This window comes from Brassica napus, chromosome C1 (genome assembly GCF_020379485.1).
Source record: "Brassica napus cultivar Da-Ae chromosome C1, Da-Ae, whole genome shotgun sequence".
Lineage (NCBI taxonomy): Eukaryota > Viridiplantae > Streptophyta > Magnoliopsida > Brassicales > Brassicaceae > Brassica > Brassica napus.
The window spans coordinates 38039709-38110237 of NC_063444.1; the positions used below are offsets into that span (position 1 = coordinate 38039709).

General features: G+C 34.5%; 6 protein-coding genes, 3 long non-coding RNA genes and 1 pseudogene across 16 annotated transcripts; 8 read left to right on the forward strand and 2 right to left on the reverse strand.

Moving 5' to 3' along the window:
- Positions 1 to 7296: 7296 nt before the first annotated feature.
- LOC111201964 (cysteine-rich and transmembrane domain-containing protein PCC1) lies at positions 7297 to 9785 on the forward strand. 2 transcript variants are annotated; one of them, XM_022694313.2, is made up of 3 exons: positions 7297 to 7548; positions 7680 to 7821; positions 8050 to 9785. In XM_022694313.2, exons 1-3 carry the CDS (start codon positions 7518 to 7520, stop codon positions 8093 to 8095), a joined length of 219 nt encoding a protein of 72 aa, XP_022550034.2. In that variant the 5' UTR covers positions 7297 to 7517; the 3' UTR covers positions 8096 to 9785. The 2 variants fall into 2 exon arrangements, with proteins under 2 accessions (XP_022550034.2, XP_022550035.2); XM_022694314.2 differs by having other exon boundaries at positions 7377 to 7548; positions 7689 to 7821.
- LOC111202359 (60S ribosomal protein L27-3) lies at positions 9195 to 9785 on the forward strand. The gene has a single exon (XM_022695121.2). The coding sequence runs from the start codon at positions 9268 to 9270 to the stop codon at positions 9673 to 9675; it is 408 nt and encodes a 135-aa protein (XP_022550842.1). The 5' UTR covers positions 9195 to 9267; the 3' UTR covers positions 9676 to 9785.
- Positions 9786 to 11716: 1931 nt separating this feature from the next.
- LOC111202360 (gamma-aminobutyrate transaminase POP2, mitochondrial) lies at positions 11717 to 15712 on the reverse strand. Its single transcript, XM_022695122.2, has 19 exons — positions 15458 to 15712; positions 14878 to 14960; positions 14703 to 14787; positions 14529 to 14601; positions 14333 to 14430; positions 14089 to 14181; positions 13920 to 13993; positions 13788 to 13826; positions 13615 to 13703; positions 13462 to 13538; positions 13304 to 13378; positions 13154 to 13201; positions 12967 to 13050; positions 12792 to 12879; positions 12626 to 12704; positions 12392 to 12485; positions 12222 to 12300; positions 12022 to 12137; positions 11717 to 11919 (listed from the first exon to the last, which is right to left on the reverse strand). Exons 1-19 carry the CDS (start codon positions 15500 to 15502, stop codon positions 11842 to 11844), a joined length of 1497 nt encoding a protein of 498 aa, XP_022550843.2. The 5' UTR covers positions 15503 to 15712; the 3' UTR covers positions 11717 to 11841.
- A 464-nt stretch (positions 15713 to 16176) lies between these two features.
- LOC111202361 (protein IQ-DOMAIN 5) lies at positions 16177 to 20153 on the forward strand. Of its 4 annotated transcripts, none has more exons than XM_048744416.1 (8): positions 16177 to 16304; positions 17397 to 17482; positions 17764 to 17878; positions 18005 to 18211; positions 18290 to 18514; positions 18582 to 18695; positions 19049 to 19526; positions 19606 to 20153. In XM_048744416.1, the coding sequence occupies exons 3-8, from the start codon at positions 17804 to 17806 to the stop codon at positions 19734 to 19736; spliced, it is 1230 nt and encodes a 409-aa protein (XP_048600373.1). In that variant the 5' UTR covers positions 16177 to 16304; positions 17397 to 17482; positions 17764 to 17803; the 3' UTR covers positions 19737 to 20153. The 4 variants fall into 4 exon arrangements, with proteins under 4 accessions (XP_048600373.1, XP_048600371.1, XP_022550844.2 ...); XM_048744414.1 differs by having other exon boundaries at positions 16180 to 16304; positions 17999 to 18211; XM_022695123.2 differs by lacking the exon at positions 16177 to 16304 and having other exon boundaries at positions 17330 to 17482.
- LOC106345493 (probable protein S-acyltransferase 20) lies at positions 20073 to 23034 on the reverse strand. Its single transcript, XM_013784695.3, has 9 exons — positions 22838 to 23034; positions 22631 to 22744; positions 22210 to 22563; positions 22000 to 22068; positions 21842 to 21913; positions 21633 to 21761; positions 21474 to 21554; positions 21163 to 21363; positions 20073 to 21068 (listed from the first exon to the last, which is right to left on the reverse strand). Exons 1-9 carry the CDS (start codon positions 22880 to 22882, stop codon positions 20199 to 20201), a joined length of 1935 nt encoding a protein of 644 aa, XP_013640149.3. The 5' UTR covers positions 22883 to 23034; the 3' UTR covers positions 20073 to 20198.
- Positions 23035 to 24075: 1041 nt separating this feature from the next.
- On the forward strand, positions 24076 to 28608 carry LOC106376054. 2 transcript variants are annotated; one of them, XR_007317963.1, is made up of 8 exons: positions 24076 to 24797; positions 24878 to 25312; positions 25459 to 25572; positions 25629 to 27266; positions 27367 to 27453; positions 27802 to 28114; positions 28202 to 28272; positions 28368 to 28608. It is a non-coding gene; the product is annotated as an uncharacterized LOC106376054 (long non-coding RNA). The 2 variants fall into 2 exon arrangements; XR_007317962.1 differs by having other exon boundaries at positions 24080 to 24797; positions 25459 to 27266.
- Positions 28609 to 28801: 193 nt separating this feature from the next.
- Positions 28802 to 30453, forward strand: LOC125580212. Its single transcript, XR_007317964.1, has 6 exons — positions 28802 to 29129; positions 29217 to 29334; positions 29404 to 29529; positions 29628 to 29742; positions 29823 to 29991; positions 30067 to 30453. It is a non-coding gene; the product is annotated as an uncharacterized LOC125580212 (long non-coding RNA).
- A 2796-nt stretch (positions 30454 to 33249) lies between these two features.
- Positions 33250 to 33361, forward strand: LOC125581214 (annotated as a pseudogene).
- Positions 33362 to 37561: 4200 nt separating this feature from the next.
- Positions 37562 to 39353, forward strand: LOC125580213. The gene is made up of 4 exons (XR_007317965.1): positions 37562 to 37915; positions 38043 to 38104; positions 38315 to 38412; positions 38521 to 39353. It is a non-coding gene; the product is annotated as an uncharacterized LOC125580213 (long non-coding RNA).
- Positions 39354 to 47639: 8286 nt separating this feature from the next.
- LOC106396279 (protein FAR-RED ELONGATED HYPOCOTYL 3) lies at positions 47640 to 51501 on the forward strand. 3 transcript variants are annotated; one of them, XM_048744419.1, is made up of 8 exons: positions 47640 to 47957; positions 48140 to 50257; positions 50340 to 50402; positions 50489 to 50557; positions 50638 to 50709; positions 50821 to 50889; positions 50979 to 51023; positions 51126 to 51501. In XM_048744419.1, the coding sequence occupies exons 2-8, from the start codon at positions 48149 to 48151 to the stop codon at positions 51180 to 51182; spliced, it is 2484 nt and encodes an 827-aa protein (XP_048600376.1). In that variant the 5' UTR covers positions 47640 to 47957; positions 48140 to 48148; the 3' UTR covers positions 51183 to 51501. The 3 variants fall into 3 exon arrangements, with proteins under 3 accessions (XP_048600376.1, XP_048600375.1, XP_048600377.1); XM_048744418.1 differs by having other exon boundaries at positions 47640 to 47922; XM_048744420.1 differs by having other exon boundaries at positions 47640 to 47922; positions 50827 to 50889.
- The last annotated feature ends 19028 nt before the right edge of the window (positions 51502 to 70529 follow it).

Here is a 70529-nt window from a genome sequence, read left to right on the forward strand (position 1 = left end):
TTGTTTGACTGGGTTGCATCAGAAGTTAAGTTTCTTGATGGTTATGTTTCAAATCTGTCAAGATGTGTTGAACGAGGTCAAAAGTTCTCCGGAATGAAGAGTCATGATTGTCATGTGTTTATGCAACGACTACTTCCATTTTCTTTTGCCGAGCTCCTTCCAGCAAATGTCCATGAAGCACTTGCAGGAGGCTTCCTCGTTCATTCCTCCCAAACTCCTCTCCTCTCCCTCTAAGGTACACTCTCTTTCCTCCATTTTTTTTTTAAGTTAGTTTAGATTATTAATTAGTTAGGTAATTAGTTTAGGTGATTAGTTAGATAATTAGTTTTGGTGATTAGTTAGATGACGGAATACTATAGTTTAGGTGATTAGTTAGGTAACGGAATAATTTTTTAATTATGTCGTCATAATTGATTAAATTTTTTTAAATTTTTTTTAGATGGCTCCTAGAAGGAAACTAGCAGCACCTACTTATGCCCAGTTGTTTGGCGATGGTTCTGGTACATCTTCTTCCGGTCCATCGTCTTCCGATGCAGTTCCAGATTCTCAGACTTCTCAGAGAGTTTTTTCGAGTCCTCCTCTTCCACCGCAGATGCCTCCACCTCTTCCTCCACCGCAGATGCCTCCACCTCAGCCTGTCCCAGAAGGTGCAGTTCATCCGGATTTGTGTGTGCCTTCATATGCTCCATTCGCGAGATATACGGTGGAAGATTTGCTTGCCCAGTCTGGACGGGAGAGTTTGGATGTTCTAGACCCCGATAGACCCCGAGGAACTTATTGGTAAATTATTAATTTTTATTACATTAAAATTTAATTAATTTTTATTTTCTAACGGTTAAATTGTTTTTTTCAGGTTTGGGGCTAACAACCGTGTTAGCCGGAGCGTTTCGGCGACGATTAAGGGTTACTACGACGGGGCATACCCGAACTGGAGCAAGACACCAAATCACGTTAAGATCACGTGGTTTAAATGTTTTCCGGTAAGATTTTTAAATTTAATTAAATTTTCACTTTTAAATATATATATATATATTTTAAATATTTATTATTAATTGTAATTTTTTCAAAATTTTTATGTTTCAGCAAAAGTGGCATTGGTCTTTGGGAATCACCGAGAGGGTGAAGGCGGAATTCGTTGCAAAGGCAAAGATACGCCTCTGCAACACAGTCTTTGATTGGAAGGACAAGTGGGAGATCTACGGGTATGAGGGAAAGCCCACTGAGCTCACGACGGATGTGTGGGATGGTCTCATCGCCTATTGGGAGCACCCCTCTTCGATAAAAAAGGCCAATTCGTGCTCGGCTTCTCGAAGGACGAAGGATAAAGATGGTCATTTGCCCATGCTTCACAGAACCGGACAAAAACCTCATGCAGGAGTCCGTCTAGAAGCTGTAAGTTTTGTTTTAAATATACATTTTAAAATATTCAATTAATATAATTTATAATATTTAATTTAATTTTTTTTTTGTAGTTCGAGAAGACGGAAGTCTTACCTTCTCTGTCTGACCTATTCAAGATGACTCACGCCACATCCGACGGAGTTTTTGTGGATCCTGCATCTGAGAAACTCTTCCAAACAGTGGCTCGTCGGATTGAAGAACGGGAGACGCAACTAACCCAGGAGTCTCCCGATGGATTACCAGTCACATTGTCCACCGAAGAGGTCGACAGAATCTTCGAAGAGGTACAACTTAAAATTTTTGTTTACATTATTTTAAATATTTTAACATAATTAACTATATTAATATATGTTTTGATTTTATAGGTGGCTCCTAAAAAGAAGGGACAGATAGTCGGTATAGGCTCTGTTAACGAAGTTGCAAAGGCAACTTCGTCATACACTTCGAGACGGGATGAAGAGACTGCTAAGATGAAGGCTCGAATGGATAGCCAGCAGGTTCGTTTAGACTCTCTTGAGGATTTGCTAGACGTGATGGCCGTGGGAAACCCGGTTATGCAAAGAATGTTGAGTGAGAGACGAGCCGCTCTTGGAATGCCACCACGAGATCCCCAAGAGTCCGATCCAACCCGTCAACAGCCGAGCAACCCCACCAACTACTTCGAGAATATGTAGTTTTTTTATTTTTCTGTTTGTATTATGAATTTAAATATTATTGTATGACTTTTTAAAATATGTTTTTCAATTTCATATTTCGTTTTAAAATTTAAATTATTTTAAATTCTGAATATTAAATATAAATTAAAATTTATTATATACTAATTAATAATAATATAATAAGAAACGATGTAAACTCCTCGTAAACATTACATGGAGTTTACATCGAATGTTTACGAGTGATTAACATCGAAATATTTACGAGGGTTTTACATCGAAATGTTTACGAGTGATTTACAACGAAAGTATTTACGTGTGCTTTACATCGAAATAATTACGTGGGCTTTACGACGAAAGCTTACGTGTCGTTTACGACGAATCCTTTCCCTGCACTTTACGAGGAATATATTTCGTCGTAAACGTAACGAGTCGTTTACGACGAAACCTCCGTTACGACGGACGTTTAACAACGAAACGTCTTTCGACGTTAATTCGTCGTAACACCCCGTTTACGACGAATTTACAACGAATACTGCCCTAGTAAAAAATATGTTTTCTTGTAGTGTTAGCGGAATATTTAAGAGCCGGTTTTTACATTTTTTAGTTAAAAGTTAAGAGACAGTTTCTTATATTTCGGTAAGAATCGTACTCTAAGAACCTCCCATCAATCATTTTCTTATGAACACACATGACACATCCCATTTGTCCAAGTTTTAGTGGACAAATAATAGGAAAAATAAATTCATTATAATTCTTAATTAAAAGTATTTTCTAATTCTTGTGAGTGACCCAGTGGATTAGATTGGCATATACGGAATCGCCCACCTCTGCTTCTGATTGATAATTATGTGCAAATAATACTTTAGTAAAAGGGTTAATTTGCTCAACAACCAAAATGTAAATAGAAATTAAGTATTTGACATTGATTTTGACATATTTAACAAACTAACATTTACACCATTTATGAGCTGGTTATACCCCTTTCATCAGCAGGTATCCAATTAGCAAAAGAGAAAAAATGATGACGTCTACAAACAAAGATATAGACAGAATTTAATGAGCTTATCCACGTACCGCATACATATTATAGGTGATGGAGCTGATGGTGCCAACTTAGATGATCACTGGAACGAATTTGGGATGTTTGAGAATCCATTGGTTGTATCTAAAACGAACCGAAAAGCACAAACGAACTGAAAAGTACAAACACATGACTTAAAAGTTCTTGAATGTGCTGTTTCATACTGCTGACATAGTATAGGACTACTTGATCCCAAAACTATTCCACTTGAAACCGGTGGCATAGAAATTAGCGATCATGAGTATACTATTTACTGCTAAATCTTTCTAGTGGAGCACATGATGAACGGAAGAACAACTTTTATCACCGAAATAGTATAGGTGATGGAGCTGATGATATCATATTATCGAAATGGTATAAGATTTTAACCCCACCCACAATCCCTCAATTTCAAACCTCACCTTCCAAATACTAAATCCTAAACTCTAATCACTAAACCCTAAACCCCAAATATAAATCCTAAACCCAAATATTAAAAATTTAAATAGTACATGTTGGTGAAATTATGAAGTGTCTATGCTTGCATGAAGAAGTTAATATTGACCCCAACTTCAACCCCCCCCCCCCCCCCACCTTCCAAATACTAAACTCTAAACTCTAAACTCTAATCACTAAATACTAAATCCAAATATAAACCCTAAACCCAAATCTTAAAATCTTAAAAATACATAATAATATGTAATAATAAATTATATTATGTAATATTAAACTATACAATATATATCATTCATTGTAGTATTCTATTTTAAATGTAAAATAATCATTATAAATAAAATAATAGAAATTTGTGTGAAGTTTACACTTGAATGGTGTGGTTAACTAAATGTTAAAATCGAGTTTGTAAATGTTTAGTTTCAATCAATATACATATATAAACCAATATTCATATCAATAATACAACAACAAAACATAATTCATGCTTATGTACTGTAGAATTGCATTTCTATTTTACGTTCGTCAAATAGAATTGAAAAAAAAAACAAATAGTGTATTACAACAGAGAAGAGGTGAGAAGACTATGAGTGGCGAGCTTGAGGAGGAAAAGACAGTGACGACACACCAAAAAATGTATGAGACCCAATGTCCAATACTTTCTCAAATTTATGTACTTTTTTTTGTATCCCTAAATCTTTCATTACAAATATGAGAATTGTTGAATTTGAAGAGCAAAACAAACTGTTCTATTTCATAGATAGTATATAAATATATGAATAAAGTAGATTATATCTTAAATAATACAATAACATATCCCTTCCCTCGCTCTTAACCTTTCTCTTTTTCTTCATCGTGGAAGACAACTATTTCACCACAGTTGAGACCAGTCACTTGTACGGCATACCGGATTGGCTTTTCCACGAATAGCCACCAAAGTTTTAAGTCGTTATCAGTTACCAACTTCCGGGAGAGGGTAATGAACAAACATTACAAAAAATGTATGGACCTCATCTGCAAAAGTTTTTCAAAGAGCATTATATAAGTATGACAACTGAATCCATTCTATGTGAGACAGTATAGTAACACAAGTTCTATGGGCAACCATACAAGTACTTAATGATATGTATGATTTATAAAACACGATAGAATAATGTAGAATGCATGTTGCCCTATTCTATGTGAATGATGTCCTTGAGATGAACTCATTGTTACATATTCAAAAATTAAAGGTTATTCCATGAACATGATAAGAGATTATTCTATATAAAATAACATAGAAACAATATACTATTCTATAGACATTTTAAATAACTATACTATGTACTAATTGAGTAACATGAGAAGCAAAACCTAACAAACAAGTAGATTTCACAGGGAAACACCATCAAAAAAGAAAAACAACTTTTGAGTCAATAGAAACTCATTGTAGGAGAAATGACTTGTTACTCACAGGTTATCCTCTCACTCGTGACATCGACCCTGTTAGTTGGTTTGTATACTCGGCTAATTTCAGAAGCCGAGAGCGGTAAGCGACGGCACGAGCATAATCGTTTGAACGAATGGTGGCTTTGTGAAGCAACGCCGTAAATAGAGACGGTGATACAAATATGGGAAGATGACTATTCACATTCTACAAAGTTATCAAGATAAAAGTAAATATGAAAGGGTCTGTGACTTTCAAAGTGCCACTAGTTACTTTTTTCTGTTATTATTATTAATTTATTTATTTTCCATTGCAGGTTTCACCGGTTATATGTAGAAATAATATAGCAATATTATGTATAAGAGACACATTGTATATGTGATATATGGCTTTTGGTTACACATTGAATTATGGTTTGTTTAAAGCCTATACAATGCAATTTCCCTCACTAAAAAGAGAATGTTGTTTTAAAATCAAGCCCTAACATAAATTAAATGAGGAAGCATTTTTATAAAAACAATAAAGCATGTGTCTTCAATAAATTTAGACACTATCCTCTTTTGTTTAATCATAAGTGTGATTTTAATTTTTTTCTAGTTCCACAAAAAATGTTATTATAGATTTCCAATACATATTTAAATTTTATTTAATTACAAAATGGTTTAATTTTATTTATCTAAAAGACACATAAGTTAAATAAATGTATTTATTACTAACACAAATATATTTTAATTAAATTTTTAATCAGTGTGAAAATAATTAATGAAACGAAGGGAGAAATTTACAAGAAGCAAGAAAGTCATCGATTAGTGTCTCAACTTTCAAATCCATCATAAATAAGATGATGCGTATGTTTGTCTGTTTTCTCTACAAATTTCTTATCAATACCATAAAATAAAATGTGAACTAAATTCAAGCACAGTTTGTCAGTTTTTAAAAGAACGCAAAGAAAATATGAAGCAGTGGTACTGTTACATGTAGATCAAGAATTACAGCACCAAAAATGTCAAGAAAAGCGCGAATCTTCAAGATAGTGCCCTAGTGGTTCAATAACCACATCTACACGTTCTCTTCAAAATGATATCACATCGTCTCCTTATTTTGAAATTGCGTCATTATCCTTTAAGCCGCCACCTTAGATTCTTAACTAATACGCACTTATTTAGAGGGCTTTCAAACAAATAAAAAATTTATGAAAAAGTTAAGTATACCTAACAGTGATATCTCAACCATCTCAATGAATGATAACCCATATATAATTTTCATATTTTTCTGTCGCGAAATCAAAATTGAGCTCTAGTACGTAGCATTAAAGATTATAATGTTTTAGTGAATATTCTTTCATTTTCAAAGACCTAATGCTCTAGTTAACGTATAACTTCAAATTTACAAGTGAAAACCGAATTTTTAATACTTTAGAAATTTCAAACAGTTTACGCGTAATTTTAAGGACCATAGCAAAATTTGGTAAATTAATGAGTTAGGTGTTTATCGTTCAAACACGGCGTCGTTAGTACATTTTTTGGTTGTTTCAGACATAAATGTCAATATATATTAAGAGAATTATTCACATTTTGATGAAAATATCAAATACAAGTATTAAAACACCATACGATTTCATAAATTTGTGTAAAGTAGTTTCGATGAAAGTATATATAGTTATGAAATAATAACCATGAATCAAATAATCATAAACGCAAACACAATAAATTTCATAACACGTTAGTTTTCAAACATAACATCGTGTCGACCATTGGATCATATAATACTAGAGTTTAACCCGCACAAAGCACATATATTTTTTAATTTTATATATAACTTACTTTTTGTATTTTCATTATCAAAACATTAACTTTGTATTTCATTTTAACACATTACACACATTTTTATTAAAAAAATTGATATCTTGTTAATGTATACGATAAGTAGATTACATACAGTCATGCACACTACTTTATTTTGCTAAACATTTTGATTTGTATATGAAAATTTAAATTTATTATTATTTAACACATTATATAATTATATAGGCACAACTTCAGAAAATATAGGATAATCAAATACATATAAAAACAATCAATTAATTGTTAACAATAAATTTTGTAGATGTTTATTTCTAATGAAATGTGAAATCCAAAATTTAAAATGACAAATTTTAAGTAGATAAAAATAGAACTCTAATTTAATAGACTAGATTCATTAATTAAGAACTATATTTAGATAAAAAATTCAAACTTGAAAAAACCTTCATAATATATAACTATTATTAACACTATAAGATTCTATAATACATAAATTGAATTCAACCACTCCAATAATGTTACCAAGTCCATACCTGCTTTTCTCGTCCGCGTCTTCATAACGTCTTTATATATACGATCACCAACCCTTGATAACTACTAGTATAAATGATTTAGTTTCTTATAAGACTTCATAATATTCGTCTACTTTAAATTAAGACCACAACACTCGATCTCCTCTTCATAATCTTCAGCTCCCGTCAGCTTATCATTAAGTTAGAATGATCCAAACCGATCACAACCAATCTTCTGGTAGTCCTCTTCTTCAGTCTCTTCTTCAGTCAATTTTTTAATTGAAGATCGATATCGATATCCGTATTAATTTCCAACAGGTAGTCCATAAACACTAATTAGTTATGTAACTTAATTACTATTCTTTTTAGCTGATGTAGTAGAAAAACCTCCACAGAGGCCGTACACAGGGCCCCCGCCGATAGGCTATCCAACAAGAGATGTGATGTTGGGTGATCCTCCTGCGGCCGCAGTGGAGACGAAGTCTAAGGGTGATGGGTTTTGGAAAGGATGGTATATACATATTCTTTCAATTTACTTTATATGATTAATACGTTGATCAATTTATTGCAAAATACTCAAAATTAAACCATGGACTGTTACGTACGTTGCTAAAAGAAATGTTGTGTGTTTTAGGTTTTCAGAAACTGTTGCTATTTTAAATAAACTCACGCATCTCTACATAAAAATTGTAAAGAGAAAACATGGACAACTAATCTAAGTGGTCTTGTCTTTTGGCAGTTGTGCTGCCATATGCTGCTGTTGTGTTCTGGACGCATGCTTCTGAGACTCCGGAGTTTACAATTTTTATGCAAATTATTGCTGTAATAAAAAGAAGCTTATATTTGATGATAGTTGTTTTACATAATTACTCTCTATATATGTGGAATATACTCTGTGGATGGTTGTCGTTGTTATGTTTCGGGTATATTAAGTGAACGTATTATACACTAAAGTGAATCTGGGTTGTCGAACTGCATCCATAAAACAAGTCAATTAGTACCAAATGGATGTGATAGGGTTCATCACGCGCAATTGTTAATGACCTAAACGAGAGGATTGGGTCTGGTTAACCCAAATTGAATAATTAGGTGAGAAAATGTTTTATTTTCTTTTTAAAATTTCTAACACTTATCTAATCACACACAACGACCTCATAGAAAAAACATGCACCAACACATGTCACGTTCAAGTGCAGACCACGGTTGTATATATATAGGGATGTATCAAAAGATATATAATTTTGTTACTGTTAAACAGTTACGGAGTTAATTCAACAAGACAAGTATAAGTAAAACTTAAAAATCACATGTTCAAACGAAATTAGTATACAAAAAAATTAAAATATTACATTAATAAAATGATATTTCTCGAAACTATCGAATTCATGCGGAGCCAGTGGTGGAGCTAGAAAATTCATCTGGGAAGGTCAATCTCTAAAAATTAACATATTTCACGGGGGCCATCTAGCTAAAATTATCAATAGTTACATAGCTTTTATAGAATTATACCAGTAAAACTTTTTGAACAGAAAATCCACCCGGATCCGTTGACCCATGTGCCAATACTGTGGCTCCGCCACTGTGTAGAGCTAGTTTTTGCAAATTCAGCAGTCTTGGAATCACTTGATCAACGGACAACTGGGGGACTTATTAGTTAAAAAAATGTTTGGAACAGAATTAATATCTTGATATCATACTCTGAAGTGAAGTTTGAACTTAGTTTTTGTTAACCAAAAAATAGTTCAAACCGTAATATTGTGTTAAGATTTTGACCTTAATATTGTAAACCCAAACTTCTTAATAGTGATTTCGTTAGGCCCAGCCCATGTTATATGGGCCGACTTAGATGCATTTCATGCCTTTAGGGTTTCCTCGTAGCACACAATATAAATACCAAAAACCTAATCCCTTCCGTCGTTTTCTCTCAGCAACTAATCGTTTCGCCGGAAGAGGAGCCATGGTTAAGTTTCTAAAGCAGAACAAAGCGGTGATCCTCCTTCAAGGCCGTTACGCCGGCAAGAAGGCGGTGATCATCCGATCCTTCGACGACGGAAACCGCGAGCGTCCCTACGGACACTGCCTCGTAGCCGGACTCAAGAAGTACCCGAGCAAGGTCATCCGCAAGGACTCGGCCAAGAAGACGGCGAAGAAGTCGAGGGTCAAGTGTTTCATCAAGGTGGTGAATTACCAGCATCTGATGCCTACTCGTTACACGCTTGACGTGGATCTGAAGGAAGTGGCCACTCTCGAAGCACTGTCTTCGAAGGATAAGAAGGTGGCGGCTCTTAAGGAGGCCAAGGCTAAGCTCGAGGAGAGGTTCAAGACTGGAAAGAACAGGTGGTTCTTCACCAAGCTCAGGTTCTGAGAACCTTTTATTCTCTTTTTTTTGTAATGGAATCTACAGTATGCTTTTGTAGTTTGTGGAACATGTTTTGGATGGTTTAAGACTTGATGGTTTGAAATTTTGTTCTGGAAGTTTTGTTCTTATGATCATTTCCTATATTGGTGCTTTAATTAATATATCTCCACTGGTTTAATAGTTTAGCTGAAAAACCCCAATTGATAAAATCTGGTTTTTAGTTTTAGAATGATGGATTGATTTGTTCTTGAAATGGGGTTTCTCTGGATTCGTTTTTCTTCAATTAGTATATGATTAAAACGTATAGGCTTTTGTTACAATAGATTTAGAATTGGTTTTGTTTATTATGACGTGTTTCTAATGTTTTTCCACTCTAGTTTCTGTCTTTGATTGTCTGAAAGCATGTTTAAAGTTGTTACTCTTGAGTTATTGATTTATCTTAGAGATAGAAGTTGATCAACAACATTACTATAAATTATTGTATTAGGTAAAAATGAACTTTTGGTTTTCCATTTCCTCAATGTCAATATAAAGATCAAATGAGTCATTAAGAAAGATTTTATGTCAACCACTTCCAAATGTCTCTTCCACTTATCATCTGAACGAACAGAACACAAGGACCAAGCTAAACAATTTCACAAAGCCAATTAATATTCAAATTAAACCTTGTGGAACCTGATCTTTCTCATTTTTCGGTAACCACTTGATTTTGGTATTTTCTGGCATTTGTAAACAACACTAGTGCGATTGATTTGAATGGAATTTTATCCTCGAGGCTTGGCAATAATCACTGGAGTCGAAAACTGGCAAGTGTATTTCTCAACAGCAGCAGTTTAAGGACACTCGATGTTGGTTACAGCCATTTATTAGACGGGAAACTTCTTAACTCAGTCACATTGCTCTTCTTTTGAGGTTGAAATTCTTGTAAAATCCACAAGTTGACCTATTAAAAAGACTGCTTTTCGATGGCGCGACTCTGTTTTCAATTATCTAGAATCTGAAAAAAACATGAAACTACTCTCTATAATCAGAAAGAGCTAATATTTATCTTGTGACAAACAACAATTCCATCTCCCTCTCTCTCATTTAGCTGAAATCGATGATATTCGATTACGAAATTGCTTGTCTATTGCCTTTTGTAGTCGAGCCCAAGCCCGAAGGGATACTCTGTTCGCCATGTTGCCTACCATTACGCACTCTCCACAAGTAATGGATAAGTTGTCTGAAAAACTGAGAGTGAGAAAAAGGGTGGTCTTGTTCCTAGAACTGTCCAGCATAAAATAAAACCCGGAATCATGTTCCATTCATTTGACTAGTGCACATCCATAAGCTTCAGTTTCAGTCACCACACTCAAAGAAAATATGATTTCTATTGGAGCACTGCAGAGAATGCATGAAGTGTTGGCTTGTGTGGTGTGTGGACCAGTTTCCCATCCACCCGTTGATAACTGAATACTTTGGAGTTGCATGCGAAAACCAAATACACCGAGTCCAGTCTAGACGTAGACCTTGCGATCGAATCTGTAGCCAAGTCTGTTTAGTATTAAACTCTCCCCATAAACATGCCTCTTGCACCTTTACTCTCTGTTGCAGTGTCATTAGCTCTTTTTCAATCATAATCAGCTGACCCTCCCCTCTGTGTCTTCTACAGCGTTATGAATAAAGTAGTAGAAATGGAACTTGGTCTTTCATGAAACAGTGTCCGTGGAGAAATCCCTGGATCAGTTGCTCTAGTGAAAGATCTTATGGTGCTAAATCTATCAAGATGGCAACATTCCTTCATCTTTGGCGGCGAATCTGATTCAGCTCAGAGTCGCTAGGCTTATCGCATAACACAGTTGTCAGGCCATATTCCTCCTGGTCTCGCCCACCTAACCAGTCTATTTTATCATAAGGCACTTCTCAGGTGTGTTTGTTGTATATATTCATCACAGAATTCACTAATTAAGACTTGCGTATTAAAAGATACTCTGCATTGTTTATGATTTTGTCATCACTAAACCCTTAACGCCATTTTGCATTCACGTGGTGAAAAGCTCGAGAAAAATGGAGTCAAAGTTGGATGCTTTATTATGAATATAACTGAACTGTGAATTGTGTAAAGCAAATGGCAAACAGTCCAAGGAGAGAGATGAGAGATTCTAAACAACTTTTTTTTGGTAACTTTGCTTCTCACTTCTTTTGCTGAGTCTTGAGTTCTTTTACCCTCTCTTCCGTAGCTTTCAATGCTTCCCCGTAGATAGTTATCAACTGCCAAAATAATAACAACACACCCAATGAGGGAGAAAAATAAAAAGAAGGGAACCGGTCACAAAATTTGTCAGACAAATAGCTCAAGAATCGTAAATTCACCTCATCGATCTCTTCAGGTGAGATGATGAGCGGTGGAGACATCATTATGCTATCACCTGCAACGCGGACTAACATCCCACGCTTCTGGCACTCGGCTCCAAAGTATGCGCCAACACCTGGTAACATCAGTTGAGAATGGTGTAAGAATCTTAGTAAGTTAAATGAGTTTAGGAGACTCTTTTTGTTTTTGTGTTTTTTACCCCATTCTGGTGGAAATAGTTCGTTTGGTGACTTGTTGTCTGTAAACTCAGTCCCGAGAATCAAACCCGTTCCTCTTATCTGAAAATTATCACAAAAATGCCCAACTGTTCAATCAAAATACTTGAAAAGAAAAGCTGGTGAGTAATCAATCAAGAGAAACTATACATACCTCTCCAATAATAGGACTAGTCTTGGCAAAAGCTTTAAGACCATCTTGAAACCTTGGGGCAACTCTGGCCACATGCTCTGGTGTGTTCCTCTCTCTGTAATATGAATATCAACGTCAGAAAATGCTGATAAATAAAAGAGAAAATTAATCACTATGAGACAGATTTTGAGCTTTTGGCAAATTACAGTTTTAAACTCAGCACACTTGAATGAACTAGCAAAGTGACAAACTTACTTGTATATCTTTAACGCTTCAATCGCTACAGCACATGAAACTGGATGACCAGAATAAGTAAATCCATGCGAGAAAGCACCTGAAATACCAAAAAAAAAAAAAAAAAGTGGTTTTTAAGATGAGAACATTGGAGTCTTACCAACGTTGAGCAAAACTAAAAACGTACCTAGCTTGTTGCTTTGAGAATAAATGACATCTGCTACTTCTTGACTCATAAGAATGGCTCCAATCGGCATATATGCTGAAGAAAGTGCCTGCATATGTATTTAAACATTTACCAATCGTCCGGGGAAATTTGCCAACAAGGATAAAAGGCTACTAATCGGTCTGCAAGATCTCACCTTAGCTAATGATACAAGATCTGGCTTGATGTTGTATTTGTCACAGCCAAACATTGTTCCAAGCCTTCCAAATGCACATATCACCTTAAAGGCCAAACAAAATTCAAATGGTTTAACGGTATCTTTTCTTCTTGATCGATTTTGGAGTGATAATAGTGAACATGGGTTCAATTAGATATGCACATACTTCATCAGCAATGAACAGGATATCATACTTCTTAACAACTGCTTGAATCTGCGATACAGAAAGAGACCAATGTACTTGGTACATTATTACCAAGAAATAGCATAATCATAGCTAAATGTACTTAGTACCAACAAAGTTTATGAAAATGACCTTCTCAAAGTAAGTAGCAGGTGGAGGTATCACACCACCAGCACCCATGACTGGTTCAGCGATAAAAGCACCAATCTAGTAAGAAGACATTTATGTTAGATTGAGATGCCAACATTATCTTCAATGCATAAGGATGGCAATTTCAGTTGAATGTTTACTGTTTCTGGTCCCTCTTTAATGATGAGATCCTCTAAATTCTTGGCTAATCTGGTTGAGAACTCCTCTTCCGTTTCACCTGGACAAACGATTCAAAGGTTAGAATCAAAGATTACTTTTAACTTGTAAAGCGGAAGTGAGAGTCACACTCATACCTGGAAGATGAAAACGCCAATAGTGAGGGCAATCTGTGTGGAGCACAAACGGTGCAGGTAAATCAAAGTTTTGGTGCAGTGCTGGAAGGCTGAAAACAATGGATTACATTTGTTAATAAGAAAAAAGAAAATCTTTGGCACTTCTTCTAAAGAGGTACTATGTTTTATCTTACCCGGACAGACTTGCTGATATTAGAGTGGAGCCATGGTACCTGAAGATCATAGCACCGCAGTTATAAGAACATTCAGATCTTATAAAACACAGTCAAGCACACAAATATGACAAGCAAATATCGTTTTCTTACGATTTCTTTCTGGCGATAAACTTTTTCTTTTCAGGCCTTCCAAGTGCGTTATTGTAGTACCATACCAGCTTGACCTGCATAAACATACATGAGATTTATGAGCAAAAATCTTAGAGGTCAACTTCTTAGGCAACAGGGGGATAAAGGTACGGTGTATAGTTATGGAAACCTGGGTATCATTGGCCTCTGATCCACTGTTTGTAAAAAAAGCTTTGGCCATTTTATTAGCCGTGAACATGTCTAGAAGATCCTTGGCAAGATCCTGTTTTCCAAGAAAAGATATCAACAGTGATCAAATTCTCCTATATATCTATCAAGTATGCTGCACTGAGTCTTAACAGCACACTGAAAGCAGCAGCAGACTGTAGAAAACACATAATAATAATGATAACAGAAGGAAAAGTGTTGAGTACCAGAGAAGGCTTAGTAGTACGGTTCCAAAAGGAGTGATAAAAGGGCAAGGTTTTCAACTGCTCCACGGCAGCAGAAACAAGGCGTGGCTCATTTCCTCCTATACAAGGATTTTGGATACCAGTCAAATTAAGCTTGGATCCATGCATGCATGTACAAAGAGAAAGTGATAGAAGGAATGTGAGGAATAATAAATACCTAAGGCAGTACACCATAGACCAGCGAGAGAATCAAGATACTTTTTGCCATGGTCATCATAAACATAACTTCCCTGTAAGAATAATGAAAGTTTTTAGAAAATTTTTAACACTCAACACTGATGAAAGTATTAATGGTGTATCCAAAAAGGAAAAAGAAAAGAAGAAGGATCACCTCTGATTTGGCAATGATCAAAGGATGTAAATCAGCACTCTGCCACCCAGCGGTAAAAGGTGCCAGCATGTCATGCCCTTTAGACCTGCTTAGAAAAATATAGCTCTTTTCCACTATTCATAACAAGCTCATTAAGGCTTTGGTAATTTACAGAAATCATGAGTGTAAAACTGACCCAACTATGGTTTGCTTCTGGGGTGAAGCCTCTGTAGTAAAGATCCTCGAACCAGAAGCAGCATACCTGCTCTGCAAAGTAACCTGCGCATACGAGAGAGAGAGGAGAGATATATCTTATCAGTAAGGACTAGTTTGAGCTATGAAAGATGATGATCAAAATCAACTTTTTGAGTTAGTCTATAAAAGTAAAATTCCTTCGAAATCACTATTTGGAATATTATTATATAAATAAATTAAAAAGGTTCCCTGATTACTGGAGAATCCCCCCCAAAAAAACAAAGAAAAAGAATACTCCTTTTTTTCATCAAGATCCATGTCAATGATGGGAATATCAATTTGGTTATTCCAAAAGAAAATAAATAAAATAGACAGTTCAACAATTCATCTGAATCCTAAACTACTAATAGCACTAACTGTGACGAGTGCTGCCGACCAGAGAACAAATGATTTCGGTTAAATTCGTGAAAAATATCTCTAGGTAAAAGAAAAACAATCGAAGATCATCTATCTAGAAATCCTAAGAGAAGATCATCGAACGGAGCGAGTGAAGAGAAAGTCGATGGTATCGAGGAGAGAACCTGAGAGGAACGAGCCATCCGTCGGAGGCTGTTGATCATTGTCATTTCTCCGTAAGACAGAAGCTCCAAGAAACAGAGAAGATGAACCTGTTGAATGAGAGTGAGCGTTTTTTTTTAGATTGGTTTTTGATTAACAGACGAGGAGCAACATCATCATCGTCTTATTATAACCTCTCTGAGAGTTCCATTTGATTTTGAACTATGACGTGTCATTGAGTCATTGTTATTATTTGGAAACATTATTTTAGTTTTTTTATTCAGACAAATATTTAATTTGGCAGCCATCATAAAACGCACCAACTAGGCCAACTGGTAGATAAAAGAAATATACACATTTCAAATTTGGTTGCATAAAGTTAGCACGAGAAAATTAATTATGATTGATTTATGTAAGATTTATTAGCATAATAACATATGGTGGTAATGGTGAGATAAAGAATTAAATTATTTTCAGTACTGATATAAACTGTAGTCATTGGTTACCTTCTTTAACATATCCACCCAAAAGATTACGGATTGAACCATAATTACTACTTTCATTATAAATCAGTCACATTCATATCATAGATGATAACAACACGTCACATCAGATAAACACTTTTGTCGTTCAATTATTATTATTGTTTATATAGTATAAATGCATGCATTAATGATTCAAAACTGAAATAAAATATCTTAAAAGTAAACTGCTTGCCGTTTTATAGCTCAATAAACGCTGACAAGTTCAGGTTACCACGGCGCAATGTAGCACCTGACGACGGCTTGCAATCATTCGTTCGTATCTGTGGAGAGGGGAGGGAAAACGATAAAAAAAAAAAAAATCAAATTTTAACAAGTCAAGTCCTATCCAACGTATTTCTCTATTTTTTCCTCTATAATAGAGGAACTCTATAATAGAGGTAAGTTTCTCTCCAATGTATTCTTCTATTTTTTCCTCTAAAAAGAAATATTCTTGAAAGATTCTTTTTTTATTTTACATTTTACACTTCTAACTTGTAAATGTTGAAAATTAACCCATTCATTATACTTTTTAAAATTTTTTCATAATATTGCAAAAATATTTAAATTAAACATTTTATTACAAAAATACATTAGACAAAAAAAAATAAAACAAAGTACCATTATCTAACAATCATTATTACTAAATTTTTCCCATAAATGATCAATTAATGCATTACGAAGTGAGAAATGAGCTTCTTTATCTTTGATTTTTCTGAATCGACTTAGAAACTCTTGGAATCGGTTATCTTCATTATCTGGTATTTGGACTTCCGGAGGTGGAGCTTCTCTTCCAATTCCAATCGGTGCATCGAGATCACGCTCATCCTCAATAATCATATTATGTAAAATTATACATGTAGTCATTATATCATGTAGTACTTTTTTTTTCCAAAAACGTACAGGTCCTTTCACAATCGCAAAACGTGATTGTAAAACTCCGAATGCACGTTCTACATCTTTTCTACATGCTTCTTGTTGTGCTGTAAAATATTTTTTCTTTGGACCTACTGGCTCATGAATAGTTTGCACTATGGTTGACCATTTCGGATATATACCATCGGCCAAATAATAACCCATATTAATATGTTGTATTGATTAATATTTAAATAAAAAGTCTTTGACTTTTAAATAAAATAATAAATTTTTATTTTATTTTAATTATAATTGACTTTTAAATAAATAATATTTTTTATTTTAATTATAACTATAGTTATAAAAGTTAATAATTAGTACGTAACCAAAAAGGTGTGATTTTATATGTAAGAATTGTATTTCTTCATACATAAGTATTTTAGTTACAATCATAAAATTTTAAAGGATTATTTTGTAAATAAAAAAGTTTAATAGAGGAATGCTATTTTTTAAAATAGCAATGGAAAGAAACAGGGGTGGGTTGGAGCTGGTTTTAGTCTATTATATCAGGGAAGGGTTGGAGATGCTCTTGATAATCCTTCACAAATTTAGAGTTAGAGAGATAGAAGATCAGTGACTGAAGAAAGATCACTCATTCACACACCGCCGCCGGTAAAGTTTCTAACTTTGCTTCTTCTTCTTCTTCATCTTCTCCTCTGGAGTTTCTAAAGTCTGCTCCTTTCTCAATTCTCCTCTTTTGATTACAAAGCTTGCTTATTTCTTGCTATAAATAGTTGATTAGTTGTTGATTTACTCATTTGGGATCCAACATTGTCCGAGCTTACTCAATTTAGTTTTTTTTATGTGTTGCTTTTACTTTTGCTTAATGATCAAACCCAGGAAGAAAGTTTGTTTCTTTTTGAGTAATTCTGTTGCTAAATGCAATCCTGCAGGTTGTTCTCATCTTGGTGATCATTGCAAGTTTTTGATACAATGGGTGCTTCAGGGAGATGGATCAAAGCATTGATTGGTTTCAATAAGTCAAGGTCTTCAAACATGGATGATCAGGTACGCTCTTTCATTACTAGAGAATCTCTTTATCTTAATTAATATGCATGCCAGTGTTGGTTTAAAGACTGTACATTTATTTTTGGTATTTGCATAAAATGTTTGTTCAATTGGTTAAAGGTGAAGGTTGCAAGCAAGAGCCGGTTTAGGAGAAAACATTCAGTTGATTTTGACGCTGAGAAGAAACTTCAAGATGGATTTCAAGATTCATATGCGCATAGTGTAATAGATACTTCAACTTCACTACAATCCTACTGTGGTGCACCTTATGAAGAGCAAAGTAAGGAACATTATGCTGCAACACGCATCCAAACAGCTTTTCGAGGCTTTCTGGTAATGTGTTTTCGCCTTTGTTTGTGTTGTCATTTGCTATTGTGACCGGACTGAGAAAAAGATGATACGTTCTCTCAGGCTAGAAGGGCTTTACGAGCGTTGAAGGGACTGGTTAGACTTCAAGCCCTTGTTAGAGGACACTCTGTGAGAAAACAAGCAGCTGTGACGCTTCGGTGCATGCAAGCGTTAGTAAGAGTCCAGGCTCGTGTACGGGCAAGACGTGTTCGCCTCGCCTTGGAGAGTGAAACGCGTCAGCAACTACAGCAACAGCTAGCAGATGAAGCCCGAGTTCGAGAAATAGAGGTGACATGTCACTCACTTGTCTCAGTTATTTATGATCTTCATACACTTATTTGTTATCATCTCTCAGGAAGGTTGGTGCGATGGCATTGGTTCTGTTGAACAGATCCAAGCAAAGCTGCTAAAGAGGCAGGAAGCTGCAGCTAAGCGTGAGAGGGCTATGGCATATGCTTTGACTCACCAGGTTACTCGCAACCTCTATGTTCTAGTTAATTTTGTACTAATTATATCATTCCTGAATAGTCTGTCTCATTTTTATAGGTTCTCATCATTAGTACTAATCTTGTACCAAACACTATGGTAGCAAAACTGAAGCTGTCTATTCTTGAATCTGTAGCCAAACTCTGTGATATAGTTTTTTCTTTCTTTATTTATTGTCTTAACCTCACCCCTGAAGCTGCTTGTTAATGGAACTTCTGCAAATCAAATGGTCGCTTTTCTTGCAGTGAAAGTTATCTATTTGCCTAACTACGGTGATGTTGTTTCTTTGTGGCTTTAAAAATATTTTTATTTTACATTTAAATTGCTCTCTTGTAGTGGCAAGCAGGGACTAGGCAGCAGTTATCTGCGCACAGTAGCTTTCAACCTGAGAAAAACAACTGGGGATGGAACTGGTTGGAAAGATGGATGGCTGTTCGTCCATGGGAGAACCGGTTTCTTGACAGTTACCTCTTGGAGGATGGGAAGTTAGGTGAAAAGAACATGGAGCAGGCTGAGATTGTGCATAAAACGCAGATGAAAAGTGCAAGCAAGATGCAAAACACTTCAAATCTTGTGTCCGGTGTTTCAAGTCAGAAGGCAACATGGCCACCATCTCTGTCTGATGGTGATTCGTCTTCTCCTGGAATATCTTCAAGCATGCCAGTGGTGTCCATGGCTATGTCAAAGAAAAACGATCTTGCTGTAGAAGTTAACTCAAGACCTGTAGCCGGTTCGAGATCGCACAGCAAACCGAAAGAAAGATCAAGAGAGGCAGATAGATCTTCAAGAGGACGGTTGTCTCTGCCAAACAGTGGTCAGATCTCTTTCTTTCCCCTTTTTATGATTTGAGTGAATAGCAATTTTAAGTCTAGATTGTGAATGTTCTTGAGCAGGAAAGTCCTTAGGATCTCAGTCAGCTAAAGCCAACCGAGCAGGAACACTCACGCCAACATCTCAAAAAGTTGCAGTTGAAGACAACTCTGCCCAAAACCAGAGAAGACGCAACTCTGAGCCAACAAAATAGAGGCTTGCATAGAGCCCTTGCTAGAGTCTCTGAGAATCGTCAGTCCAAACGCCTCTCCCATTGTCCCTGTACATACGGAGCTTCTGATAAAGAGAAACACAAAAACGTGGGGGAAGACATTGGTTTTCAGACTCTAGAGCTTCTTGGTTCACCGATCAAGAAGAGAACAACGTCTTCTGCCTTCATTGCTGTTACCTATCCTTTCCTTTGTCCATGATTCTCTGTGGATTCTTTTTTGGATCGGTGCTTATTTAAGTAGGGTGTTTGGGGTATATTTGTGAAACAGTTTTTGTCGGGAGAACGAACTCATGCTGCTCAGGCTCTTCCCAATGTGTCTATATAAATAGTACCGTGTTTTTAATTTTAAAAAGAAGTGTGATTATATTACATTATCATAATAATTTATTACTTATATCATGATCTCTTTGAAATGGCTAATTAAAGTGCAAGTGGAAAGATACGTCAAAGTGGAGGGGCAAACACTGGAAGCTGGTGTGAGGTTGAATCTCTTCTATATCTTGCATCTTGATGATGTGTTGATGCCAATCTCTCTTGTCCCTCTCTTACTTCACTCCTCGGGTTATTTCTAGTCTGGATATTAACAAGAGGTCCTCCGAAGAAGATTGAGTCACCTGTATATATCAGTCTTGATCTCTCAGCTTGTTGCAGAGGAAGAGGAGCCTTTAGCGCTGATACAGAAGATGAACTTTGAGGTGGAAGAATGGCTCTTTGATTCCTATTGCGGACTTGAGGCATTGTCGTTACAGGAGCTAATGATACGTATCTCCCAGCTTCAGCATCCCAAACAACTGATGTCTTCCTCACATCTCTCAGAAGAGAAGTTGAAGGAGCAGAGAGAAAAAGTGCATCACCGCTGTTTCCTCTGTGCGTGTGATGGGTTGTTGTTGTTGCAGAGAAGCGATGGCCGTTTACTGTAGAATATTGAGGGAGAGGAGCAAGTGTGGCTGACTCGTCGTCATACTCATCCCGGCTACTTTGGCTTGGTGCAGCAAAGGAGTTTCTAGAGAGAGATGGCTTTAAATCATTGTTCCGCATCTCCTTCCTTGCAGCCACATTTGCATCTGTGCTTACACTACTAACCGTGGCGGCAACTGAACTAAGTTCATGATCAGGTAAATGGGGATTGTGTATTGGTCTCAGGACAGATGAAGATGCTCTGGCTCTGGCAGCTGCTCTCGCAGCTTCATTTGCGTCCAGCTTCGCTAGCTTCCATGCACTGCGTTTGACGGATCTTTTGGGAGCCTTGATGCCTCTCTCTGGATCTACGGTGGACGGGACCATGTGAGAGCCTAGTTGGGGAATCACTTCATCCTGCAACAGAAATAAACATCATCTCTATCTAAAACATGTATGCAAACAATTAGATGATATGTATGAGTTATAGAACACAAGTATTTGGAGTTACCTGATTATCAAACACTCTAGGTGGAGTGCACCAGACTCCCTTTCTGTGTGATGGCCCGAGAGAGCTTCCACCACTAAAGCCGGTTGTGGCAGATCCGGAGGGAGAATAGAGCACACTCTGAATCTCCTCGTCAACAGATGCTCCAGCTGGAGCCTCGCTCATGGCTCTTATTGCCAGTAAATAATCATATGTTGTAAGTCCCTACCCATAAGAATAAGACAAAGCTCACGTTGATTATATTGGAACATCCCATCAGCAAACTTTTTTAAAAAAAATTGTAGACGTAAACGTAGGAAGAGCTTCTTACTAACCTTTTTAATGAGCAACGTGTGGAAAAAGAGAAGTTGGGCCAGATGATAACATGCCGGAATGGTAACAACAGTGCAAACACCCTAACATAACTTGCCAGAGACAAACATTAGGAACACGGGAGCTTTGTTATATCAAATGCCAAAACAACGAATGCTTACAACAACTGCCGCAAGAGGTGCTCGAGAGAAGCTACTTCCGAGTCTATTGACAATTTCTGTCTCCATTCTCTTCTTATCAGAAAATACACGCACGATCACTGCAACTCCCACTGCTGCTTCAATAATGAGCTGATGTAGAAAGTGTAACCTATATATTATTAGCGGTTTAAGTGAAAAAAATAAGTTCATTAGGAAATCATATTACATACCCAAACAAGGCTGGCAGTAATCAGAGACACAAAACTCATGTAGTTTTTGCGGCCGACACAATTGTTAAGCCACTGTATCATCCATTTCATTCCCAGTCAAAATGTCCCAGACAAGAGTAACCTAGTTGCAATTAAAAAACATCAGATAGAAAGTTTACCTTGCAATGGTGATCAAAACCATCAACACATTTGTCACATCTCCTACAATGCTTGCTGGACGTATGTACCTGTGAAACATCCATAACTCAGAACAACGAGGCTTACACATCTAAAGTCTAAAGAGCATACGTGTGTACACTTGACATACACAACAATAGGGACTTATTTGTAGCTTTCTGAATCTTGGAACCATGTTATCATTATTATACCTCGCAATTGCAGAACATGCAATACATACCCACTCTGCTATTTCCCTGTTCTTCTTCCTGTTTCCAGCAGTCATCAAGAACAAACACACAACAGAGCATAGCCAGAGGATTATAACAAGATTTTCTAGTAACAGAGTCCACTCTTTCATCATCTCCTACAGAACCTCTGACTACACTAGAGTTTGCTGCAAAGGTAGAACTCATTGAGACACCTGAAGGACAAGACTGCAACTGACTGCCAGATTCATTAAAACTCCTGGAGATATCTCTGGCCGATAAAGGATGAGTCATGATTCTTGGATCCGCAGGATTAATAGCAGTACACCGAACATAAAGAACGAATACAAGAAGAGCCTGCAAACACACATAATCCATCAACACACAAGAAGAGCCTTATGGAAGTATAAAGCATTGAACATACCACCGGAGAGTAAACACCGATCAAAACGTATTCCCAGACGCGTCCTCCGGCAAAAGGAGCGAAGAAAGCAAAGTAAGCGACCACCAACAAGCAAAACACCGTCACCGCAATCATCTAACAACCAAAACATCATCAAACTAGTAAGTAGTAGCTGTTGTCGATCGAAACATGCAGAACTGAGTTCGATTCATTACAATGGAGTACTACCTGAAGAGTGTCAGCGGGAAGTTGCCAGCCGTGTCTCCTCACCATAGCTTCTGTAGCAGCGACAAGAACCAGGGACCAACCCGAAACTCTTAATCACGTCACGACCGAGAAGATAGCAGTCTTTCTCTGACTGTGGCAGGTTTAAGTCATATTAAGTCTTGACACAATTATATTATGACTTATTCGGGTCCCCATACGAATAGCTCTCGATTCACCCAACAATAAAATTTAGTTATTTCATATTAGATATTTTTTAAAAAAAAAACAAAATATTGTCAATTTATATTACATTTTTAAAATAAAAAGGTGAAAAAAATTATAATAATAGCAGTTACATTTTTTTTTTTAATATTCTTAACATCGTTAGCAAAACACTAGACCCTAAATCCTAAACCATAAACCGTTGGATAAATCCAAAACTGTAAATCAAAAACACTAAACCTTAAACCTTAAATCTTAAACTCTAAATACTTGAGTGTTTTAATGTTTAGTGTTTTTGATTTAGAGTTTAGAATTTATCCAAAGGTTTAGGGTTTAACCAAAGGTTTAGAGTTTATTCAAAGGTTTATGATTAGAATTTAGGGTTTAGGATTTATGATTTAGTGTTTTGCCGACGTCGTTAAAAATATTATTTTTAATTTTTTTTTTTTGTAACTACTATTATTTTTATTTATTTTTTAACTTTTTTATTTTAAAAACATAATATAACTTGACAATATTTTTTTTTTTTTTTTTTTTTAAATATCGAATATAAAATAACAAAATTCTATTGGTCAGTGATTCACCTTATGGGATGAATACAAAAATAACTCTTATATTATATGAGGAGTTGAGGACTAATCTCGTGGACTAATTATATTATACAAAATGACTCTGTGTCATTTTAATATTTTGTATCTTAAATTAGTTACTTTTTCAAAGTTTTCTTTTTAACTTTTGTGAGTGGAATCTGTCGAGAAATTTTAGTAGTAAACTTTTGACATTAAAATGTAAAAATTCATTTTTAGTGGAATAATTTATAAGAAACAAAAAAACTCGCCACTATTAGACTTTTTGGTTTTCTCAATATTATAAGAAGTGACGAAAACAAACTAAAAAATCTAATTCCATTAATTTAATTAAAAGTCATTAATGATTTTGCTTCTGAAGGTTTTGGATTTGAGTTCTACAATTGACATTTCACCAAAAAATCTATATATATAAAAAAATGTTTGTTTCCCTCATGTTGCATGCACCACGTCATCTGCCACATCAGAAAGTCGCGCCTTGTCCAGTCGACACATGTCACGTCGACCAAAACTCAACGTTTCATTTAGTTTAGTGTGTCATATATTGTCATGTTTGTGTTTGGACTTTATATTTTCTTAATAAAACCCAATCCGATAAAGAGCAATACAACGTGATGTTTTATTACAGACAATAACTCAGTCCGACTGAAAGGTTAACATCTTATTCTTCACGACACCCATCGTCTTCTTCTAGGATTCATCGCGAGACATTCATCCTATTAAGAATTATCGCCATTAGTGGAGTTTCTGGAGGTTGTGTGAGAAGAATCTTCCTGATGAATCTTTGGGTCGATCTTCGTTCGCGTCTGTTCATCTTAGATTCTTCTCCTCCAAAACGTTACGGATTCACCCATTCATCGCCATTAAGAACCATCTTTACTCCTTTGACCCACAACAATCACTACAGATCATTCAATGCTTTTTATTTTTCTTCAAGGCGATGTTTTATTCACGTATAAGAAGGTCAGTCCTCAACTCCTGAACATCATCGTCTTCTCCCTCTCTATCTATTCAGTTATACTTATTGTTATTTAAAAGCAATTCGTTGCAGCTTCGTCTCCCTCCTTTGTAATCAAACCCTACACAAAACCTTTCATTAACAATCAACATTTTTTATATCGATTCAGTTTACCCACTTTGGATCGATTCAGTTTACCCACTTCGGCTCAAAGGTCTGCTCTGGGTTTTGATTTTTAGGGTCTTAGTGATGATTAGATTGCCAATCCTATGATTGTTTTCTTTGATAATTCAGGTATCGCAGTGCTTGGAAACATAGAACGCCAGGAAGAATTTTTTTAGTCATAAAAACAAAAGATTTGATGAAGAACTTTGGCTAATCTTCAATTCTTCAATTGATTATGCCACTGTCATACGTCCACAATCTCTTCGTCTGGTACCAGCAAAAGTTAGGTTTAACAAATTTTCCTCCAAATTCAATTTTCTCATGATAAAATCATCATTATAGATGCAAATATTGTAATTTTTGATAACCATAATTTATTTCGACATGCTATTTGGAAAGGATAAAAATGGTGTCCACATATTATATGTTCAAATTTTGTAAATACCAGAAACTGATGGAGGTTTTACATGACATCTGCCAACGATGTCTCTCATTGCTTTAGACTTTAGCTACTTGCACGATGTGAAAGTTCCCGGTAAAAGATCCCCATTGTTCTCAATAAAGGTTTGTTCTCTTCTTTTCTTTCTAACCATACATTGTTGACTTTCTTAGCACGTGTAGACTGTTTACTCACTATACTCTACAGATCTGGCCAAAGTTCCAGCCGCTTTGCGTTACTTTATACTATTTCTACGTTTTTGAATGTGCAGGAGGAGATGACAAGCTAGATGGAAATGCTGCTTTGAACAAGTTTTCCAGCCATAGATACTAGAGTATGGATGAGGAGGATGAGACAAGCCAAATGCATATCAATTTCTCTTTTGGTCTTCTATTTTAACAACTTATCTTTCACCTTTTCACTCACAATATACCTTCTCAGGTGGTTTTAGATGTGACAAAAAAAACCTTTTGAAAAAAACCATGAAGTTGCATTGGAGGATGAAATCACAGACTAAGAGCAGAAAAAGGATACTCCACGAGCGGCCATCACTTTGAATCTTATTCTAAATTGTAAAAGAATCAATGAAAGAGTTTGTACCTACAGTTGAAACCAGACCTTGATCTGCTTAGGCTCGATATTTAGACAAAATGGAACATTTGAGATCAATTAATTATTGTGGCTGGAGCGCCTCTGATTGCTCTGCCCTGTACTTAACGTACTTTTCCAATATTTTCATGCTTCAGGTTTGAGTAAAATTCTGAATAGTTTCATTTTTTTTGCCCAGACGCATAGATTTATGGTTTCTCTAGCTTTCATAGCTGATATCAGAGCTTTAGAGTATGCATGCTTAGGAGATGTGTGCCGATTTATGATGCCGTGAAACATAACTATATCGTGTAGTTTGTCAAACATGAGATAGTTTTGAAGTGGAGAACCTCAGAAAATGGAAATGTACATCAATGCATATTTCAGACTTCAATTATGATGAAATCATAAAAAAGGGCATTAAACTTAGCATTTTCGACAAAGTTAGATTTTATTAACTTGAAAGTTGAATATCAGAATACAAACTTGGAGTAAGCTACTTAAGTGGCTATTTCTTATCATTATAGAAAGCTCCGTTAGGAAAATCCTTTTTGGCAATAGCATGTGCTACATTATTCTAATTACGCCTAACAAATGAATACGAAGAGAAAGTAAACTTCGAATTCTAGAACTCCAAATTACTTAGGATGTTAATAATTAAAAGTTCAGTATATACTTTCTTTTAAATTTTAAGTATATAAAAGCCTCTGCGGCATCAATGTAAACTTTTTCATTGATGGTTGGATAGACAGACAATGCATGAAGATAGCAAAAGATGAATGTGACCGAAAATATGATTAGATGAAGTCATTTTTTAAAAAATAAATCAATAACAAAATTCTGATTTAACATAATTTACTAAAATTTTAATTCAAACCAACACTACGTACTATTTATTAAAGAATAATGAGGATTACTGTCATTTTAATTTAAACCAAAATATTTATTAAAAATAGCAATATGATCTCATAATTTTTTTCATTATTTGTTTGTTTATAATATTTTTCAATCTATAATGATTTTTAAATGGTTCATAAATTAATATAAAATAATATTTATCATAACTTTTTATTATAACTTCCCGCCCGTATGGCGGGCCGGTCCTAATCTATCTATCTATCTATAATAACAAAGGAGAGAGAATTGTCTCTCTCCATAGTCCTCCCCATCATCAATTAGCATCTATAATAATAAAGGAGAGAGAGTTGTCTCTCTCCATAGTCCTCCACATCATCAATTAGCATGGGGCTAATTACGCCACGTGGTCACTTAGTAAACAACCCTCCAAAAGTTATATTTTCATTTCGTTATTCTAATAGATTTCTGGTTGCTCTTGGTCCGCACTGAAAAATAAATCAAGCCCACCATCTAATTCTATTCGACGAGGACGAGTCATATTCTTATTTGTATCAACAACGCTGCCTAACCGATGTTGAAAACGTCTCTCCAGCTTTCAAGTGACTAAGTTACTTATCGATTCAATTTCTCTCAGTATGTGCTTTTAAGTTCATCTTCCCCACCACCTCCTCAATCAATAAAGCCACTTCCCACCTTCTCGATTCCTCTCAATATTGCATTCCGATCTCTGTAGGTAATATTGCAAAACATGCCGTAGTAAAGCTGCTGCAAAGGTTCCAAATAAACCACAAAGGCCAGCCAGTTCATTCTTCGTTTTCATGTAATCATGGCCTTTCAATTATTCAATTTTTTTTCCTGATCAGTAGTTTCTAGGGATTAAACTTTTAACTTTTTTTTTTTGAAAAGTATTAAACTTTTAACTTTCCTCTGTACAAAAGTTCTTCATCTGGAAACTGCGAAATCTGTTACAGGTTAGATGGGTAGAATCCTTTGATTGTTATTGTGATGTCGAAAGTATTTGACAATGGTTACATGAACATACTAAACCTGTTGCGCTTATTCCCCTTTTTAATTTGATTATGATGGATTAATTTTTCTTGGTTTTCCATTATTTTTTCTGGCTCAATTTTATGTGTAAATACTGACGCTGTCTTTTTATGATCGAAAGTGAAGATTCCCGTGAGACTTTCAAGAAAAAGCTTCCCAAGAACAAATTCGTTGCTACTGTGAGTGTCTCCTTAGGTTCATCTTCAAAGGCATACTAACTTTAAATTTGTATGGATAAACAAGTTGGAAAAGATTCTGGAGACAAGTGGAAATTCCTACAGATGTTGTATGTACTTTATCTCAGTTTTCATGTTCTAAACTAAATATAATACTTGAATTTCACAATAATTCTGGAGAAAGAACCTCATGTTGCTAAGGCTAAAAAGCGCAAGGGTTGACTACGAGAAAACCTGAAACCTTGCAACAAAAAATTGGTAAACTATGTTTCAATCAAGTGTTTGTTTATAGATTGGTTGTTATGTTTGTCGTTCACCAATCACTGATTTGTTGTGATTTTAAAGAGGAAGATGAGGAATTAGACGAGTCAGTGCTAGAGGTTAATGGTGGAGATTACAATGAGGATGGAAGAGAGGTTAGTGGTAGATTTTTTTTGAGTTATTAATTACACACATTGCATAATAAAGGGTTCTGTTTTAAATTTGTTTCATTGTGTATAATAAAATGCAGGAAGAGAACTATGACTAAGAAGTTGAAGTTTGTAGCATTAGTATAAGATGGCTGCAAAGATATCTCTGTCTGTAATCTTATCAAATGTTTGTGGGGATGATTAAAAGAGGGCTGAATAGGGTGCAAAAGCAAAAGACTACACTTACACAAAGCTCTTGAAGCTAGAGACAATGCAGCTGAGAAAGCTCAGAGAAATTTTGACTATTTAACAGAGTTAGGGAAGCAAACGGGAAACATTGACTAAAAAGAAATCAGCAGCGGCTGCCTTTCAAACGTAACCTACGACAGTGGTGTCATCCCATATACTTCTTTCTGATTTGAAGTGCGGTCGCTGTTCTGAAACTGTGGTCACGTGCCTGCTGCGTTTTTGGGAAACAAGAAACGTGAAGAAGGGGAGGGAGGGGAGCTAATGGGGGGGGGGGGGGGGGGGTTTGACATGCTCCTGATTTGTCTCTTCTAATTTACTTGATGATAAATACTAGATCTTTCAGTTCCTTCTCATAAACTGATGAGCAGGTTTGTCTCCTATATTCCCTTAATGATATCTTTTGGCGTCAAGCCTAAGGTGATCGTAGCCACCAGCATTAATCCAAAATTCGTCGGAGCTAGATATCTTTAACTTCATCTTTAAAACAAGTTTACAGTTCCATAGTGATCTGTAGCTATCTTTGTCAATCTTCCAGGCCGCCTCTTACTGAATGCAACTTCTGGCACTCATTTCTATTTTCGACAAAGACAAACGCAAGTGAGACTTTCATCCGAGTAAGTCTTTCGATCGTCAATCAGAAAGTTATATCTTATTTATTCAAAGACCACAATTAAAACACAAAATAAAAATTATATGTGTAGTTTGGGTGTTGGTGACGTGAACTGCTCCACAAGTTCCACCAAATATGAAGGTGTGAAGAAAATTGAAGTTGTGACGGTCTTTGAGCTTAACGCATACGTGGTTAACTCGACCCCACAGGTTAAATCCCTAACTGTTTCTTCTAGCATATGTCTCATTACTAATGTCCCTCACTTCCTTGCATCACAGGTTACCGAGTTTTGTGCACTGGAAAAAGGTGAGTTGATTGAAACGGGCAGTGGCTGGTGCTACATACCCTGCTCTAATGGGATCTCTTCCTGCATGTAGTGACTTAACCTCTGTTGGTGTTGTCAGGTAAGCAGACCATTAACTACATTTTGTGTACATCGCACAAACCATTTAAGCCAACCAACATATCCTGCTAAGACATTTGCAACATTTAAAACTTGAAGATATCGTGTGGAGCTGTGCATTTCAGATGGTACAGAGTCTGCAGTGTTTGTTGTTTTCTATGCCGAAATTTCATGGTTGACTAATGTGCGTGCGGCGTAAATCAGTGAACTTATGGTATGCTTGAGTGGCCACATCTTATCGCCTAGACTTTATTTATAAAGAAACATGCCTTGACAGACATTTTCTTTTTGCAGGGTGTTGGTGTGGGAGACTGTAGGGGCTGAGGTTCCACAATTTCTGCAAAATATTATTGGAAAAACGTTCACTTTCCAGTTGGAGCTAACTGAGTTAGCATCAGACCTTCACTGTTTCACGTATCTTTGACCGCATCAGCGTCCCCTCACAGCAACATTTGCGATTCATGTAAACCATATTTTGAAATTTATACTCCTCCTTACATACATGAAGCGTTGTAATTCATAAAAAAATCATTGACAGGGTGGGCACAACTATCCTGATGACGATTTGCATGGTGACGATATAAGTTTCCTGCAATTGCTTAGATGGTGACAAGACAAGTGCCACTGACCAGAACACTTGACGTAATGACCTCCCCATGAACCCCAGGGGTCCATCTGCAGCAGAAGCAACAAGTGATGAGCTCAATTCTGGCAGGATCATTGCAGATGAACAACAGCTTCCAGGAGCTGGTTGCCCACTCAAGAAGGCTCGCACAGAGTAGTTACTCAAGTGATCTACCTTATAGCCCTTCTATTTCTTACAAGCTTAAGTTCACATTATATTTTTTTTACATTACATAATTTTCTTTCAATTTCTATGCTCTCAGCTAAATCATTAAATAAAACATATTAATGGTAACTCTAACTCCATACCGTGTCCTTCGAGTATTTTTTTACTCATGTCTACATTTAAATTTTAAAAACCTATGTTGTAGGGACAAATTAAGATCATAGACATTGAGTTATAAACAAAACCTAGACAATTGGTATGACACATGCTTTTATTTAGGGGTGGGCATATCGGTTTAGTTTCGGATTCGGTTTGGTTTGGTTAATTTGGGTTTTATAAAACTCAACCCAATTAAAACCAAAGTAGCTTTGGTTTGGGTTCGGTTTGGGTTTAGTTCGGTTTGGTTTAGTTCGGTTTGGTTTAGATTTAGTTTGGTTTTCTTTAAAAATCTATGAAACAAAAAACAAGCTCGATGACAAAACTCTTAACCACGTCAAAGGAAGAAATACATAATAAGCAAAGAGCAGACTATTTGTAATCTAATTAGCGTAACAAAGACTTGTAAGCATTCCAAACCTATTAACTAAAAGACTATTTACATCAACCTTTTTGTTTTTATTGATCCTATAATATCTGTTACATAATATAGAGAATGAAAATTAGAGAAGATGAACGAAACGAGATGGCTACGATTTAGATGCTTATAGTTTTTAGGTTTTGTTTTCAGTACAATCTTTAGGTATTAGGATTATTTGAATCATATTTGGATTTTTTAAAAACATATGGAAGTTAAGAAAAAATGGAAAACAAAACTTTAACTAAAATTTACAATATGTTTACATATATATATATATATATATTTATTTATTTATAGATAAAATATATTGGATTATTGGTTTGGTTCGGTTTGAACCCAAACCAAACCAAACCATTCGGGTTGAATAAAACATGAACCAATTGGGTTATGTAAAGAGCACGATTTGGTTTGGATAGGTTTAACTTCGGTTGGTTTGGTTTGGATCGGTTCGGTTCGGTTTGAGTTTTTTGCCTACCCTTACTTTTATTACAAGAAAATGAATAAATTTGTCTTTTTTAATAATTTGAGCACAATATGTATTTCCATGGTCTCGATTTTTTATTTCAGCTTTCATAATAAATGAAATTCAACTACATTTTTTTCTTTAATTAAACTACATCTTCTTTTTCAAAAATTACGAAGACGAGAACTGAAGCTATAAAAAACGTGATCGGTAACTTTGGACTATGGCAAACAAACTAAAAATATAAGACATTAAAAAATCTTCCTAAAGCGTCCGCAACAATTCAACTTTCTAGATCTCCAACAGCATCATACTAATACTTTTTTTAATCAACATCGTACTAATACTAGCACGTAAAAAATGACCCAAACAAACAAAAACACCAAAACAGCCAACGCAAAAAAATATTAAAGGATTGATTCATCTTCATTTTCAAATTATTAATGGCTACACTACATTTAAGTTATTTTGGTTAAATACGATTTGGTTCATTCTAATTTTTTCGAAATAAATTATATGATATAATCTGGTATGAAACTCAAGTAAACTTCAATTTAAAATGTAATATTTTATTAATTTATAAAACTATTAATCTGTAAAAATATTGTCAATTAGCAAGAGCAAAATTTCCAACAAATAATTTTGTTATAAGACAAAGTTCAACAAATGCTAAAATAATTTACAAAATATAACTAAAATAATTTACGAAAATAACTAAAAAAAAAGATAACTAAAAAAATCTTTAAAATAAATAAAATTTCATTATAAATTGAAAATCAAATATAAAGTGAAACAAACATATATTATAAAACTTCATTTGTTGTTAAATAAAATATACAAATTATTATCTATGACATGATTGAAACGATTTATATAGTACTTTAAAATATATTTTTTTCTAATTTTATTACATTACATTATATTTTCAATTTATTTATCTTGGAAATGGATTAATTAATATCGTGTGAAATTAATTAGTGTAAATATAAAATTTGAAACTCTTAGAAAAATGTATCAGTTGTTTTTATTTTAGATTTTCTTTAACTATATCAAAGTGAAATAAAAATCAAAAGAACAAATATAAATCATTATATTTTCCTTAAATTTTTTTATTTAATAGTTTTATGTACACTAAAAATCCGTTAGTGATTCTTTCAACTCAAACAAACAAATTTTAATAAAATCTACAATATAGTTTTAAATTAAAAAACATATTTATTATTTTAAAATGTTTTATAAAATAAAAAAATAAAATATTTTTATCGTAAACTCAGCCGTCAGTAGAAGACTCTCTTCTCTTAGGCTGCCACGTCGGATAACAAGGAGAGTGTAAGTTGCGTTTTGATTCAATTGTATCGCTTAGAAACCCTCGCCCTTTCAGTTCTCCTTCTCATCAAGAAACGGACGCATTTATGAAAATCAATCAACGACTTCCAGTCCATGAGCTTCAATCCTCTTTATCACTCTGGTTGAGTATATATAGAAGTTGCCATGTAGGTAGGAGAGCATTTTCTTTCTTTGCTCATGAGTCATGACCCTTCTTCCTCTCTCCCTCGATTGTTTTAATTTCGTCCCAATGGCGGGATCATCACAAGTTCCCGGGAATGGCTTCAACATGTTGCCTTGATCTTCTAGGTCAGAGCCGTGCCCCTTCATTTCCCTATTTCAGTGATTGGAAATTCGATTACCAATCGGATCTGAAACCTAAGGTGAGTGATCTAATCTGGGCTGGGTTGAATTGATTTGATCTTACGAACTTTGGAAATCTAATTGAGAGAAAAAGCAAGCATGGCTTCACAAACAAAGCCAACATCTCTTTGCAGTGAACCTAATTCTTCTTCGGCTTCTACATTGTTTTGAATGTTATCTGCACCATTAGGTTATTGACCGAAAAAGTATTATCTGCAAACTTTTATCCGTTAAAATTGGAACGATACAGAGAAGATTAGCATGGCCCCTGCGCAAGGATGACACGCACAAATCGAGAAATTGTCCAAATTTTTTAAGCCAATTTTCAAAAAAAAAAAAAAAAGATAAATATTAAGATTTGATCCATTTATTGGCACATCGACGCTCAATCCACTTTACCCATGACCGCATCAGGGAGTACGGCTAGGTCACGTCGAACATATTGCCTTCCAGATAAGCAAATTTAACGGCTAGGTTACTTAGATGTTCTTCTCCCAGCATAGCCGTGGCGGATCGGCTGATATATCTGATCTTAAGTTACTCAAAGGAAGCAAGAAACCAGTTATACCTTGATCTTCGTCATCTCTTAGGGATAAAAGTTTGCTAATTCAGATGTTCCTATCAGAATGACAGAAACATCCTTTTTTTAGCTTATTGACCGAAAAAGTATTTTCCAATAAAAAGTTCCTAGAAATTGTTCATTTGTGCCAAAATTAACCTTTCATATTTTGGAAGCAAAAATCCACCATTTGATTATGAGAATAAAAACTTTCAAAGACAGAGAAATGAAACAACGTTCTGTATAGCATATATTTTTTTTGGTATGAATGAAAGGTTTTTTTTAACAGTTTTACAATAAATAAAATAATTATGAAAAATAGCTAAAAATTCTCATACAAAAAGATTATTTTAGCTATGGTTTGACGACGTAGCTAAAGTGAAAAAGCTATGGTTTGACGTAGTTAAAGTGAAAAATATGTTAAAGAGAATACCAATTGAAAAATATAGGTTGATAATTTATTTATTTCTCCTCAACAGCTTTAGTGAAAAACTGTCTTAACTAATCTCTCAGAATTCTATGAAGACACATTCAAAATAGATGTTTGGAAATATGACTATGACTGATATTTTATTTTGAGATTTCTTTTATTGCATAGAAACAAAAACAATTGGATATGATTTTTAAGACCTATTCTTATGATCATTATATCGTATACATTACGTTGTTTTTGTTTTGACTAATCCATTGTCACATTACGGTTGCGTTTCACAGCTGATTTAATAAAGGTCAAAACGAAACCAAATTAAGAAAGTTAAGCACTGGAAAAAACATTTTAAATATTACAAAGTAAGCACTTGATTGTTAGTTAAAAAGATATCAGCTGATCTTAAAATAAATAAATAAATATTTTTTTTTTGCAGTTTACCAGTTTCTTCTTATAAAATCCAAATAAACAAAACAAAAGAATAATTAGATCATAACATATAAGATTTAATTATCGATTTATTCAGTTTACTCACCATCTTATCTGTATTCTATAATATTAATAAGAAAAAAATTAGAAAATTAAAAATTTGTTGTTCCCTAAAAACTTCAAAAATTAATTTGTATTTCTCTAATGATTTATATTTTAATTAACAGTCAAAGTGTATGAACAACCAAAAAAATTAACTGTAGTTATCATATCTATATATATATATAAAATTGTTGGTGTCTCTCCTGTGTGTCCACGTGGAAACTCCTTTCCTGTCAGGCCGACACCTCTCCCGATATATAAAACGCGGTGCTTCATTTAAAATGATTTTTTTTGGGCTTTAACCGCTGGGCTTATATCTTTTGTATTTTGGGCTGATATTTTCTTTTGATTTAGGCGGCCCGACGGCCTATTATTAGAAACCCTAAATCTAATGATGTTCGTCTCTTCCCTTCCTTCTACGACGGCTCGGCGACGTCTGCGCTAATTCAGCCGCTTCTTCCAAATCTCTGAGACGCTTCTTCAACCTCTGGTTATTTTAAACCGACCATTGACTTCCTCTACAGATTCGTAACGCCTCTACGCATCACTGAAATCAGGTAATTAAGTTTCTTCACTAACTCCTCCAAGCCACCATTCAATACGTCGCATTTAGTTTTCCTTACCTCAACCTCCTTTGGACTTAGAGAGATTAGTCCTATAAATAGTGACGATCATTTCGTCAAAAACAGTGCCTCACTCAATTCAGTCTCGCCGTTCTCCGCCAATTAAGTCTCGACGTTCTCCGCAGACAGTGGCCACGCCTCTCTTTCATTTATGGAAGCACGATATATGAAGAAAGGAGAGCTAATAGAGTTGACAACTTGGCATGCTCTTGATTTATGAAAAGGTTTGCCTCTCCATCTTCTCTGCATATTTTTACGATTTAAATTGTCGTTACTGATTATATATATTCACCATCTTATTCATCCTTCTTCCTCTTCAGTCTTCACAGTCGACGCTCCTCTGGGGCACCACTTCAAACTTTCAGATTCAACCGTCGCCATTCCGGACAAGAAGGATAGATGAAACTTTTGTTGTTGTCTCTTTGGTGTCACTTTGATCTGAGTGGTTTCTGGTTCCTGACAAACTTCAAGTTGTGATTTGGTTTTGTTAATTAGAGAGTTTGCTGTATGAACTGATGATTGAAGCGATGTATGAAGAATAGTTTGGTGATGCAATATAGCTTAAACCAATATCAGGATATCTTCAACAGCTTTCTTGCTGAGTTTTCTGAGCTCTCTGATACTGTAAGCCCTTATTCCACGAGAAAGCAAAAAATATTAGACAGTTTCTCAAAGTGAATGTTGTATGCTAATGCTGGACGTGAACTGCCGTGATTTACTTCACGAGATATGTAACATATTTTACTATGTGGTAAGTGTGAGAGGAAAACATTTATTTATAGTAACACTATGGAGAAGTAGATTTCATCTATACTTTCTAACCTTCTAACCACGAAAAGTCCTAAATATAAATCTTTAAGCACTACTACTGTTGTGCAAAGATAATTTTGTTAATGTCTTAAGGGAGTTGAATTTAAACCTTATAATTCTATTAATTCACATATTATGAGAAATTAGATAAATTCTCTCCAAGTTCCAACAAATATGTTCTTCATGTTTGATTTAAGACCAAAAAAATTAATTAACTGCCTACGATTTCACATAAAAAAATTCAACCTTGCAAATATTTATCCTTCACCTTACACTTTGGCATATCAGGATTGAGCTTCTTTGGACCCAAACAAAAGTTGATTTATGTAAAAAGGATACTTTTGCTTCTTTTAATATAATGCCATTATATGTCAAAAAAAGTTATAAAAACAAAAGAGTATAGAAGATAATAGTTAACAGTGAAAAAACTAACACTTCTCTGAATTATTGAATTATCTCAGCTCCATATGTGTTATATGCGTTTGAATTTGATGTGTAACTCAGCTATTGGTTGGCAGACAAACTTAATATAATTTATCATTTGTCACTTTTACTATTTAATTAAATAGTTTGAAGAGTTTTTTATTGTTTCACAGTTTATGTTATTTTCAAAATCCAATATAAAAAGTAAATCAATTAAAACAAAATTGAAAAACAAATTTAGAATATAGTTTAGAGAAATTCGCTAAGATAGCTTTTTAATTTATATTCACAAAATAGTCCTCAGAGAAAAAAATGATCAAAATAAATTTTATTAAAGGGTAAAAATGTATTTTTACGATAGGGTTAACTAACCTAGATTTAGGGTTAGAGTTAAGGGGTGAGGTTTTGAGGATAGTGTTTCAAAATTTAAAAAATAAAAATTAAAAATTAAAAATTTCAATATAAAAATGGTCTATTTTGGTCATTTTCTCCTTGAAAACTATTTTTGTCGCAAAAACTTAGAAATGTCTATTTGAGATAATTTCCTATAATTTATCATTGGTCAATTTTACTATTTAATTAAATGCTAAATATATAAAGATATTTTTCTTAATATTTGTATTTTTTACCCAAAATACTTATAATTTGAAACAAAATAAATATTAAACATAATAATAGATTTTTAGCCTACAATTTACTCTTACATTTCAATCACAACTTACAAAATACTAATAACTTCTCACTTATATATATATAAATAATCAATTATAATAAATATAAAATGCACCACATAAGTTATTATATGATAATAACTTCCAGTACAACAGCATAAATACTCAGAAAAATGATGTAACGTCACTCCAAAACAAAAAGCATAACTAATTATCAACATAGCATGGTTTATTTAGCATTAAAAACACATGTAAAAAATTTAATTAATATTTATATTTTTGATTGATAAAAATTTATATTAAATATTTATTCTAACAATTTAAACTATTTTTAAATATTCATCCCGCCCGTAGGGCGGGCCGGCCCTAGTATGCTCATATATAAATGCAAAATTAACTAATCTAATCTATTAATTTAGGATCCTATTTTTTATCTACTACAAATAAGTCATAGGAGGAACATTCTAATAACAACTTTAACATATTAAACTACATTTATATATGAAACTACTTAAATTAAAATGTAACTATCAGACTTACGTAGAAAATATATCTAACTTAATAATCAGACAACATAGTAAACTATTCTCCTTAAGTTTGTACTGTATTTTCGATATAATCCCATGATGCTAACCCTAATTTGATAAGAAAAGTCTGTGTCCTTCTCTCTTCTGCGCGCGACGGCGATGGTGACGCTCGAGTTTCTTCACCGTTACTGAAACGGATTTCGTTATGGTTTTTTTGGTGTTTAATCCCATTAAATCTGACGTTCACTACGAGTTCTTCAATGTGTGGTTTGCGAAGGCGAAGCTCTGTCAATTTGGGTATAAATATGTCTGTATTTCTCTGCTAGAAATCATCCTCTCCTCATCTCTCTTCTTTTATCTCTCTTAGAGTATGCTAATTCACTGTTTAAGGGCTAACTCGAGGGTGTTTTTCTCCGATTTGAAGTCCGGCAAGTGTTCATCCGTTGTGGACAAGTCCCACAGAATAGAAAGCATAAACTCTACAAGGTTTAGTTTTAACTGTTTTTTTTTGGTTTTGAGTTCCGCAAAAGATTCTGCAAATCAATTAATTATGTATCTTAGTTTTTAGAGATATTGTGATGATTGTAATGATCATGTTGAGAAAAAAGTTCTAAAATTATATATGCTACAGTTTTTGTCTTCTAATGAACCAACTCTTTTTACCACTTCTGCTAATGTCTAAATCAAAATTTTCAGATCCAAACTGTGAAACGGTTGCACAACGAGTGGGTAGAGAATGCAGATTGATGGGTTGCTGGATTTCTGGAAATATTTGAAGAAGGTTTCATAAGAAGGTAAGTCAAATTGTGAAGGCACTTTCAACTAACAACACATTTACAAGTTTATAGTAATGTTCTGTCTAAGCTTTGATTCTAAATAACAAAGGCCTTAAACGTTAACAGGGGACTGCAATCAGAGGGGGTATCCAAGAGAGGTTAATCAGAAAATTCCCAGAAACAAACTGGAGAACGGTGAGGATGATGACACAGACGATCAATTCTATGAAGAATATTTTGACCATGACTTGGGCAGGGATGAGGATGAAGATGAATGACACTATGCGAGGATAAGGAAGAGAAAACTGTCAAGACGGATGCAAAAGACAACAAGATCATTTTACTCATGACATGGTTACTAAAATCTCTTAGTCTCTTACTCTATCTCTTTTTATCTAAGTAGAATGCATATACTTGACATATAATATCAAATGTTTAGAAAGGGATCAAGTGTTGCTTTCTTGATTTCGATGAGAAGATCATATATGGTGTCTTGACCATGATCTCTTGCTTGACATGAAAGGAATTGAAAAAGGCATTGTGCATGATAACGATGATGTAATAAGTCGAGAAAATCACAAGGTCTTGAAGAACAAAATAGGAGGTCAACCTCTATTCATAAGTCACGGTTGGATCAAGTGGGGATGACCAAGACACCATGGCTGAGCCATTGCCAAGGGTTAACAAGAAGGGTGGTCGGCTCAGTTACATGATCAAGCCAAGGTTTATGAGCTTCAAGCCATGTTTGCAGGGGAAGCAACATATATAACCCACTACTCTACAATTCGTGAGGCTTACTTTCATGGTTTCAAGGAAGCCGATAGGCTTCTCAAGCATTAAAAAGTGATCTTTGAGTGTGTGTTTTAAGATATGTATTTTTGGTCAATATGTTTAGAGAAGCATAATCAGTTTTGTAAGATTTTTTTTAAGAGAGAATAAACTTCTATTATATGTCACGATTTTTTATGGAATAGGAAGCATAGAAGAGAAGTGGAGAACAGTTGTAAACTCATGAGTTTTCAAAGAGTTGAGAAGGTTATAAAACACTTTCTGAACAGCCATAAAAATTGAAATTCTTTTTAATAAAAACATTCCGTTAAACATAATTATGCCCCACAATTGATCTCGCAATGGAGTTTTAACTTAATATTTCACATGATTAAAAGGGTCATTGCTCACAACAACCACAAATTCAATTCAGACATGATAACATATAAACAATTGTTCTAAAAACATATAATGTTCTAAAAACCCAAACAAGTATCCATTTTGTAAAAAATAAAAAATAAATACACCATAAAAATTTCAAACTTCAGAAACAATTGTTAAAAGTGAATTAGTCAAACTGAATGACAATGTACCCAAACCACGGGGTACCTTAATGTCATGAAGCTTTAACTAAGCTATCTACTATAAAAGTCATTCAATAATTATAGCAACACACAATTGACTGACCAATTATGGATTACTAATTATCAAAAAACATACAATAAGAACACCACATATATCTCATACGTAATCACTACATATCCTAACATTATTTAGAAAACCATAAAAGTTAATATATAATAATCTTGCAAAAGCTTACATAAAAACCACACAAACAAGATATAGAATAATCATACATCACCCCAATATTTTCCTCATCTATATTTTCCTAATCTATATTTACAAGTTAGTTTGCTTCTCACGGATTTATTTATGGTCATCCAACTCAAGAAAATCACAACAAATGATGTAATGCCACATTCAATTCTTAATGTATAACTAAAACATAGATTACTTAACAAAAGAAAATCATTTTAAAACTTTTAACCAGAAAAAACCATATTTTTAAAAATAACAAGTAATATTATCTTAGAAAATCATATCTAAATTTTCGAGACAGCATGGTTGATTTAATATGTATATTTTTAATTAATAAAAATTTCTATTAAATATTTACTCTAACTATTAAAAAAAATTTCTAATTTTCATCCCGCCCGTAGGGCGGGCCGGCCCTAGTTATACATATAAATAGTAAAAAATTTTATTAGTTTTTAGCATGAAGTACAACAGTACAGTGTAAATTTTTATTAAAGGATTTAGAATGGAAAAATAAAATTGTTAAATGTAATTTTATAGAAAAATAAAATATAGATTTTACATAATAGTTATAATATTTGTAATTAAAATAGTAGTTTTAAATATTCTATATGTATATGTTTTGAAAAACTCAAAGCTATAAACTAAATTTTGTTAGTTACATAGTTATTTTTTTTAAGAAAAAAGCATATTGTGATTTAAATTCGAATACAGTTATATATATATATATATAAAGATATTATAATTTTTTTTTTTTTGGGTAAAATGTAAAAATATTATTACCAAGCTTTTCAAGTTTTCGACAGAAATACAATGGAGACAAGAAGCGGACGAAAGAAAATAAAACTTAAACAACAACTCGATCTATGTAGCCGAAACCGACCCAACAAGCAAAACCGTTGATCAGAGGCATCAGCTGATTCCACACTTACCGCTTGCCGCAAAAAGAAGAGCTCGTTAAAACGAGAGTTAGAACCCGGTAATTTTGGCCTCCCCGATGAATCTGCTCTTAAAGATGAGGCCCGACCAAAAACAGCTCACAGAAGACTTCCTAAGCATCCACCAACATAATCAGACAGCCACGCCAGAGGCCAAGCGCCCGCATCGACGAACCGAGCATTTATTAGGGACGTAACAGTCTCACAGGAACTGCGACCATCCAAAAACGTGGAATTGTAATCGCCGCCTAGCACCAACCCGAAGCCTCAAGACCTGCAAAGAGTAGAAATGCTGCACCACCACACAAGTTCAAGTGATCTTATGTAATGTTGGGATGTGAGCAAATCCAAGCGTGCCACAAGGATGACCAACGGCTGCAACCGAGAGCCACCACTTCACTTGAAGTCTTCGAGAACCGAAGAAACAACACTCTAAGCTGAAAGAACCGACTCTGGCGCCACACAGAGACAAAGCATAGTGAGAGAACAGAAGCACCACACCACAAGAAAGCATCGGCCTTCAAACGGAGCATAACGGAGAATGGCCGAGTAGAGGAGTTTTGGAGAGAGGACGCATGGAGAAAGACCCATCCAGGAGCCATAGACGACACCCTTTGAAAACCCTAACCGCACAAACACGGAACAAAATGAACCAAGTACCATATCCAGCCTGCGTACTTGCACTACAAGAAAACAGCGGCATACTGAGGGAAAAAAATCGTCGGTATGTCGTCGGAATAACGCTATTCCGACGACATACCAATGAAAAAAGTCCTCGGAAATAATTCCTCCGAAATTTATCTTTCCTCGGAAATCCCTCGGAAATTTCCGACGGAATTCCGAGGAAACCCTATTTCCTCGGAATTTCCGAGGACCACAAGTTCGTCGGAAATTCCTCGGAATATTCCGAGGAAGATGTCGTCGGAATATTCCGAGGGATAAACTTCCTCGGAATATTTCCAAAATTAAAAAAAAAATTATAAATTTATTTTTTTAAATTGAAATTCGAAAATATAAAATTAAAATTGAAATAGAAAACATATTTAAAATACAAAAAATAAAAAAATAGTTTTTATAAATAAAAAAAATGTTTTATAAATACAAAATTAGTTTTAATAAATATGAAATCATCTTTTTATAAATACAAAATAGTTTTTATAAATACAAAAAATAATAAAATAGTGTTTAAAAATCAAAAAATGTTTTATAAATACAAAATTAGTTTTATAAATATAAATATTTTTATAGATATGAAATCATCTTTTTATAAATACAAAATAGTTTTTATAAATACAAAAAATAATAAAATAGTGTTTATAAATCAAAAAAAAATATTTTATAAATACAAAATTAATTTCAAAATATGAAATCATCTTTTATAAATCCAAAAAACGAATTTATATACAAAGAACGGTTTGTATATTTAAAAATAGTTTTTATAAATACAAAAATAAAAAAATAGTGTTTATAAATCAAAAAACTGTTTTATAAATACAAAATTAGTTTTAATAAATATAAATATTTTTATAAATATCATCTTTTATAAATCCAAAAATAGAATTTATATACAAAAAATGTTTTGTAAAATCGAATTTATATAGAAAAAACGTTTTGTAAATACAAAAATAATGAACAATTTATAAAAAAAGTTCTAAATCAATTCAATACAACCAAATCACAATTCTAAACCTATTACACAACAAATCACAATCCTACCCAATCACCCTAACAAAAATCTATCAAAAACCTTCTAAAATCATCAAATCTACTTAAAAACCTAACAAATATGACCTAAGAGAGTGGGATATGGTCCTTACATGATTTGTAATAGAATGGAAAGGATTCGCCGGAGAGATCGTCGCGAGAGAAGGTGGAGAACGCCGGAAGGAGAGAGAGATCAACGGAGAGGAAGAAGAGAGAAATGGGGAAGAAGATGCGTTTCGAGTTTATAAAACCTTGGGTCCGACGGATATTTTCCGTCGGAATTTCCTCAGTATTTTCAATTTCAATTTTCGCGAAATATTTGGCGGCTTGTTTGCCCGGTTAAATGAAAATATTCCGAGGAAATTCCGACGGCCACTTAAATATCCGTCGGAATTTCCTCGGAATATTTTCATTAATTCGAGGAAAAAGAATATCATGTGCATGTATTTCTATTAATTTATATTGTTCCTCGGAATTTCCTCGGAATATTCCGAGGAAATACCGAGGAACTAGTGTTTGGGGTTTCAAAACATCAATTTTTTTTGCTGTATTTCATTTCTTATACAATTGTAATGCATACCATTGAGGATTCTTTGTATAGATGAGCATAAACCATGAAATAACAAATTTCAAAACGAATTGTAAGTATTCCCTTTACCGTTCATTAAAGTGTATAAGTGTTTCTCTTATGTTGTGGGGATTTCGTTCATACAATCGGAAAAGTGTTTATTATAGGGTAAGGAACAAATTTTTGACTTCATAATGAACGTAAGACACTTAATAAGGATTATATAGGTGTTATTCAAACCACAAAACGTTGTTTTCGGTTTAAAAACCCTATTTCCTCGGAATTTCCTCGGAATATTCCGAGGAAATTCCGAGGAAACCCTTTTCTTCCTCGGAATTCCGTCAAAATATTCCGAGGAAATTCCGAGGAACTAGTGTTTGGGGTTTCAAAACGTCAATTTTTTTTAAACGGATCGATCGATGGATATATGTCCAAAAACGCATCGATCGATCACTAAGATGGACCAAAGCGTAACAATGTGATCGATCGATGAGATTATCCCATCGACCGATCGAGGATATCAAGTGTTCCTCAGAATTTCCTCGAAATATTCCAAGGAAATTCCGAGGAACTAGTGTTTGGGGTTTCAAAATCTCGAATGTTTTTTTATAAACGGATCGATCGATGGATTTATGTCCAAAAACGCATCGATCGATCACTAAGATGGACCAAAGCGTAACAATGTGATCGATCGATGAGATTATCCCATCGATCGATCGAGGATATCAAGTGTTCCTCGGAATTTCCTCGGAATATTCCGAGGAAATTCCGAGGAACTAGTGTTTGGGGTTTCAAAATCTCGAATGTTTTTTTATAAACGGATCGATCGATGGATTTATGTCCAAAAACGCATCGATCGATCACTAAGATGGACCAAAGCGTAACAATGTGATCGATCGATGGGTATATGTCCAAAAATGCATCGATCGATCACTAGTTCGTCGGAATTTCCTCGGAATTTTGTAAAATCCCTATACTATTTCCTCGGAATTCATCGGTCTTTTCCAAGGAACACATTTTTCCTCGGAATTTCCTCGGAATATTCCGACGGATTGATATTTCCTCGGAATTCCGTCGGTATATTCCGAGGAAATTCCTCGGGAAATTCCGAGGATTTCATTTTCCGTCGGAATGTCCGTCAGAATACTGATGTTTTCTTGTAGTGTTGGATTCACCGACCGCCTCCGTGGTAGCAGAACCCAACGGAGCTCTCCGGATTCCGGCAGAGAGTAAACGAAACGAGACAGCACCGCCATACCCGAAGCACCTCACATCGGAGCCACTTAACCACCAGATATTATAAATTACCACAATTGCTTACATAAATAGTAGAGTTCTTGAATTCTCTAAATACTGTTGAGTTTCTCAATTTAATTTCCTTCTTAGACTGACACAAATGGTTTTTAATTGGGGGGGGGGGGGGGGGCGAATATGATAAACTGCTAATTGTACAAATGCCCCCAAAAAACTTAGAAATATAATTTATTTTAAGCTGTTTTATATAGTTATATGCAATACGAACTAAAATATATGATATTAATATTGTACAAATGCCCCCAGGAAAATATGTTTAGGAAATCCATGTTTTGTTTTTGTTGTTTAAATAATTTAAAAAGTACAATCTTAATCGTTAACCATTTAAAAGGCCAAGTCTGCTAGACCATATTTCTCATATTTTATTCATCATGCCATTAGTCACGCTTCATCTAAATTATCAAGGAAGTATTGGCACGCGCAACGCGTACGCCGTGGGAAAATAATGGAACACAGAAGAAGAAAATGTGTTTTCTTCTTTCAAGTGGGAAGAGATATTATAGGGGTTGAATGTTGGGTGGGGAACTTGTTAATCCATTTTAATAAATAAAAGTTCGATTGGTGTACAACTGTTGAAGTTTTATGTTATTTTGCAATTTGAAGCCAATCAAATGTTTACTTTTAACTTTTTTTTTTATAAAGTCTCTACAGCTTTCAACTGTCGATGGTAAACCATTTACTCTTTAAAATTGTGTTTGTTTTAAATTCAGATAAACAAGATTAAAATTTTTTTTTTTCAATTTTAAGTTTTTTTCTTTCTATATGTTCAACCAGCGTTCGGTATGCGTGTTCAGGAGGGTGCGAACACGATGGTGAATTATTTGAAAGACGTTTTATTGATCGATTAGGTGAAAAATTACAAGAAAGTCTGACAATGATTAAGAAAAAAACACAATGTTTCCGGAGAAAATAAAGAGAATATGATAAACTTTACTTCTAATCGACTTGGTCTTGTCTGGTTTCTGGATGTCTTTTTTTTGTGCTCTCCTCTCTCTTTATACTCGGTACTCCTAAATTTTCACTTCGTGATGATCTAATTCGGCTGGGCCTAATTGTAGCGGACCGAGTTGTATAAGGCCAAGTTGTCCTTGATTCGCCTGTTCAATTTGGCGTGAGCTTTATATTTGATGGACCTTGTTAAGATGTTTATTTTCTCTCCAACTCTGTAACAAGAATTAAACAACTAATTGTTATTTTTTGAATAGTGTTATTTTTATAACATGGAACTTAATACATCAACATATAATAAGAAAACATAGGAGGAATGTGGATCTTAATGTCTTATTCCTTGGGATGCATTATATATTATGTAGTTTATTACATAATGATTATTATTTTTGTTATTGACAAAAAATCTGATAAGTAAGCTTCACCAATGCATATAAATAAAAATTTTGAAAATCTAAAAAGTTAAAATCTTTAGGTAACGATTGTTTTAGTAGTTTTTATTTTTAATTTTTGGTTTTTAGATTCAAGTTTGTTTTTGGTTTCAGCTTTTGGTTTTAGTTTTTAGATTTGGATTTTGATTTTGGTTTTTGGTTTTAATGTATTTTTTAGTTTTCAAAAAAAAATACATTACTTTATAATAATACAGCAAAATAGAAATAAAATATTTAAAAGTTACCATTAAAATTTATCAAATAGTGTTAATAAGTTTTTGTGTTACATTATGGATAAAAAAACCTAAAAATAATAATTATTAAATTTGTAAAATTTTAAATTTTTACATTTAAAATGTTTCAAAATTTATCATAACATATTTTCTTAGAAATATAAATAATAACTTTATTTATAAATAATACAAAATATTTATAAAATAAAAATACATTTACTTTGGAACATATACATTAATCATTGTTGATACATGCTATATTATATTCCTCTACTTTATTTGACAACATGCAAGTACGTTCTCCTCTACAAAAACTAAAAAAAAAAATGGATTCTGGTTTTTCACTTAAAAGTAGTATGTAAAAATTGGTCTTCCTAGTTTATAAGAATTTTTTTTGCTAAAATCTTGATTGACTATAGGAAGAATTTCTGTTTTCTTTACTTTAGGGAATCAATTTTTTTTTGAAATCTTGATTGGATAAAAAATGATTTTTAGAAAATCAAAAACTAAAAACTAATGTAGAATGTACGAACAATCAATGTATGAAAACAACTATATATACCAATCATTGTCACCATTCAAATATTATTCAATATTCTTTATTCATATTAACAATATTGACATAACTAGTAATCGAAACATAATAAAAAGTATAACATACCATATTTACTATATGTCACCATTCAAATGATAACTAAAATTACTTGTTTTATATGAACCTCATTTGTTACACAATAAACATTTTTATATGAATTGCGCTTAAACGACACCGTATTATCTAATCTTTTTATTTGCACTATATAATAAATTGTTCCTATAAAAAGTATACACGTATTATATATCAACCACATTTATTACATAATATACATTTTTTTTTATTACAAACCACAGTTAAACGATGTCATATTATCTAATCCGCTTATCCGCACCACCCGATAAATAGTCACCATACCAACTAGGCCCGGGACTTATTATCCGAGATCCGGATTCGATCCGAGATCCGCTCCGGATCCGCTCCGAAAATAGGATATCTGGGGTGCCCGGATCCGAATCCGGATAGTAAAATCTTGGATCCGTGCAAACCGAATCCGGATCCGGATATCTTAATTTTTAGATCCGGATATCCGGATCCGGATCCGTATTTTTAAAATACATTAAATTTTTAAATTTTATTAATATTTATATTTGATATATTAATATTTATACATGAATTAATCTTATAATATTATATTTCAGTTTTTACAATATTATAAACATATATAAATATATTTATAAATATTTAATTTATGTATTATATTAAAAAATTAGTATTTTTTTGTTTAAAAAATTATTTTTAATTATTTTGACGGATCCAGATCCGGATCCGGATATCCGCGGATAATATAATATTGAGACGGATATCCGAAACCCGAATATCCGGAAACCACGAATCTGGATCCGGATATTAAATCTACGGATCCGACGGATCCGGATCCGGTTACCCTAAATTTCCCGGATATCCGGATCCGTCTCACCCCTAATACCAACCAAACACGGTGCTGTCTCTAAACAGAGAGAGAAACCCTAGAAACCAAAAGAAAAAGAGAAGCAATCGTGCCTCCTTCTCCTCCGACCACTCGCTTCCTCAGATCGCGTGAACATCACTCGATTTCTCCCTATCATCTCGCAGATCCAAACCCCAACTCGCACCGATCAGCGCGTGCTTCTTCCTCCTCCTTCTTCCTCTTCCTCCTCGCGACTAGATTTCAGATTGGTCTTTCCGATTCTCCGCCTTGTTCCCCAATCTCCGCTTCTCTTCTCCGTACAAGGTAACTCCAATCTCCGCTTCTCTTCTCCGTACAAGGTAACTCCAATCTCGTCTTCTTACAGTGAACTGCTCTTGTCGTTTCGATCAGTTGCTGCAATTAGATTCTGTAATAAAAAGAACATGCCTTGCTGTAATAACAAATCACTACCTTCAACTACTTTTTTTTTTAGAAACTAATGTGTAATGTGTTTTGACCTAAACTCAACGAAATGTTACAGTGCTTGTCAATGGACATAGATCTTCGTCTACATTCAGGTGACCAAGGTGCTGAAGAAGACAGGGGACTTGACAACGTCCTGCAGAATTCAGACATAGACATTGGCAAGATCGAGGAAGATGTCATGGCCGCTACAACCGGAGAATTGGTCGACTACACAGAAACCGTCAACCTCGAACCACTTAACGGCATGGAGTTCGACTCACACGGCGAAGCATACGCCTTCTACCAAGAGTACTCACGTGCCATAGGGTTCAACACCGCGATACAGAACAGTCGTAGGTCCAAGACCACGAGGGAGTTTATTGACGCTAAGTTCGCTTGCTCTAGGTACGGTACTAAAAGAGAGTATGAGAACAAGTCCTGTAACAGGCCGCGAGCTAGGCAGAGCAAGCAGGATCATCCTGAGAGTAATATGGCTGGTGGTTGTAGGAGGACTTGTGCGAAGACCGATTGTAAAGCGAGTATGCATGTTAAGAGAAGGTCTAATGGGAAGTGGGTGATTCATAGCTTCGTGAGGGAGCATAACCACGAGCTTGTCCCCGCGCAAGCTGTGACTGAACAGGCGAGGAGGATCTACGCTGCTATGGCTAAGCAGTTCGCTGAGTACAAAACCGTCGTCGGGTTAAAAAGTGATGCGAAGAGTTTAGGTCGGAGTTTGTCAGTGGTGGAGACGGGAGATTTCAAAGCTCTGCTTGAGTTCTTGTCGCGGATGCAGAACTTCTTTTACGCGGTGGATCTCGGCGATGATCAGCGTGTGAAGAATGTGTTTTGGGTAGACGCGAAGAGCAGAGGCAGCTACGTTAGTTTCTGCGACGTCGTTTCTCTTGATACTACCTACGTGAGAAACAAGTACAAGACGCCGCTCGCTGTTTTCGTCGGCGTGAATCAGCACTATCAGTACATGGTCCTTGGGTGCGCTTTGCTATCTGACGAGAGTGCAGCTACGTTCTCTTGGCTGATGGAGACGTGGCTGAAAGCGATGGGGGGACAAGCTCCAAAGGTTTTGATCACTGAGCAAGAGGCTGTAATGAACTCCGTGGTTCCTGTAATCTTCCCAAACACTCGGCATTGCGTTTTCCTCTGGCATGTGTTGGTTAAAGTCTCTGAGAATCTCAGCCACGTCGCCAAACAACACGACGATTTTATGCCGAAGTTTGAGAAGTGCATTTACAAGTCATGGAAGGAGGAAGACTTTGCGAGGAGATGGTGGAAGATTCTTGCTAAATTCGGCCTCAAGGAAGATCCGTGGATGCAGTCTTTATACGAAGACCGGAGGAAATGGGCGCCTACCTACATGACCGATGTTCTCTTGGCGGGGATGTCTACATCTCAAAGAGGTGACAGTGTCAACGCTTTCTTCGACAAGTACTTGCACAAGAAGACCAGCGTACAGGAGTTTGTGAAACTCTACGATACAATTCTGCAAGATAGATGCGAAGAAGAAGCCAAGGCTGATTCCGAAACGTTGAACAAGCAGCCGACAATGAAGTCTCCGTCGCCGTTTGAGAAGACCGTCTCCGAAGTCTACACTCCCGCCGTGTTCAAGAAGTTCCAGGTCGAGGTTTTGGGAGCGATTGCTTGTTCTCCAAGGGAGGAGAACAGAGATGGAACATGCTCTACTTTCAGAGTTCAGGATTTCGAAACCAGCCAGGAGTTTGTGGTGACGTGGAACCAAGCGAAGGCGGAAATCTCTTGCATCTGTAGGCTGTTTGAGTATAAAGGCTACCTCTGCAGACACACGCTGAACGTTCTTCAGTGCTGTCATCTCTCTTCCGTCCCCTCGCAGTACATACTGAAACGGTGGACTAAAGACGCGAAAAGCCGGCAGTTTTCAGGAGAGGCTCCTCAGCAGTTGCAGACGAGGATGCAGCGGTACAACGACTTATGCCAGAGGGCGTTAAAGCTGAGTGAAGAGGCGTCCTGCTCTCAAGTGAGTTACAACGTTGCGTTCCTCGCCATTGAAGAAGCTTTGAGAAACTGTGCCGGTGTTAATAGAAGTCTTCCGGATGCGGCCAGCTCACCGACTCGAGGTCTGGTTTCTGTGGAGGAGGATAACCAGAGCAGAAGTGCAGGAGGCAAGACAAGCAAGAAAAAGAATTCAACGAAGAAAAGAAAAGTAACTTCCTTGTTTTGAAATCTCTGCTTGCGTACAACTTGAGTTTTTTCTTTCTTAGCTTGGCAAAGTCTTATGATTGCAGGTGAGCTCAGAGCAGGAGGGGGTTATGCCGCAAGTCACAGCGCCGGAAAGCTTGCAACAGATGGTATGTCCTTTTGTTGATATGTCGTATCAATCATCTGTTAAACCAGAGTACCATTCCCCTAAGTATATGATAATTTGTATTTGCAGGATAAGTTGAGCCCAAGGACAGTTGGCATAGAAAGTTATTATGGAACACAGCAGAGCGTGCAAACTATGGTAATCTATGCACACAAAACACATGTTATTGTTCTCTTATAAATTATGCAGTGTGGTCTGATTATGTGTGTGTTTTACAGGTTCAGCTGGACTTAATGGGTGGGCCAAATCGCGATAACTTCTATGGGAATCAACAAACTATTCAAGGATTGGTATGAATAATCGACCATCAACACCTATCTGCAACTAGTTTCTGCTGTTTTTTTTGTTTGTGTATTTTAACTTTGGATTACAAAAAAAAAATCCCAACTGGTTTTCTGTAGCGGCAGTTGAACTCAATAGCACCAAGCTACGACAGTTACTACACTGCTCAGCAAGGCATCCATGGACAGGTACCTTGCTTATTCTCGCCTCTTTCAAGAGCATTGTTCTATTCGTTTACCAATTTAAATTTGATCATTCTCTACTTTGTTCTTTCTAGGGAGTAGATTTCTTCCGTCCTCCAAACTTTTCTTACGATATCCGGGTAAATTTTCATTTCTAATAACAGATTTATCTCTCCTTTTTTCATGTTTGAATCTACTGCTCAATCTTTGTTCATGGAAACACATTTTCATTACTGTAACAGGATGATCCTAATGTGAGGACTACCCAGTTGCATGAGGACGCGCCTAGACACTCGTAAACCAAACTGTAGCCTAAGGGCGATCAAATCTGAAAGAGTTCAAAAATCTCTGCAGAACAGGAGCCAACATGTACTAGAAGAAGCTCATTTGGCAATCAGATTTTTGGAACAGAACAGAGAGCATGCTCTGTTTTATCAGCTCAAGTGTTAAATATCAGATGTTGTATTGTTAATATTGTCTGTGTTTGTATTTGATATGATCCCCAAGCTTGATCATTGACTTTTCATATTTAGAGAGACAAAACAGTCTTTAGAGGATATTTCTCTGTCTATATAACTCTTGTTAATTCTTTCGATCAAGTTTCTTAAATTTGTAGTATCATGTTAGTTCTGATTTTGAATCACATACAAAACTGAGTTCTAAATGCGAAAGTTCAAAAACCAAAAAAATTAAGTGAACCGAACCGAAAACAGAATCCACGGGCCTAATCCCAACCAATGCAAAGACACATTACTTTAAAGAAAACTCTAATTTCAGAAGGTCAAATCCATCTAATTCCGTATATATAGAGTTCGTCGTCTTCTAAAAGTTCAAAACACAAGAGCTGCTTCTTCTCTATCGTTCTCTTTGATGCTTGGTTTCACAATGTTCACTATATTGTTAAACTATGGGTTTAATCTGTTTTAATTGGACTCTAAAACATTAAATATGGTGTAACTATATTTCTAATGGATTTTTTATAAACTATATTTCTAATGGAACTGCATAACTAAATTGTCAAAAAAAAATATGGAACTGCTTAAAAAAAATACAATATCCCTAAATTTTGGTATTTTATGAATAATTTACAGAAATATATATACGTAATAATTTACAAAATGAAAACTGATATATAATTATTATATATACGAATTAACATTATAATACATAGAAAATCAACTTTTAAACAATATTATATAAATTAATTATTATTTATTCAACTCCTACTTATTATTTACTTAACAATTACAACAGTGACTCAAGGTTTTTCGGGGTCCGTGGACCAAATTATTGTTTTTAATTTCATAAGAAATATTTATTTTCCTGTGAAATTTAAACTATTTTACAAGTCTTAAAATAATATTGAGAAATTTCCTAGAATAATCATTTTTAGTTTATTTTCATAAAAATAACTTTTAAAGAGGAAAATGATCAAAATAAGTTTTATTAAAAATTAAATATATATTTATATCATAGGATTAACTATTATAGATTTAGTGTTAATGAGTGGAGTTTTGAGGATGGATTTTCAAATTTAAAAAATAATAAATAAATATTAAAATTTTTAAAATAAAAAAGAACTATTTTGATCATTTTCTTTTTTGAATGCTATTTTGATGACAAAAACTTAAAAATGCTATTTGAGGGAATTGCCCATATATATTTATTTGTGGTACTATATTAACAAAGTTTAAATAAAAATATTTTTAATGAACGGGTTTGGTTAATATTTTTGAATTATTTTTATAAAAAATTGACTTTTAATAGTATGGACTTTTGCAGTTGCACTGGTCCCCCCTAAGTTAGGGGCCCTAGCTGAGCCTCCCTGAGTACATATATATAGCTAATATGGAAAGAAACGGTATCTGATTTCTTCCAAAAACTATCTATTGCATATTGATTGATGCAAAATTCTAACGAAAGAGAACGACGATGTAGTTCCCTATTGCATATCACACGTTAGGATCATTGTATGGTTTTCTTTGAAAATTCTCACTAATTTCCTCTTTCCCCTTTGGTCGTCCACTTGTTTAAACATCATTCAAATTCAGGAAAAATCGGCCAATTCATACTTCAAACATGGGCTAGCGGTCCCGATCAGTACATAAACATGTTACATGTGCGAAAACATCTATCAACTAGTATAAAATTCAATTTTCTATACCTGAACTTAAAAAATTGGGTTTTAACATACATTGACTTAATTTTCGTTAGTCAAACGTTACGGAAGAGTTTTCGTTAACCGGTAACATGAAATTGGCCAATTCTTACATCAACAGGGGTCAACGGCCCCGATCAATACATAAACACTTTACATGTGCGAAAACATACATCAATTAATGCAAATTTTAAATTCAATACATGAACGTTCGAAATTTGGTTTTAACATACATTGATCTAATTTACACTAGTCCAACATTACCGAAGATAAATTGTATGTCACATGTTGATTAAGTGAGGTTTTTATTGTATTATGTGGTAATTAAACCGTATTACGTGATAATTGATTGAGAAAGATAAATCATTTAGGTTAAATGATTTCGTTCTAATTAAACCGTATTACATGGTAATTGACTGAGAAAAATAAATCATTAGACCAAACGATTTTGTTTTCGTGTAACTCATTAGTTAGTTTTTTTCATTAAATTTTTGTTCAACGACTTTTTCGGCAAAAAACTTAATACAGAGAAAACAACAAAAAACAAAATCGAATAGAAAAAAAGAGAGAATGTCTAGCTTATCCAATCATAATTCCTCTTTTGTTTGATAAGTTAGACATTCATGTTTCTTTATGTTCGATTTTTTCCTCTGTTGTCTTCTCTGTGTTAGGTTTTTTGCCCAAAAAGACGAAAAACAAAAAGTTAAAGAGAATCTAACTAATGATTTACACGGGAACAAAATCGTTTGGCCTAAATGATTTATTTTTCTTAGTCAATTACTACGTAATACGGTTTAATTAGCACATAATACAATAAAAATCTTACTTAATCAACATATGACAAACAATTTATCTTCGGTAATGTTTGACTAGTGGAAATTATGTCAATGTATGTTAAAACCAGATTTCAAAAGTTCATATATTGAATTTAAATTTTGTATTAGTCGATGTGTATCTTTTTTGCACATGTAAATTGTTTATGTATTGATAGGGAACATTGACCCATGTTGATGTAGGAATTGGCCAATTTCATGTTACCGGTTAACGAAAACTCTTATTCCGTAACGTTTGACTAACGGAAATCGGGTCAATATATGTTAAAACCCAATTTTGTAAGTTCATGTATGGAAAATTGAATTTTACACTAGTTGATGTATGTTTTCACAAAGGTAACGTGTTTATGTACTGATCGGGACCGTTAGCCTCTGTTGACGCATGAATGGGCCGTCAATTAGGTTTTTTCCGTCAATTAGTTTATGTCCACTTATTCCTAGTAAACTGCGTAAATAATACTCCCTCCGTTTCAATTTAAATGTCGTTCTTGAGGAAAATTTTCGTTTCAAAATAAATGTCGTTTTATGATTTCAATGCAACATTTATTAATAAGATTCTCCTGTTTATTTTTTTATTGGTTGAAATATGGTTAGGTGTATGAGTAATGATGTTTTTATTTTGAAAATGTACAAAATTAAACGTTTTCTTAATCCGTGTGCGTAAGTATAAAACGACAAATAAAGTGAAACGGAGGGAGTACATAACTATTTTTTTTTTTTTGCGCAACAATACATAACTATATCTATTATTAAAATACTAGTGGTAATTTTCCTTCCTTAGTTTATTACCACAAGGGATTTCAGTAATCACTAATCACAGTCTTAATTAATCAATATAGTCCGCAAGAGTGAAGAAAAGTATCTATTTAACACACTAAAACACGAAATTTCTATACTTTGACAAAAAAAAAAAGTTTCCTAAACATCATGTTCAAGAAGCACAGAGCAACCGCGCGGGTGTTTAGTTTCAGTTTTATAAATGTAAACATCTTGTTATTACATCATTAGTAACAAATATTTTTAACATTGACCATATATATATATCAAATGTTTATATGATTTATTTAAACACAATAATATTGTAGTTTACATATTGATCATCTTATTAATGATTTCAAACCGTCACAAGTATTTGTAGATTCTTATTATATATTTATTTAATTGATTTTCCGTTTAATTATTAGACGACTTAACATATGAAAAGTGCAACTGATTTGGTATATAGTTTGTATTTAACTCATATTTAGTAGCACATGTAATAAAAATAACTCGTGAATTTAATAATTTATTTGCATTTTATGACAATTTAAAAATATTCTAATACATCGTTTATTATTTTAGATCTTTTGAAAATTGTTAAGGTAAATCTATATTCAAGTTGTATAGTTAATTAAGGGTCTGGAGTTGTTATGGTACCGAAAATCTACGTGTATTAGGAATTTAGTTAAATATATGGAAAATTGAAGATTTTATAGTATTTTAAGATAGTGATTTTATATTAGTTAATCAATATTTTTATGTGATATTATATTTTAAGATAGCGATTTTAATATCCTTTTATATAAAAACTTGAAATAAGAAATATTCGAGTAGTTAGTTTCTCATGTTTTCTTTGATAATTAGTATTTTTTTTAACACCATGAGAATTAGTATTTGGATAAATCATTTCTTTAAGAATCAGGTACGTTTAAGAATAAAAGTAAATATGTTAAATTTATGTTCAAAAATCTAATATATAATATTATATATTATGTAACTTAATATAAACTAAATTTATAATGTTCAAAATCAAATATTTAATTTCTTGTCATCATGCTTATTTTTCCAGCTCTATCAAACTAAACTATTTTTTTTTTTCAAAAGAAAACCGACTAACTCTAGTTGACCCAAAAAAAAACAAAAAACTAACTCTAGTTTAGAAAATCAAAATCAGCGAACCTCAATTTTCTTTCTATAATCTAATATAATAAATTAAACTGATCACCTGTAAATATTATTTTAAGTAATGTTTGTGGATTATACTTCTTTTTGAGTAATATATTGCCAGAAAAAAATATATATAATATTAGTCAACGGCAATTATCTAATAAATAATAGTATTGTAGTGAACATCAATATATATTTTATATAAGTTTTTAACTGTAAATATGTAAATCTATCTTATTAAAGTAGAAATAATTTAAGTTTTTGTTTGACAACATAGATAGCAGTTAAAAAATAGTGATGTTTGGAAACATAGATAGTAGTAAGTTAGAAAAAAGAAGAAGGAACTTATGGTATTAAAAACTAATGGACTTATGTTACTTGATATACATATTCAAATCAAAATAGTAATTTAAAATTAATTTATATCAAAAATTCATTCAAAAAATATACATATATTCAAAATTTGATTTTTATTAACATATTTTCCAATAAACATTATAAAAATGTTTTCAATATATATAAGAAAAATACAATACAAAGCACAATTTCAAACACCAATTTAAATTATGGTTTTTATATTTCAAATTGAAATTTAAAAATATAATATATGTGATTATTTATATGATTGTACGTATAAAATATTATTAATTATACGATTAATTATATGATAGCACATATTTTTGTAACTTATGATGACACATATATGATATATAATAGTGATTAGGGGTGGGCGTTCGGATTCATTTTTGGGTCTGTTTGGGATTTCGTGTTCGGTTCAGATCTTTGAGGATTCAGTTTGGATTTGGATAACCAATTTAAATTATTTAAAAAAATTTAAAATTTATTATATGCTTTAATTTAAAAAAAATATGTAAACAATAGAATATATTACATATAAATTTGAATAACATATGTCAGAGTACCTAACTTAACATATAAATTGGTTTGATTTAAATATTTGGATAGAGAATTAATAATTATTTAAGTATTTTGGAGTTTTGAGTATATTTTAACTATTTTAGATATTTACGTTTGATTATTTGTATATATTTTCAAGTATTTAAATGAACTTAAAAGTATTACATATATTCTGAATGTTTTTATATATATTAAATCTAAAATAAATAATATATATAAGAATATAAGTCTATTTTGGATACCCAAAATACTTCAGTTCGGATTAGATTAGGTTTCAGTTCTTCAAATATCAAAATTTTGAATAGTTCGGATATTTAATCAATTTCGGTTCGGATTTGGTACTACTTATTCGGATTGGGATCGGTTCGGTTCTTTGAATTTGAGTTTTGTTTCCAATTCTAAATAGTGACATAAAAAACAAATAGCATCGCGGATCAAAATCTAGTATAGTATTATAAAGGAAATGAAGTCAAACTGTGCTTAGATAACTAAAACATTGAACCAAAAGAAAAGAAATTTGTTCGGCAAAAAAAAGGAGAAAAGAAATTTAAAACCTATAAAAAAAATTAAAATACGTGGACAAATCCCACAAATTCATCTTCCTGCTTTTTGTTGAGCTCACATTTTAGATCTTGATTAAGAAAACGCATGTGATGAAAAATACAGAACATGCCTTCTATTAATAAACAATCCGCTTCCATATCAAAATATACGTTTCCGATCTTTTTTTTTAAAGAATTGCGCTTCCGTTGCGATTCCAAATGTTTCTGAAGCAGGAATCAAAGCATGAGTGACGGTTCCATGCTACATAGACCCCACGAAGCTCTTAATTTTCCAGAAGTCGAGTTTGGCGAGCCCAAAATAATTGAGTTCGTTGGAATTAACCCCTGAGAAATGTACTGTATTTGATGAAAAACACCTACTTTCTGGTGCACCATGATGAGACTGAAAACAATAACTCTTCTCAGTCGAGGAGAGGGAGAGGTTAATCATTGCAATCCGGGTCTGACCCAAAACCGACCAAATTTGCAATCCTCAATTATCTGCTCTTGATCGAGAAGATTTGAAGAACTTTAAAAACCCTCTCGAATATTGGACGGATAATCTGGGAAAAAGATGAGTTTTTCATTGGTGTTTGATTCGTCGTAGCAAGTATAGGATGGTTTACATTTTCACTATCTATAATTTATTAAGGAATCAAATGTGAGTTTTTTAACCAATCCGGTTTTATAGGAGTTGATGTTATATTAAGAATGATATATTATTAAACCATATTATCTAATAAAAAATGAATGATAACTGATTTCTAGTGAGAGTTTATTTTTTTTTAAATCACACATGAATCAAGGTTCTCACAAAGAGACATAAGCAAGACTGGTGATGAATACTTGCATGAGGCGATTTGATTATATCGTTCCGACTACCTTGATTCATGTGTGATTTTTTAAAAAATGGACCTAATGGACCTATTCCTAAAAAATCATGTTACATTTAATCTCTACTCTTATCATTTAAATTTTGGGCTTACCAGAAATTTTTATTGGGCTATCAATAATTGGATATAAACAATAGATGATCCATTGGATTTAAATATAATATAAATTAACTAGATATAATTTAATATTGTAATATTATACTTCCATATGTTAATTATTTAAATATTTGTCAATGTTAACTTTTAAAATTATAAAGATTTTTTTTTAAATAACAAAAATCATATTATCTAACAATGATTAATATTTACTAACTTAAACCAATGAAAAGAAATTTTAAACTATATAGTTTATTTTAAAAATTAAACAAAAACTAAATGTTTAATTATTTACTCGATAATATAAATCTATGAAGCGAAAAATTTAATTTTTTAAAAACTTTTTAAAATTGTAAAATGTTACAATATTTTTGAATATGACAATAAAACAATATTTTATTAATCTTTATATACATAGTTACGATTTTAATAATGAAATTATAATCCGAAAATATATATATATAAGAAGATACAAGTACATGTGAAAGTTTGAAACAATCTATTCAATGAAAAAATATACCGTAAACTTATTATGTTTTAAAAATTGATAGACACATGTATATTACAATATATACCAATTTAGAATTGAAAACAAAATATTTATATAAAAATAAATGAAAACAAAAACTCGCGCGGTTGTGCGGATCGAGATCTAGTCTATTATTAAAATACTAGTGGTAATTTTCCTTCCTTAGTTTATTACCACAAGGGATTTCAGTAATCACTAATCACAGTCTTAATTAATCAATATAGTCTGCAAGAGTGAAGAAAAGTATCATTTAACACACTAAAACACGAAATTTCTATACTTTGACAAAAAAAAAAGTTTCCTAAACATCATGTTCAAATTACGTATTCTTAGCCGCATGTTCTTGATTTAACTTCTCTTGGGAAAAAATCTTGATTTTTTTTTTGTGCTCTTGGTGACATTATAATGTTTTTAACTATCGTATAAGAAAAGTATTCATCATCTACTAATCGTTTTTGCTGAATAAAACAGCGTATATAGGTTTCTCAGTAGGCTATAGGTTGAACCAATTGTCGGTGTATTATATTATGTTACGTCTAACCTACTAAGATATTTCAAAAATGGTACATATGCATGTAGTAATAGCATTGATAAACAAATTTCATCTCGTTATTAATTCGTTATTATATGTATAACTAGTGGTCTTTCGGCGATACGACCGGGTTCGTATGTGTTATTCTTTATTGATCGGATTTATATTGCCTATTTTTCCGACAGCTTATTCAAATATTATTTTTCCTCTTCAAAATTGTTTCTGCACATTAATATATCATAAAGATATGTACCATTGTCATAGCTCTCATCTGCGGATTGGCGAAGATGGTTGAGTCATTTGATAGATTTGTAGTGGAAAATGTACTGATATAACCCCTCAATGTAATGAACCTCTGGATTGTCGTTATCCAAACATTAGTTCGTTAACTGAATGTGTTGATTCGTCATCCTGAGTGGCTCCGCTGCAATATCGTAGGCTAAGGTTTTTGAAATAGACCAAAGAATTTCCGTCAGAACTGTCAGTGCTTTCATATGTGTTATAATTGTTTACCGAAGTATCTGATACCATCTTATTTGTTTGTTTTTGGTTTTTGAATGTAGTGGAGAAATATGTTTTCTTGTGACTATTTCTCTTTGGTTAAGATTGTTGAGATGAGCTGAGTATGTGGATATGAAGAGATAAGGAGTTGAAGAGAAGAGGAGATGAAGTACTTAGGGAAGTTTGGGAGAGTATGGTAGGGCTGGCCATACAAGGCCGTACAAGCCGTACCAACCAAACCTCAACCAAAACTTACCATACCCTATCCAAGTGAGACGGTAACTAAGGAGGAGTGACTTGGGTAGCTTAGGGAGTTGGATCAGACCGTTGAGAGGATAAGGCAAGAGCGTGCCAGGCTGGAACAGGCTGTAAAGAGCCAAAGCATGTGAGCCATCCTGACCAATCATTCAAAAGGCGCCCCTTGACTCCACACGGTTCAATAGTGCCCATTTCTCTTCTTGTAAACCCTTGCGTCTCTCTTATAAATATGTAACCTCACTCATTAATAAGATCAAGCAAGTTTTGAGTCTTTCTCTTAGTCTTTAATCTCAATGGTTCCATATTAGACTCATAATCTCATTTCATACTCTAATCTTCTCTAAATCGATTCTATTCTTCTCTAAACACTCAGATTACTCTAAACATTACTAAAAGTGATATGGTATCAGAGCCAGGTTAGTGAGAACCTGAGTTCGTGGTAGGCTCTTTGGAGATTCAAGATTGAAGCTTTAAAGAGTTTGGTTGGTGTTCTTGCGTTCTTGGGAGGTTCTGGGTATTGTCCGAGTTCAAAGACTTGTTTTTAGTGTGTTGCTGAAGCTGTGAGGTTGAAGACCGAGGCAGTGAGTGTTCTTACAAGTCTTTTAACTCAAGATCCAGTTTGTGAAGTCTAGAGAAGTCATCGTGCATCATGGAGAGTGGTATGAACATGAACATGAAGGTAGCGGTTTGCTTCAAGGGAACCAACTACTTGGTGTGGTCTCGGATGGTGAGAACCACGGTGGGAAGCAAAGGGCTTTGGAAACACATCACGCCAGAAGAGGCTCCAAAGCTCATCACCCAAGGAGAAACTGAAGGAGAAGCCGCAAGCAAAGCGGAAGAGAAGTGGCATCAGGAGGAAATGTTGGTGATGTCAGTGCTACATGCTTCACTTGAGCCGGTGATTCTAGATGCATACAGCTACTGTGAGTCTGCTAAAGAGCTGTGGGATACGTTGAAGAAGGTGTATGGGAATACATCAAACCTGAGCCGTGTGTTTGAGGTGAAGCAGGCTATAAACAACTTGGTACAAGAGGATATGGAGTTCACCAAGCATCTAGGGAGGTTCAGAACACTCTGGTCCGAGCTGGAGATGTTGAGGCCAAACACTACAGATGCAGATGAGCTCAACAAAAGGAGAGAGCAAGACAAGGTCTTTGGGCTACTCCTCACCATGAATCCGGCTTACAATGGTCTTATCCAACACTTGCTTAGAGAGGACACACTACCTGATCTTGAAGAAGTGTGCGCAAGGATTCAGAAGGAACAAGGCTCCATTGAGTTGTTTGGAAAGAAAGGAGAGCTATCTCTCGTGAATCAAGCAACTCAAGAGGAGGGAGGGGAAGCTCCACAAGCACACAAGGCTGCGCATGGGAAGTATGATGAGAGGAGGTTCAATGGGAACTGTGATCACTGCAAGAAGCATGGCCACAAGAAGAGCCAATGCTGGATACTCCATCCCCATCTCAAGCCGGCAAAGTTTATGAAGGACAGAGAGGCAAGGGCTAATGTCTCAGAGGGAGCAAGCACAAGTGGAGCGGGTACTAGAAAAGGGAAAGAGATAGATGGGCGTGAAGCAGGTGATGGGAGGTCTCTTGTAGCCTACACTGGAGCCCCAAGCAACCGTGGGAACTATGATCAAGAGTATCTAAAGAAATCCGACCTGGATGCTCTCATTAAGCTCTTCAAGGAGCATGGTAACATGTTTGGATATTCCTTTGGTGCTAGGGCTATAGAGAATGATGAGAATCCAACTAGAATTGATAGGATGCATGAAAGTGTGATAGAGATAATAAATCAATCTAGAACGGCTAGTTTTGCTAGGAATGATCATGCATTCAAACCATCTAGTATCCTTGCTCATATTGCTAGAAATGATCATGCATTAAAACCATCTAGTATCCTTGCTCATATTGCTAGTTCACATACCATTAAGCCTTTAGTAGTTGATTCTGGTGCATCTCATCATATGATAAGTGACACTAGTTTGATTAAAAACATTGTACCAATGAATGGTAACGTGATGATAGCTAATGAAGATAAGATACCTATTAGAGGAATAGGAAGTCTTAAACTGTTTGATAAGGAAACTAAAGCCTTTTATATGCTTGAATTTACTTCAAACTTGTTATCTGTTAAGAAATGTGCTACTGATTTGCAATGCAATGTCATATTCAGTCCTAATGATGTGAAGTTTCAGGATATTAAAAGCAGCAAGATGATTGGAAAGGGAGTGACTAAAGGAGAATTGTATTTACTTGAAGATCTTGCTTCTGTTTCTAGTTATAGCTGCTCGTTTACTTCTGTTTCTGGTTCTAGTTTAAGTAAAAATGCATTGTGGCATGCTAGATTAGGACACCCTCATAATAAGGCTTTAAAACTGATGTTGCCAGGTGTTTCCTTTGAGAATAATGATTGTGAAGCTTGTATCTTAGGCAAGCATTGTAAGACTGTCTTTACTAAATCTACTACGGTTTATGAGAAGTGTTTTGATTTGATTCATTCTGATGTTTGGACTGCTCCTTGCTTATCCAGAGACAATCAAAAGTATTATGTAACTTTCCTTGATGAAAAATCCAAATACACCTGGTTAACTTTAATTCCAACCAAAGATAGGGTACTTGATGCATTTAAGAACTTTCAATCATATGTGACTAACCATTATAATGCCAAGATAAAGATTTTCAGGTCAGATAATGGAGGAGAGTACACGGGACAAGCATTCAAGCTCCATCTATCTCAGCATGGAATCCTACATCAGACAAGCTGTCCCTATACTCCACAACAGAATGGTGTGGCTGAGAGAAAGAATAGGCATCTGATGGAAGTGGCCAGGTCCATGATGTTTCAAACCAATGTACCTAAGAAGTTCTGGAGTGATGCGGTCACTACAGCTTGTTATCTCATCAACAGAACACCAACTCTGATTCTGCAAGGGTTATCACCATTTGAGGTATTGAACCAATACAATCCCTCATTGGAACATATGAAGATCTTTGGGTGTTTGTGTTTTGTGATGGTACCGGGAGAATTAAGAAACAAGCTTGAAGTTAGGAGCTCCAAGGCAATGTTTATTGGATACTCATCAAGTCAGAAAGGATACAAGTGCTATGATCCTAACACAAGGAGAGTGTTAGTATCTAGAGAAGTGAAGTTTGTGGAGGAAAAAGGATATTATGAGGAGCAGATTCAAGAAGATTTGAAAGATCTCACTTCAGATAGAGCTGCAACCTTGAGGATAATACTAGAAGGACTTGGAATCAATATGGATCAAGAACAGCAAGAAGTGAGAGGCACTACACCAATACCGAATCATCAGACGTCCAATCTTGAACATGAGGGGGGGAATGGAACAGAAACTCAAACTCAAAGTCATGAAGAGAGTTCTGGTTCTCATGATCAAGCTGTGGAGTCAAATGATCAACGAGAAGGAGCTGAATCAAGTCAGCTAAGGGATGAAGGAGCTGAAGCAAGTCAGCCAAGAGAAGAAACATCTGAAACTAGTACACAAGAAGATGTACAAGACATGGAGTTACCGACACAAGAAGGGCCAGTGTTGAGAAGAAGTACAAGGCTGAGAAAGGATCCTTCCAGTTGGGTAAACACGAGAGTGTACTACAATGCTCAAGCTGTGAAGCATCCTACTCAGGCCGTGTGTTCTTTCTCTCAATATCCAGAAGCACATTGTGCATTCATGGTAAACTTAGATGAGAATCACATTCCAAGAAGCTATGAAGAGGCAATGGAGGATAAGGAATGGAAGGAATCAGTAGGAGCTGAGGCAGGAGCTATGATAAAGAATGATACATGGTTTTAGAGTGAATTACCAAAAGGGAAGAAGGCAGTATCTAGTAGATGGATCTTCACAATCAAATACAAAGCTGATGGACAGATTGAGAGGAAGAAGACTAGATTAGTAGCAAGAGGGTTCACTCAAACATATGGAGAGGATTACATTGAGACATTTGCACCAGTAGCCAAGTTACATACCATTAGAATTGTACTAAGCTTGGCGGTTAACCTTGGATGGGGATTGTGGCAAATGGATGTGAAGAATGCATTCTTACAAGGAGAACTTGAGGATGAAGTCTACATGTATCCTCCACCAGGTCTTGAACATCTAGTGAAGAGAGGGAATGTACTGAGGCTAAAGAAGGCTATCTATGGGTTGAAGCAATCACCAAGAGCGTGGTACAACAAGTTGAGCACAACTCTGAACGGCCGAGGTTTTAAGAAGTCAGAATTGGACCATACTCTCTTTACCCTCACTACTCCCTCAGGTATGGTTGCTCCTTGTGTATGTGGATGATATCATTATCACAGGGAGTGATAAGGAAGGTATCAAAGCAACCAAGGAGTTTCTAAAGTCTATGTTTGAAATAAAAGACTTGGGAGAAATGAAATACTTTCTTGGAATTGAGATTTGTAGATCCAAGGAAGGTTTGTTCATGTCTCAAAGGAAGTATACACTTGATCTTTTGAAAGGTGCAGGTGCTCATGGAGGCAAGACAGCAAGGATGCCAATGGAGGATGGCTACAAAGTACCAAGAGAGGGGGAGATTGAAGACAGCAAGCCATTTCATGATCCTAAACTCTATAGAAAACTTGTTGGCAAATTGATTTATCTAACCATCACAAGACCTGATATATGCTTTGCTGTGAATCAGGTGAGTCAACACATGCAGCTTCCCAAGGAACATCATTGGCGTATGGTGGAGAGGCTGCTGATGTATCTAAATGGCTCGCCGGATCAAAGAGTATGGATGGGGTGCAATGGAAGCACAGAAGTAGTGGGCTATTGTGATGCTGATTGGCCAGGTGATAGAGCTGACAGGAGATCAACAACCAGCTATTGTACATTCATTGGAGGCAACTTGGTGACTTGGAAGAGTAAGAAACAGAAGGTGGTGTCATGCTCTAGTGCAGAAGCTGAGTATAGAGCTATGCTGAAGCTTACAAACGAGCTAGTTTGGATCAAGGGCATCTTGAAGCATTTGGAGATAGCACAAGACACTCCAATGACAATGCATTGTGACAACCAGGCCGCCATTCACATAGCTTCCAACTCGGTGTTTCATGAGAGAACAAAGCACATTGAGGTTGATTGCCACAAGGTGAGGCAGATGATTGTCCTAGGAGTCATCTTGCCATGTTATACTAGGAGTGAAGATCAGTAGGCTGATGTATTTACCAAGGCTGCAAGGCAAAAGACAATGGAGTCCATTCATATTAGATTGGGCCTCATTGATCTTGGGAAGAGAAGCAGCTGATCCCCTTAGTCATGAGATCTTTACTCTTTTTCCCTCATTAAGGTTTTGTCCCAATGGGTTTTCCTTAGTGAGGTTTTTAATGAGGAAGATCTCATGGTTGTCCAAGCTTAGGCTTTCACAAAGCTAAGCTTGAGGGGGAGTGTTGAGATGAGCTGAGTATATGGATATGAAGAGATAAGGAGTTGAAGAGAAGAGGAGATGAATTACTTAGGGAAGTTTGGGAGAGTATGGTACGGCTGGCCGTACAAGGCCGTACAAGGCCGTACAAGCCGTACCAACCAAACCTCAACCAAAACTTACCATACCCTATCCAAGTGAGACGGTAACTAAGGAGGAGTGACTTGGGTAGCTTAGGGAGTTGGATCAGACCGTTGAGAGGATAAGGCAAGAGCGTGCCAGGCTGGAACAGGCTGTAAAGAGCCAAAGCATGTGAACCATCCTGACCAATCATTCAAAAGGCGCCCCTTGACTCCACACGGTTCAATAGTGCCCATTTCCCTTCTTGTAAACTCTTGTGTCTCTCTTATAAATATGTAATCTCACTCATTAATAAGATCAAGCAAGTTTTGAGTCTTTCTCTTAGTCTTTAATCTCAATGGTTCCATATTAGACTCATAATCTCATTTCATACTCTAATCTTCTCTAAATCGATTCTATTCTTCTCTAAACACTCAGATTACTCTAAACATTACTAAAAGTGATAAAGATATAATATAGAACTTTTTTAGATGGCAGTTAGCCGGTTACTGCTATATTAATAAATGTAGTTGTTTTTTTTATGTTACATTTGATGTTTTTTTTTAATTTTATGGTACAATATAATGAACAATCATGTCACCGAATTTATTGTTCTTGAATTAATTACGTTGAATTATTCACTAATAAATAATAAATTATTTTGAGTTGTTTTTTTCGGATGTCAAATATTGTTTGACTCACATTTCTTGTAGCCTGTGATTTTCGAAAAAATATTTCAGATGATTTATGTATTTCGTATTTCTTTTCATAACTGAATGCAGATGTTATATTTTAAATATCATTCATTATCTTCTTTATATTTTCTCCCTGCATATTTATCATATTTAGGCCAGCCGACAGTTGTATCTTACTTTGTTTTGAAGTGGCTTAGGTCAAAGAGTTTCCGTAATAAACTTCAATATCTATGGTCAAGTGTGATGTATTTTGAATAAGAATCAGTTTATGAGTTTTTTTGAAAAAAAATTGTTATCCAACGAAACCGAAATTTTAGTCTTTCAAAAGTTTCACTTTATTGTTTTTGTATGCGAGTCTGATGATATGTGTAAGTTCTGTTTGTTGTGTTTTTATTTTAAAAAATTTTGCATTCCGTTTCACATTACACATTTTGTGAAACATAGTATATTATATAAACACATGTCATAGATTCATGTTTCACAATACATGTTGATTCTTGCAATCTGTGTTTCAGGTTGTTCTGTGGGATAGACGAAGTCTACTATATTTTTTTGGGAGGTTAAGCAATCTCTGCACGTTGAACCGCCAGTACGGACTCACGGAGAAGAACACAAGCGAGGCCTTGTTTGTGATCGAAGCTTATTGAACACTCCGTGATCGTGGTCCCTACCCTGCAGATCAAGTCATTAGATGTCTCGAAGGAAGCTTCGCCTTCGTCGTCTACGATACTCAAACCTTCTCTGTTTTCCCAGCTTTGAGCTCTGATGGAGGAGAGTCTTTACTGGAGAATACTCGGCGACGGGTCTGTTGTGATGTCTGATGATGGTCAGATCATAAAGCAAAAGATGTGCTAAATCATTTGCTCCTTTCCCTACTGGTAAGGCAAAGACACAAGAAACAACATTTGAGAGAGAGAGACATATGATTTATGAAGTGTTTAATGTTGTTGTGTGATTTTTTTGCAGGGAGTATGTATCATAGTGAGATAGGGCTTAAGAGTTTTGAACATCCCGAGAACAACATAAAGGCAATGCCGATGATTGACAGCGAAGGTGTGATATGTGGAGCTAATTTCCAAGTGGATGCGCGTACTAAGATTAATGCCATCCCTAGGAGAGGAACTGAAGCTAACTGGGCTCTCGCTAACACCCGTTGATTTCTTCTTTTAATTGATTCAATCCTCTGAGTCGTTCTTTTGTCCTGATACATTTTATTTTTACATACTTCTTTGTGTAAATAGACATCAATAAAGATACAAAAGCACTTTATATTGCAAAATAATGAACTCTTTACTCACTGAAATTGTCAATTCCATGAAAACAGAAGAACACATTTTGATCCATAAGAGGGAGAGAAGAAAACAGAACAAGGAACAGTAGAGACAAAAATAACAAAGACTTGATCGACCTTTATCATTCATCATCCTTCCACATGTCTGCAAACTCATCAGGTTCTAATGGGTTGGAGAGGTCATGCATCTTTCTTCTCGTTTTTGCCTTTATTTTCTTTGCAAAATTTCCAGCTTTATTCCTTTTCTCCAATGCTCGTATCTGAAAACAAAATTGAAAACAATTAGAAACTTTCATATGATTAAAAGGGGTGCATCAGCAAAATGGCGAGAGAAGCCAGTACCTGGTTTGGAGATACATAGAATGGGTTCTCGCAAAGGGTCGGACCTCCAACTACCTCCAAAAGATGTTTTTTTTTTTTGCCTCCAAAGATCTTAATCGGATTTAAACAGAACCTTTGACCAACCAGTCAACAAAATTATATTTCAATCAAAACCAATTAATCAAAATTATAAATGTTCTTGTTACTAATAGTTATATAGACATACCTCGACAAGAATCATTTTATCAAGACCACCCCTTGCAACCTTGTCTTCCTCATGAGGTACCCATATCTACAATGAGGATGGATCTCATCTTGATGTTTAATTCAGATTGTGATCCCATATAGTCTCTTCCTTCCTCTTCAATGCTCTTGTAAAACTTGAAAATGTCATCAGCGTATTCGACAACAGCAAGTTTGTTACCAGCATCAAGGGCATCAATGTCGTCATTCACAACATCTTTGAGTCCACCACTTGCAGCATACTAATAGAGGGTTGCTGTGAAACTTCCGCTTTTGGTAACATGTTGTTTGCATTCTTCAGGGCTGATGATAACAACAACCTCTGCCTTCCTCGCAATATCCTGAGGATATATGATATATTTTTAATTTTTAATTTAAAAAAAAAAATAGTTGCAAGCAAATGTGTGATTATAAATACACAAGAAAGAGAATAATAACCTTTCCGGTTGGAATGTTGACGAGATTACCAAAGTCTCCAATAACCTTTCTGTTTTGTCTTGACTTCGCATAAATCCATCAGACAAACTAACTAATCAATTATGTAACCACACACACAAACTTTGTAAACTCATAGATCAGACCCAATCAAAAACTTGTAAACTTGTTTAAAATTCGAAACTAAAACGGAGAACCCACCCATATAATCAAGAAAACATTAAGAACATACACCAAGTTAAAAACCTGCAATTCCTCTAGGATCAGAGACTTTTGATCCCATTGATGAAGATTCTTCCTTTTCTTTTATGTCAAGTAATGCTCCTCCTCCGATACTCGTTAATGAAAGAAATCCCAGAGACGATTGCTTCCCCTCCCGGCTTTAACAGACGTCACTATCTCTTTCTTATCACTCTTCATATTCCAAAGTTTCTTGTTCTCTTTGATGGTTGATCATACCTGCCATAACCCATTTATACTCAAGAGCTTGAAGCTGTTACCTTTGATGATTTAATTGAGAGATAATGGGATGAGTAGTGGGTTCGAAGTAAATGATGAGATTAAAGGAGATGTAATACGGAATCGGATAACGTTACAGAGGAGGTGGTCGATATTTTCAGGAGACGAAGAGTGAGGAAGGAGGAGCTGAGTGTGTGGTTGCAGTAGATAAAAACCCTAAAAAAGATGGGCCAGTTATGAAGATTTAGTGGAAGAACCCACCAAACAAAGAAGCAAAAAGAACCCAAAAAAAAATATTGATTAACTTACGTAAAAAAGATGACAGGTGTCACAATTTACCTCATGCTGAATGCTGATGTGGAGGGCTGAGAAGAGAGAAAAGTCTGTTTTATTATTATAGATAGATACGGCTACTGCATTAAGCATGCAACGTAATATAAAAATAATAATTTAATGTTTTGGTTAGGAAACATAGAGGAAATATGTCGCCAGCTTTGTGACGATTATGTAAAGTGAGAAACTTATTTACTATTTTAATTAAAAAATAGCATACAGTAAAATGAGCCAATTTCGTCAACTTGTAACTTCGTGTGGTCCATTAATTAATATTTTCCCCAAAATCATACGATAACTAGATGATAACCCACGCGCATACGCATAGTAATTTCTTATAATAATGTTTGTTTATGAAATGATTTTAACATATTGTAACAATACAATTTTTATCGATTATGAAATGATGAATACAAATATTGGTCTTTTAAATATATCATCGTTGTTGAAGAGTTAATGTATTACATCTCATTTTAGTTATTTTCAAGACTTCATATGCACAAAAGGAAATTAAGTTTTACGGCTGACACAAATCACCAAAACTAAATAGGCAACATCGATTGTATAATGACGAAAGGGGGTTAGGTTTTTCTGCTCTCGATTTGTTTACTATTGACTCTCCATAAGTGAGTTCATTTTCTACATCTATAGTATTGTGTTTTCGTTCTCGTCTTTGTTTCATTTATATGAGTTAAGTTTCTTTTTTTAACTTCTTTTATGAATTTAGTGAATTACATAAGTGTCAATTAAAAAAAATGGACATATGTAAAAATTAGTTTCACTCCATATACATATCTAAGAATCACAATTTTGACCCGCGTAACCGTGCGGGTTTTTGTTTTCATTTATTTTTATATAAATACTTTTTTTCAATTCTAAATTGGTATATATTATAATATATATGTGTCTATTAATTATTAAAACATAATAAGTTTACTGTATATTTTTTCATTGAATAGATTGTTTCAAACTTTCACATGTATTTGTATCTTCTTCTATATATATTTTCGGATTATTATTTCATTATTAAAATCGTAACTATATATATAAAGATTAGCAAAATATTATTTTATTGTCATATTCAAAGATATTGTAAAATTTCACAAATTTATAAAGTTTTTGAAAAATTAAATTTTTCGTTTCATAGATTTATATTATCGAGTAAATAATTAAAAATTT

What these genes read in the sequence shown, in the direction of transcription:
- LOC111201964 (XM_022694313.2), top strand. Translation starts at nt 7,518, where the DNA reads ATGATCCAAACCGATCACAACCAATCTTCTG. An exon ending in CGATCACAACCAATCTTCTG is followed by an intron (nt 7,549 to 7,679) that starts GTAGTCCTCTTC and finishes TATTCTTTTTAG; the next exon opens with CTGATGTAGTAGAAAAACCT. An exon ending in GATGGGTTTTGGAAAGGATG is followed by an intron (nt 7,822 to 8,049) that starts GTATATACATAT and finishes GTCTTTTGGCAG; the next exon opens with TTGTGCTGCCATATGCTGCT.
- LOC111202359 (XM_022695121.2), top strand. Translation starts at nt 9,268, where the DNA reads ATGGTTAAGTTTCTAAAGCAGAACAAAGCGGTGATCCTCCTTCAAGGC.
- LOC111202360 (XM_022695122.2), bottom strand. Translation starts at nt 15,502, where the DNA reads ATGACAATGATCAACAGCCTCCGACGGATGGCTCGTTCCTCTCAG. An exon ending in TCTATGGTGTACTGCCTTAG is followed by an intron (nt 14,431 to 14,528) that starts GTATTTATTATT and finishes ATCCTTGTATAG; the next exon opens with GAGGAAATGAGCCACGCCTT. An exon ending in ATCTTGTATCATTAGCTAAG is followed by an intron (nt 12,880 to 12,966) that starts GTGAGATCTTGC and finishes ATACATATGCAG; the next exon opens with GCACTTTCTTCAGCATATAT.
- LOC111202361 (XM_048744414.1), top strand. Translation starts at nt 17,804, where the DNA reads ATGGGTGCTTCAGGGAGATGGATCAAAGCATTGATTGGTTTCAATAAG. An exon ending in CAGCTTTTCGAGGCTTTCTG is followed by an intron (nt 18,212 to 18,289) that starts GTAATGTGTTTT and finishes ACGTTCTCTCAG; the next exon opens with GCTAGAAGGGCTTTACGAGC. An exon ending in CCCGAGTTCGAGAAATAGAG is followed by an intron (nt 18,515 to 18,581) that starts GTGACATGTCAC and finishes ATCATCTCTCAG; the next exon opens with GAAGGTTGGTGCGATGGCAT.
- LOC106345493 (XM_013784695.3), bottom strand. Translation starts at nt 22,882, where the DNA reads ATGGTGAGGAGACACGGCTGGCAACTTCCCGCTGACACTCTTCAG. An exon ending in TCGGTGTTTACTCTCCGGTG is followed by an intron (nt 22,564 to 22,630) that starts GTATGTTCAATG and finishes GTGTGTTTGCAG; the next exon opens with GCTCTTCTTGTATTCGTTCT. An exon ending in ACACGTTGCTCATTAAAAAG is followed by an intron (nt 21,364 to 21,473) that starts GTTAGTAAGAAG and finishes TCTTATGGGTAG; the next exon opens with GGACTTACAACATATGATTA.
- LOC106396279 (XM_048744419.1), top strand. Translation starts at nt 48,149, where the DNA reads ATGGACATAGATCTTCGTCTACATTCAGGTGACCAAGGTGCTGAAGAA. An exon ending in CGGAAAGCTTGCAACAGATG is followed by an intron (nt 50,403 to 50,488) that starts GTATGTCCTTTT and finishes TTGTATTTGCAG; the next exon opens with GATAAGTTGAGCCCAAGGAC. An exon ending in AGCAAGGCATCCATGGACAG is followed by an intron (nt 50,890 to 50,978) that starts GTACCTTGCTTA and finishes TGTTCTTTCTAG; the next exon opens with GGAGTAGATTTCTTCCGTCC.